The sequence below is a fragment of the Megascapheus bottae genome, chromosome 28, assembly GCF_031878675.1.
Source record: "Megascapheus bottae isolate mThoBot1 chromosome 28, mThoBot2.hap1, whole genome shotgun sequence".
Lineage (NCBI taxonomy): Eukaryota > Metazoa > Chordata > Mammalia > Rodentia > Geomyidae > Megascapheus > Megascapheus bottae.
In genome coordinates, this window is record NC_143536.1 from 9,949,773 (window position 1) to 10,010,720 (window position 60,948).

General features: G+C 55.8%; 1 protein-coding gene across 1 annotated transcript; it reads left to right on the forward strand.

Moving 5' to 3' along the window:
• The first annotated feature begins 20,990 nt into the window (after nt 1-20,990).
• Sgsm1 (small G protein signaling modulator 1) lies at nt 20,991-60,188 on the forward strand. The gene is made up of 25 exons (XM_090320351.1): nt 20,991-21,072; nt 21,169-21,212; nt 31,886-31,961; nt 33,075-33,237; nt 34,094-34,246; nt 35,121-35,188; nt 35,383-35,528; nt 35,634-35,765; nt 38,312-38,436; nt 39,964-40,031; nt 40,919-41,082; nt 41,272-41,404; nt 44,290-44,428; nt 46,793-46,857; nt 47,296-47,441; nt 49,065-49,193; nt 50,293-50,475; nt 50,565-50,633; nt 51,793-52,383; nt 53,382-53,506; nt 53,999-54,081; nt 54,405-54,514; nt 56,375-56,471; nt 57,692-57,859; nt 58,463-60,188. Exons 1-25 carry the CDS (start codon nt 21,054-21,056, stop codon nt 58,549-58,551), a joined length of 3,285 nt encoding a protein of 1,094 aa, XP_090176477.1. The 5' UTR covers nt 20,991-21,053; the 3' UTR covers nt 58,552-60,188.
• Nucleotides 60,189-60,948: the final 760 nt, after the last annotated feature.

The following is a 60,948-nucleotide window of genomic DNA, read 5'->3' on the forward strand; positions in this document are numbered from 1 at the left end:
TTAGCAGTGTGACTCTGGGTCACCTGCCTCCATGCCATGCTGGGTCACTGGGCAATGTCCTGGCACAAAAGCCAGGAACTACAGGGGGAGACCATGCAGCTACTCCTCTTACAGAACTGTGAAGCCTGGAAGAGTCACCTTTCCTCTTCCATGACTTCTAACCACCCAGGTTCCTCCTCCCCACCCACCGCCCAGCCTGGCTCACTTGTGCAGGCCTGGGTCCTGGTGTGCCCTTATCAAGGCCCAGTCCTTGTCCCCAGACTCTACCTGCCTTACTATATTAAGCTTCCCAACCTAAGACCCTAGGAACAGTTCTGTATCGCAGTGAGAGAGAATGAGGGCCCAGGATGCAGCCCCTTCCCCAGGGCCCTGTGCCATCTGAGTGCCACCCAGCCAAGCCACCAGGTGCCACCCTGGGCTCAGCCACTGCACTGCCACCTCCCCCAGGAGGGGCCGTGTGCCCCTCCAGGCAGCTTCTTGAAGGCTTTGAGTTTGTACCACAATGCCAAAGACACCCCCACTTCCTAAGCCCAGTGATCCCACAGCCCCCAAGGCAGCCGGGGAATTAGAGAGCAGAAATGGAGTCTGGACCTCAGCCACCCATGACTCAACAGTTGTCCTTGTTTCATAAGCAAGCCCCTCAAACATGACAAGCTAGGTCCACCAGCAGGAAACCTGGGGTGAAGGCAGCCCAGGGCCTGTGTCCAGCTCAAACTCTGAGACATCGAAATGGTGCGTCTGGGCCAGACACCCCAGAGACAGCTGAAAGAAGCTGCCTTCAATAACTTCACCACAGGCTCTGAGCAGAGGACCCCCCGGCCCCCCATCCATGCCCAGCCCCAGGATGACTGCAGCTGGCACAGCTGAGCCGCATCTGGGGGAGGAAGGACACGGGCTGGTAGGTACACACTTAGAGCCACGCAGCCTCGGTCTGTTCTCTGCCAGGCGCTTCTCAGCTGCTCAGTCAGTAAATCTGACCCAGGCCGGGAGCCCCAGCCCCGCCGACCCCTTTTCCCTGCTCCCTCATCTTCTATCTGCTCCTCCTCCCTGCAGCCCAAGCCAAACCCAGCTCATTAGCTATGCAACTGTCACTCGGGCAGTTGGTTTAGAATGTCTGGAGGCTCAGCAGGTTGGCAGTTAAGCTGCCCACTGGTCGTTGGTGGTGGTCACCTGACCACATGGTGAAAGGGGGTGGTCAGTGCTGTGGAGCTGAGATTAGTCGACGGGACTGGACGTGAGGCAAGGACCCCTCATCACCTTTTGTATTACAGATTGCAACAAAATCAAGTGTTAAGTCCGGATTGGGGCCAGACATCTCTTCCCATGCATCATTTTCCTATCACCATCATGGCACAGGAAGGTTCGGGAGAAGGAGTGAGGACTCTGGTTTGGGAGTTCAGGCTCAGGGGCTCCAGTTTTCCTTATCCCAGAGAACTAATTCTGTGCCCTGCCTTGCATTCGATCGCCTCTGTCTATAGACTCTAGACAGAGATTGCTGGAACTCCTCAGCTCCTGTGCCCTGAGCCAGAAAGTCTGCGAACCAGTCCCATGTGGAAAAATCAAGCTCTGCCAGGGGCTTTGGCTCATGCCTTTTGGCCTAATTACTCAGGATGATGAGACCCGAGGATCACAGTTGGAGACCAGCACGGGACAGGATAGTCCATGATACCCCAATTAACCAGCAGAAAGCTAGAATTGGAGCGTGTGGCACAAGGTGGTAGAGTGCCAGTCTTGAGCAGAAAAGGAGCGATGCTGAGGCTTCTCCTAAGTTCAAGCCCCCAATACAGAAAGAAAAGAAAAGAAAATCTGAAGCTCCAGCCACACCTGACTTGTCACCTTCCGAGTTTCCTCTCTGGAAACCACCACTGCCACCAAATAACTGTAGGTGAAGCTTATTGGAGTCGTTTTTTCCTCTAGGCTTGATGCTGTCTTTATCTCAAAATGTAACACTACCAGCTCTAGTGATATCTTTGCATCATGGAACATAGAAGCCTTTGTGTTCAGGAAGACTCTCCTACTTTCCCATCCCTGGACCTCAGTCCAGGGCAGGGCCTGGTCTTGGCCCTGTGGACTCTAGGGAGCTGAAGACTCCTGTGTGACGGTACAAGGAAAGGAGCATGCAGACATCACGTCCGCAGGCTGGGGTGAGGGTGTATTGGTCCATCTAGGGCTGCATCCTCAAAGCCACTTTCCATCCAGAACATGACCACAGCTCATCGCCGCCAGGCAGGGAAAGCTGGCCCATTCTACACAAGTACCCAGCAGCCTGAGACCAGTGTAGGGTTGACCCCAAGGCTTGAACCTGTGGCAGTGGCCACCAGCCACCAAATGTCTTCAAAGCCCTGGCGTGGGTGAAGGGGAGCATTTACACAGAGCGTCCCCAAGCCCCTTGAAGGCAACGGGCTCTCGGGGCATTCAGCACCTCGGACAGCACCATGTGCCCATCTCAGAGGCCAGCATTAGGCTGCTCAGACTCATGGGCAGGAAGGGTGAGATCAGGATGGAAATGTTGTACAAGGGCAACTACAGGCTCTTATTCTCTTTTTCCTTCCCCTCTGTTTCCGCACGCCTCCATCTTGTGGGAGGACCCCAGTAAACTCTTTTCTACCTGAAAACAAAAACAAAAAACAAAACAGCAGCAGCTGCAGCTCCCCGCAGGCTCTGGAAGGCAGACATGGGTGGTTCTAGTGATGCAGGCTGGGCACAGGAGTTCCCGCCTGCAGTTCCAGCTTTTCAGAGACCACCTGCCCCCTGGAGCAACAGAAAGGCAGTGGGCAGCCTGGCTAGCTACCTCCCTGTCCCCTGGGAACTGCTTTGATGTTTGGAGGTGCACTTCAGTACTGGGTGTGAGAGAGGAGTCCCGATTTGTCCTTTGCCTGTAGACTGCATTACCTCATTTAAATCAAGCAACTGTCCCGTTTACAATTGGTCTCAGTGGCAATGCTCACCTCCTTTGTACTAGGGCTTGAACCCAGGGCACTTGTTAGGGGACGCTCTCCCATCTGAACCATGCTCCAAAGCCCAGGCTTTTGGATATCTGAAACACTTGGAGTCCTTCTTGCACCCCAGAGGCTCCCCCAAGTGCACTAGTGATTAGGAGAGGCTTGACCTGAAAATAAAAGATGACTGCTTTGAGTTAGAAAGCTGTTGAGAGTTTGTCTCTCCGCCCCCACCCCCCTTCCTCCATCCATTCCTCAGACTTTACTACAAGAATATGCAAAAAAAAAGCGGGGGGAGCTGAGCCCTAGCAGCTCATGCCTGTTATTATCTGTTCAGTAGGCTGAGATCTAAGGATCACAGTTCAAAGCCAGCCTGAGTAGAAAAGACTTTGAGTCTCCTTATTCCAATTAACCACCAAAGAGCTAGAAGTGGAGCTATGTCTCAAGTAGTAGAGGACCAGCCTTGAGCAAAAAAACTAAGGGACAGTGCCTAGAGTCCTGTGTTCAAGCCCCAGTACCAGGGGAGGGAGGGAGGGAAAGAGGGAGGGTGGAAGGAAGGAAGGAAGGAAGGACCATAGATGTGTGAAGGTTGCACATGGATTGACCCTCAGTGAAGGAAACATGTTGCCTGCAGCAAGATGAGAGAGTAGAGACAGTGGTGCACGCCTGTAATCCCAGCTACTTGAGAGGCTGAGACCAGGCAGATGCTGGCTCAATTCCAGCCCGGGCAGAAAATATAACTCCCCCCACTCAACCTTCTCAACCCATAGCTGGGCACAGTGACACACACCTGTCATCCCAGAATACAAGGGAGGTTAATCAGGAGGATGGTAGCAATGCCAGGCCGGCCCTGGAAGAAAAGTCTGAAAGACCCCCATCTCCATGGAAGGGAGGCTGGCTGGGGGAGATGTGCATCCGTGAGCCTGGCAAGGATGGGAGGTGGGCTCAGGTAGGCCCCCAAGCAGGTGGGAAGCAAGCTCCTATCCTATAAATAACCAGTGAAAAACAGGGCTGGCGGCATGGCACAACAGTATCACACCAACCTCGCAAAATACAACCCCCCCCAGTACTACCACCACCCACCCCCAAAAAGAGCAAGGAAATAGCAGGATTAAGTCTCCAGAATCATCCCTCCGAGGGGATTCCAATATCAAGTTGATTTTAATATCACAAGTGCTGTTTGTCGGTACTTTGTATTTAGAGACCCATTCTATAGAAATGTTGGGCCACATTTGTTGGTTAGTTTTATAATTTACATTTCGAGAGGATTACACTTGTAATCATAGCTGCTTGGGAAGTCAAGAGCAGGAGGATCAAGATTTGAGGCCAGCCTGGGCGGAAAAGTCCACGAGACCCATCCCTCCTCCCCGACTCCCTTCTCAAACCCATGGCTGGATGTGCTGGTTCACGCCTATCATCTTGGCTACAGTAGAAAGCCATCAAAGAGACCAGCCACAATCCAGAGGTGTATTCAGGAATATAAGCAAGGAAGACTCTATCTCAAAAATAACCAGTGTAAAACAAAAACGAAAACAAGCTGTAGGTCTGGCTCAGCAGTAAGTGCACCTGATAAGCACAAGGTCCTGTGTTCAAACCCTAGAACCACCAAAAACAAACTCAAAATGGGGGGGGGTGTTATGTGCAATCTAATTGGCTTAAAAAATGACATGGGGTGATTATCCATAAAACTATACTCGTTGATGATTGCTGTCTGGTTGCAGGAAGTTTCATCACCCTGACCCCAGACTCCAGGCCCTACTGTACTATTTGTCTCTCCCCCTCCCACCTGGAGCCCTCCAGTTCCCTCTCACCTGGGTGGCTTTTTCTAGATATTTCATCAAGAAAGGCATACACACGCTGGCTTTCTGTGTCTGGCTTGTGGTCGACAAGCACTGTAAGGTGAAGGTTCACCCATGTGGTGGCTCCAGCCCTTTAGTCTTTCCCTGGCCACAAAAAGAAATGATGAGTGGTGGCACCCACCATGAACTCTAGAAAGAGCCAAACACACACCAACTGGCTTTACATCGGTGCCAGGCTGAAAGCTCGCTGCAAACTATGGCCGGGCCCCCCAAAACACCCTTGCAGTACCAAGACACCCAGGACCAGCATGGCAGGTGCCTCCCACCCTGGGGCACTGTCACTGTCCGTAATGGCCAGGAGACTGGCCAGGGCAAAAGGGGCTGATTGGATCCACAAGTAGAAACTAGATCATTGTCCCCCGAGAAATTGCTTGGCTGGCCCACAGGGCTCAGAGCTGATCAGAGAGGCCACGTGAGCAGAACTTGAGTCTGTCTTTAGTCTTGGATCCCTGAGAGTCAAATACTAGCCTCCATTTTGGTGGCGTATGCATATGTATATACATATATTAATTTTTTTTCAAAGGTAGAGATGGGTCCCAGCAGCAGCAAACCATTTTTCACACTGAAGCTAGCAGCGAAATGCAGCTAGACCTTCAGACCAAAAGCTCCGGAGCTTAGGAGGGTAGAGGAGGCACCATGACTCCCCACTGGATGCTGCCATTTCCTTTTACGTTAATAAAATGACATGCCGGTGGCTTGGGCCCTTTGGAAGGAAAGTAGGTTTATTTAGCTCACGGTTCTGGATGCTCAGAAGTGCACATTGCGGTCGGGGTTAGGGGGTTCATGGCGGGGAGGGAAGGCATGTGTCTTCCGATCTGTCGCCCTTTCCTTAGAAAGCCACCTCGATTCAGTAATGAGGCGACCCCCCCCCCAGCGCTCATCACATCCCAAGCGACCCCCATGCTCTCTCTGCACACCACAGTCTGATGAAACCTTCCACTCTTCTAGCTCCTGCCTCCCCTGGGGACGAAATGTCTACACAAGAGTATGTCCTCAGCAGGGCTGACCAGCCCCCTGGGTGAAATCCACAGAGCCGTGGTTGCCCGGCGCTCGGCTGCGGCGGCCGACTCACCTTGCCACAAGAGGCAGCTATTGAGTCAAGGTGTTCTAGCCACCTGATGGCGTTCCTCCTACTTTTTATTTTATTTTATTTTTTGCTCAAGTTTGGGCAAGGGCTGGCTGGGTGGGCCTGGGGGGACACAGGGGACCAAGCAGCAGTGACAAAGGAGGCCTGGACAATTGTGGGGATCCCACAGGCATGCAGGACTCACCCCACCCAAATACCCAAGAGGAAGTGGAGGTGGGGTTCCCCGGCGGGCTTGGATTCCACGGGGCCTCTGGTGATCTCTGTCTCTCACCACTGAGGCACCCTGAGCCCTCAGAGAGGCAGCGCCCATCCCACTCCCCGCCCCCACCCCCTCCCGACTGATTCTGCAGGTTTGACTCCTGCGCCCCCTGGAGGGCTGTGGGGAGCAGGGCATCCAACGCCAGGCTGCTTGCATAAACAAGTGCTTCTGCTAACAATGTCTTTGCAGAATTAGCAACCATTGATTCTGCACAAATAAAAAGTATCCAAGTCCACAGATTTTTTTTAAAAGAAAGTCTTCTTCCACTTACAGAGTTGCTTGCAAGGATCCTCATAGATTTTGCCGTGAGGGGAGGCATAGGGGTGTGGTTGAGTTTGCCTAGCAAGTAACAGACCTTTAGCTCAATACCCAACACTCTAAAACAAAAATACCCAAACCTCTTCTGAACTGGAACTCACAAGGGAGGAGGGTCTCAGGAATGAGGCCATGCAGAATGAAAAGGCAGAGATGACATTCCTAAATGTACTCCAAAGATGAAAAACAGGTGTGGCTCAGTGGCTGAGTCTTTGCGTGTGGCAGGCTTTCAGTTCCATCCCCAGTACTACAAATAATGTTTCTTTAAAGAAAGGAATGAGCCTGTGATTTCAGCTACCCAAGTAACTGAGATCTAAGGATGGTGATCTGAAGCCAGCCAGAAGTGGAGCTGTGGCTCAAGTGGTAGAATGTGCTAGCCTTGAGCAAAAGAAGCTCGGTGACAGTGTTCAGACCCTGGGTGCAGGCCCCAAAACCCAAAAGAGGGTGGGGGAGGTAGGGAGGGAAACAAAAGCAGTAGTTGTTCGGACAATTATTATTTGATGACTTAGATGAGATGATTGACTTCCTTTAAAAAAAAATGGGGATAATAGCACCAAACAATTATGCCTCTGAAGTCCTACAAATCTGTGCAGCCCTGGAGCAATCTCTGTTCTTATTGATTTGCTAACTTGTCTGCCAAGCCCCTCCCAGAACTCACCAAGGATGCCCCAGCTTGTGATAAGGAGATCAGAGGCTTCTAAGAAAGTTGATATGGCCATTGATGAAGGAACGCTCCCCTTCTCCAACGACATACTACCTAAACGAGTATCATTTCCTTTTTTTCCCCCTGTCCCAGGCTGGGGTAGCCAATGGGTTGCTGGGAGGATGCAGCAGATGGAACCGTGGGGTCTGGAGAGGAGTCCTGTGGTCCCTCAGATGACATTGCAGTGGAAGGATGCCCATCTGACATCCACCAACCGTGCTCTAGATGGAGGCAGCACATTCCTCATCACAGTACTTTTTTTCTCAGCAGTACTCCCGCCTAAGGGATGGCCTGGGCGGATGTGGAGGGAGCACCGGCGACAATGGGGACAAGGATGGTTCGAGCCCCACGGTCGCAAACCCAGCCAGACCCAGAAGCCGTGAGCTGGCAGCACTTGCCAGAAATGGCTCCCACAAGGTTGGCCTCCACTCTACAAATATCCAATGCAATCTTTTGAGACTTTGTGAATATGGTACAGGAAACTCTGCTGGAGAATGGGACTTCTTATCTTCACGTCATACCCTCCAGCTGAAACACTAGGCATCGGTGGCCATGTTGTGTGTCCTGAGGAGGCTGTTGGGTACCCTGTCTCTCAGATATCAGCTCCCAAAGGCTCTCTGCTATTGGCGGGAACCCACGAACCACATGATCCACGTGGATTTGTGGCAAAATGGAAGTTTTAATAAGTCAAGAGCCCCGGAGTATCAGTGGGACTTCTTAGCTTCACAGTAATGATTGAGAATGAGCTTAAGCTGGTGGCTCATGCCTGCAATCCTAACTCCTCAGGAAGCTGTGATCTGAGGTTCGCGGTTCAAAGTCAGGCCAGGCATGGAAGTCAATGAGACTCACATCTCCGATGAACCACCAGAAAGTCAGAAGTGGATCTGTGGCTGGAACTGGTAGAACGCTAGCCTTGAGTCCAGTGCCCAGCCTCTTGAGTTCAAGCCCCACGATGGACCAAAAATGTCAGTAGAAGATCCAACCGGCCACGTGGGTCACTCAACATAGAATCTGCCTCCCTATTTCAGCAAGGCTTCTTTGCCCAGGGCCACCTACACAAGGAAGATAAAGACAGGAAATGTTTTAGATAAGCCTCAGAGCACTGCAGGATGGCAAAGGGTCAGATGCAAAATAGCCTGTATGTGGTGAGGGGCATCGCACAGCCATTCATAAATGACTTGGCTCATCTGCTCCATAGTTGATAGGTGGTAAAATAATTGGCAGCTCTAAGCTTGGTGAGGAAGCAAGACTCGCAAAGCTGTGTAATACGGACCAGAGAGAATGAGATCACGACTCCATGGTGAAGATCCAGCCGACAGCTACAACTTGTGAGGGTTGATTCCGAAGCAGCTTTTGAAAGAGAGTTTCTATCACAGAATGGGCAAAGCCCCATGCATGCACACGTGTGTACATAACCCCCCCCACCACACACACACACACACACACAATCCTGGATCGATTCTTCTTCCACCTCGCCTACTTCCATGGCAATTGCATCATCAAGGCTGTTTGTGAATTGTGTTAAAAAAAATACTGAAGTGGGTTCTTACTGTAAATGAACTCATTTCCTTGATAACTGGCTGAGAATAGTAGAGGGGTTGCTGGGAGCTCATACTGGGTTCCCTGCGGTGTTTGGGGCACCCAGGGCTATTAGGTGTCTCTGCCTGGCGGGTGGCCGTGTGTAGTGACATTGTGAGAGATCATGTCACCGAAAGTAGCCAAAGGACTGGAACTTGAGTCTTGCCCCCAGACGACTGGTAGAGGCAACACTGGTCGTGGCTGAGTCTGGCTGAGCACACCAGAGGAGCCTAAGGGGCGGCTCAGGCCAGGGTCCCCTGTTCACAGGGGTCCAGATCAGAGGTTCAATGGCTTCCTGGTCTTGGAATCCAGAGGACCCTCGAGGCTGTTTGTACTGCACCTCTCAGTGGTGATGGTTGAAGACAGAGATCAAGCGGCGTCTCCTAATCTCTCCTCAGTGCATGAGCCTGGGTGAGGGGTGTGCAAGCCAGGCAGCAGCCATTTGGAATAGCTATGAGCACCCTAGGATGGAACTGAGCAATTACATACAGTCACAGCTTTCCCCTCACTATCTCAAGACACGCTTCACATTCAGGGCACCAGTGCTGCCCAGTTACGATGACTGCCCAGAATTGCTGGAGACACGACCAGCCATGGAATTACAGGGAAGGCCCCGTGCCAGCAGGAGTGACGACACCACCCATTTGCTGTTGGAGCTCACCTGGGGCTTGGTTCCAGGTACTGGCTGGACTGACGCAGGCTACCCTTCTTTCTAAGGCAAGCTGTCTCACCTCCGGCACCCCCAAATAGCCTCGAGGAAAGGAGTGCCTCCATTCCTTCCAGACAATCCAGCATCTGGTCCCCAGGGGCCATGAGCACAAAGATACCTGTTTGCCAAGCAGGGAATCACCAGAGCTGAGCTAAGCAGCCAAGCAGCTAGATGACAATTCTCATTCTGATAAGGTGTACATCCACTTACTAGAATCCTTAAATGTGCCATCATCTCCTGGACTCACAGCTCTTCCGTCACCTGGTCAACCAGCAACTCATTGGTGGCATGTTGCCTGACCCAACCAGGGCTAGGTGCCACCTGAACGGCTGAAGTCCCAATGAAAAGGGGGAAGGGTCTCCTAAGTCCCTCTAATAGATTTTCTCCAGACTAAGAAGGTCAAGCCCTCCATCTTCCTCCCATCCCATGCCCACACTTGGGGTGTAACTAAAGATAAAGTTATTTCTTGTGAGGTGTTGCTCCTCCCGGGGCTTCGGGTATCACATTGGTTCCCCCTATGGGGACCCCAAGGTGATAAATAACTATTTCTAGGCCAGCAGTCATCTAACTGTGGGTGGTTGGCAATAAGCCTGGTTAAAAAAAAAATTGCAGCAGTCTCCTGCTGCTGACCCAGTACAGGCCAAGGACACTTGAGGTCACGGGAGAGGGCGCCTCTGTGGGGTCCTCTCCCGGGAAGGATCTTATTACACTGCGGGCAGCATCACCCCGTTTTTAACAGAAGGACATAAAGCTGGATTAAACAAATGCCTCTTTAGTTTGTAAGAAGAGTCTGCCCCGGCCTTGACAAAGCATACGCTTGCAGCCCTGTGTGAGGCATTAGCCACAATCACCTGTGTCTGAACATCTAGGTCTGCCCCCCCCTTCGCAAATAAGGGGTAAACAGGGGCACATTGTACCTCAGATGGGACTACAAACCCCCACCTCCATCTCTGCTAGGAGGACTTGTGAGCAAGATGCTCCACTCACGGCACATCCAAATGTGTATGAAGCGTGTCTTTTGCTGTGTCTCTGTTACCTGGAGTCAGACCAATGAGGCAGGCCAGAGCATAGGGAGACGTGCCTGGAGCAAGCGGGAATTCAGAGAAAAATACATCCACTCAGAGTTCTGGGACCGCAGCACAGATGGCAGCCCTGTCTAAATGGTTCCATATACTCCCACCAGAAGGTCAGATTCTATTTTTCCAGTTCTAATATAGAATCAGTCCCGAGAATTCCCACACTGCTTCCCAACACTGCCTGGCCATGTCAAGCCTGGGACAGATGGGTCCCCCACAACCCCTGGCACTGGGGCCTCCCTCCCCGTTTGGAAAGGCTGCCTGCCAGTCACGTGAGAGCTGGATATTTCTAGAGTGAGATGGAAGTTTCCCCCAAAATAGTCTACCAATGCTGAATTCCTTCTATCTGAGGCCAAAAGAAAAATGAACACACTCCTCATCTAAGCATGACACTGAAGTTACACCCTTGAACACCTAATTGACGGGGAAGTCGTCCTGGTGGTGGAAAATTGTTCAGGAACTCTCTTGGAACAGGTGCATCGAGGAGGTCTGTGACCTAAAACACGAGGGTTGAAAAGCACTAGCCCAGTATGGTATGGTCAAAGTAGAGCCAAGGCCTGATACCTAGTGGAGACAGGAAGGTCTTGATGGGGTTTCATAGACTGGCATGTGCCCGCCCCCCTGGCTCCAGCATTCCCAGAGGGGCTCTCTGCTTCAAGTGCAGGACAGCTTCCCTTCTCCGTGTGCCCTGCTAAGTGAGGCGTGTTATCTAATCTATGGAGGACAGAAACACAACCACGTACCAAGCACACAGAACATGTGATGCAATTTGGTATTGAAGATACAGAAGGTCACAGGAACCATGTGGCAGCCAGTCACTGTGGCCTGGTGGCCTGGTATGGAACCCTTTGGGGTGGCTCTCTGCAGACCATTAGGTGCTCCCAGCATTTTTTTTTAAGTGAACACAATTTCACTAACTTGTTGAATGCAAAAGCCTGAATGATAATAGACTTGCAAGGAAAGAACTGCCTGTCAATTCTAGTAACGAAGGGGCAAAGACTGGAGCCGCAGCGCCACTTCCAGCTTTTTTTTCTGAGTTGTTTACTGGAGATGAAAGTCTCCTGGCATGGAGCAGCAATCCTCAGATCTCAGCCTCGCAGGTAGCTGGGATAACAGGTGTGAGTGCCAGAGCCCCGCTCTGTGCAGGTATCATCTCTGCCAGGAGGCCCAACTCAGCAGTCAGATGCCAACTGTCAATTGTCGAGTTACAGGCAGCACGGTGACACTAGAGGGGTACGTACCCAGGGGCTCTCTACCCGCCCGGGTTCTTTCCATCATGATGTCACCTGGCAACCAATTGCCACAGGAGTAGCGCAGGGAGGAGAGACGTGTTTTCTTCCCAAGCTCCCCTTCACCCACCCCTCAAGAACCTTGTAATTCTTGTACCCACTTGAGTCTGGGGTGTACCGATGCCTCCTGCTGCCAGGTAGGAGCTGGGCCTTTAACTGCTCCCAAGCCACAACTCAAAGGGACTGGCAGAGTCAAAGGCCAGGCTGAGGCACTGAGAGCCCAGGACTGCTTGGTCCTGGTTGAGCATGGTGAGATGTTTGGGGCCCTGGCAGGGCCTCCTTGGCCCCTCCACCCAGGATGGTGTAACTTGACACGGATCCAAGGGAACGAGTACATGTTGGGGGAGCGGGGGGAGAGGGGGCATGCAGCCATCCATCCAGAAAGTGTGAGCTACTTAAGTCATCTGCCGCTGTGCCCCCACCCTGAGTACTGAACCCTGCTTACCAGGCTTCATGGCCACAGCATGACGTGGGTACCAGGACTCAGCCTCAGTAGATAGAGATTTTTTCCATGAGAAAAGAAAAAAAAAAGGAGTACACCCGTCAAAACCTGGCAGGGGCTCGTGGTGATACAGACTTGGAGGATCTGAGTTTAAAGTGAGCCTGGGGTAAAGGTTTTGCACATCTCTCCCTTCCCTCTCCCCACCCCATCCCAGCACCCAAGCCAGGTGAGGAGCCATAGGGTCATCTGAACCTGTTGTGGATGCATCATCTCTCCTGGGGCTCACGTGACCGCAACAAGTCACGGTGGGCCCAGCAGCCATGGGCCACAGTGCTCTCTAAGCCCCACTCGCCATTTCCTGTAGAATTCTGAGCATTGAGCCAGCCTTGTTCAGGTGGCAGTCACAGACTGACAGATGCCTTTGGCCAACAAGAACGAGTGAGCCTCCCTCCTCCGGGGCCCTACGGCTGTCGGCTGACCCATAGGCTCTGGGTCAACGGCAGGGGTCTTCAGGAGGGGCGACCATAGTACTCAGAACCAGTGAGCTCAGGAACCACCCCCTCAGGCGCCCCTCTTACCGCCTAGGGGGCCCCCTGGGTTCCCCTGTCAGCTGAAGCAGGTGAGAGGTCTGACAGCTGTCAACCAAGCAGCCAAACTGCCTGCCCCCCACAAAGCATTCTAAGGCTGCCTGACAGCCGAGATCCAGCCTGAGGTTAATGTTGTATCTCCATGGACTGTCACCTCAAATTCCCAGCAGGGGCACATACATCCTGCTAGGTGCGGGGGGGGGTGCACCTCCTGCCTTTCTCCCCTAACCCCAACTGCATATTGCTTGCTTTTTGAGTATTGAGGGGTTTATTAGATGGAGAGGTTGGATTTGTTTTTGACTATTTGTTTTTTCAACTCCGACACTGAGGAGATGAAGCTCCAACCATTTAAGGGATAATTAGTACAAATGAGGACCTGTGGTGTGGGGAGAACTACCCCCCCACCATCAAATAGAGGCTTCCAGAATCACCCTCGGGGTTGACCGAGGTCCCGACACAGCTGGGGCAAAGTGGGCCCCACATCCCTGTAGCTGCAGCTGCTCGGGAAGGCACGGGCACCTCGTGGTGCTCCAGGTCTGCCAGGGTCACAAAAACCAACACAAAAGCCAGGGACAGGTGTGCAGCTTCCTGGTGAGGCTGGATGGATTGGAGGCCAAGGGCAGAGTGGCTGGGAGGGGGTGGAGGTGCCCGGAGCCTTGTGGTCCCCTCAGTTGGGATATTCGTGAGAAGAGAGAGTTTCAGCAATCACCAGAGGTGGACACCAGCCCCGGGCAGGCTCCCAAGCCCAGCCTAAGCCCGAGAGAGAGAGAGCTGGGAGGTGGACGGGAAGCTGGGGCTGGAGGCCAGCCTTGCTCTTCACTGCGTACTCGTACAGTGCTGTAACTGGGAATCTTCCTGAGCTTCTGAGTGGTTCCAAATTTTCTGCCTTTTCTGATCTCCAAGATGTCACTGGCTCAGAGACGGGGTGAACTTTGACACAAGTTCATGAAGAACTCATTCCCAATCTGGGAATGGGGTGGGGGTGGGAGGGAGGAAGGGGGGACTCCACCTCAAATAAAAATCCTGGCTGTAAAGGGCACTGTGGGGCTCTGCCTCCTCCCTGCAGGTCATCCACACACACACAACTGAGATGGTCCTGTGGCACGTGGCACTGGAACGCTTTGCCCCAGGGTCTGGGGAGTGCAGGGGATCTACAGCATGAGAGCGCTTGCTGCTGGCTCCAAGAGTTGCTGGGACTATAGGCGTGAGCAGGGAGGCCAGGCACTGAAATACAGTCTTCAGGGGACATGGTCCTGCCTCATACCTGAAGACAAGGTGAGGGTCCAGTCCCCAGGCCACCCACTGGACGCGCCTGCAGCCCACAGCACCTCTATCACCCCCAGCAGACCCTCCGCCTCACCCCTGCCACCCAGGGGCCTCCAGTGTCTCCGCCTCCAACACTGCTGGTGTCCTCCTCTTCCTCACTAGGTTTTGATGAAGTTTGTTTCCGATTTTTTCCTCCTCCTTTCTCTTACATCAGTTTTAATTATTTCATCCTGGTTTTGATTCCTTTTTAATAGGAGTTTGACTTTCATCCGTGTGTCTCTGAGAGAAGCAGCAATTGGGAGACAAACTTCTCCCCTCATCTTGCAAACCTTACCCCACCCCCCAGCCCCTGCTCAGGTGTGGGAGAGGGGTAGTCCTTCCTTCCCTCCCTCCTGCCCCTCCCTCCCCTCCCCACCCCTCCCCCTTCTCACCACCCTAAGAAAAAGCTGCCTGCTTCTTTCTTGATTTCTCTCTGGAAAGAACAGTCAGGGTTGCCCAGAAAGGTGAGAGCCTGCCCCCCCCCAGCTCCTCACCTGGACCCTCCCCAACCCTCCAGGGCTGAGAGGAGCCGCGGCCACAGGCTGCCCCAGTGGCACTCTGCACATCCGCACCCCCTAACATGAGAGGCTCTGTTACAAGGCAACCAAAGCAATGGCTTCACCCCTCTCTTTCCAACCCCTCCCTTTCAGGAAACAGAGTCCCCACTGCATCCATCAGGTGCAGGCATGCACTGGTTTTAGGGCCAGGTCCTCTCCTCCAGGGGGAGTCTCTCTCCATCTTCACCCGAGTCTTTCCTTTGCAAGTGGTTCCTCTAGGGGGTGGCAGTGCAGGCTTGGATTTGCTTATACCCCTCACTAGTTCTGGGGCCAACCCTCCCAAAACGAAGAAACCAAAACCTGTGCAGGAGGACAGGAGGACCCCCCATCCCCATAGTCTTGGAGGGAACCCATGGGTTCCCAGGCCCACAAGTGTATACTTGGGCTGTCTTCTACTTTGCTCTCTCTTAGAGAATAATACATAAGTGTGTGTTATGGCGCAGGGTCGGGGGGAGGGGAGGGGGAGGAAAGCTGCTGGCATGAACCCCTCCACCTGCCTTTGCTGCTCATCCTCATCAACCTGGGAATTCAGTGCTGATCAAGACCTGGAAGAAAACTAAGCTGGCGGCCAGCGGGGGAGGGGGGAGGCCAGGGCCAGGGACCAGGGAGGGGCGGAGGTCCAGGAGGGGCCAGGGGGCCAGGGAGGGCTTTCTGGGTCTTCTAAACCATAGTGACTCCAGAGAAGGATGGGGCCAGCATCCAAGAGCCAAGGACCCCAAGACAGGCTGTGTGCGTGCGTGTGCGCGTGCGTGCGTGCGTGCGTGCGTGCGTGTACTGGCACCCAGGAAGGACCACCACAGATATGCTCCTAAGCTCAGGTTCGCTTGGCCATTCATGTCACTAACCATGAGCACCTCAATACTAGCAAGGCTGAGGCAGGCCAGGCCAATCATACACTGCAAAATAGAGCGAATCACACACTCGTCAGAGGGCGGGAGCCTGCAATGGTGGTGGATGGTGGGTGACAGCGGGCTGAGGCCAGTGGTGGCAGTCGGATAGTGGAGATGACAGGGAGGATGGGGGGGGAACAAATAGATATAAAAGTCTAAAAAATGTTTTTAAAAACATGTCTCCCCTCGGACACCCCGGACTAAACAGTCAGATTCTTGCATTATAAGACTTACCATGAAGTCACACCCTAAAACGATCGACTGGCAAAGCCAGATGCTGGCGGCTCACACCTGCCATCCCAGCTACTCAGGAAGCTGAGAGCTGAGGATAAAGGTTTGAAGCCAGCCCAGGCAGGGAAGTCCAGGAGACTCTTATCTCCAATGAACCACCGGGGGGGGGGGGGAATGGTACTTTGGCTTGAAGTGGTAGAGCGCCAGCCCCTTGTGAGAAAAGCTCAGGGACAATGCCCGGGGTTCTTCAGTCCAAGCTCCAGCACCAGCAGCAAACCAAAAATCATCCACTTGCAAAATGATGATTTTTAGTGAGGTTGGAAGGCTATGTGGGGCTCAATCCCAAGGAGATGTAGATCTGATAAATACAGGATAGAAGGCAGATGGCAGCCTTCAAAATGGGGCCCAGGGGGACACAAGTGCCTGGAGGGAAGAGAGCAAATATTCTGCCATCACACTGAAGAGGGACTGTGAGGCCTGTGAGACAGAAGACCAGAGGCTCGATCTGCCCTACCAAGGCTCTCTTCCAGCACACTCAAACTTGGGGTGAGGCATGCTGAAAGGACACAGTGCCCTGCGGGCCAAGCCCCAAGGACCACCTTAAGACTGTTCCAAAGAGTGGGACAAATGCAGCCGTGATGCCCACTGAACACCTACACAGCTCGTAGGTGAGGGCAAAGAAGGGAAAGAGCAGGGGAAAGGACCACACTGAAAAACAAGACTCTTCCACGTGTCTGCCTCAATATCATCAGCAATGGCTTTCACCCTGGCCTTGGTGCTCCCATCCCATGCCATAGGGATATCACCATCACCCCCAAGAAAAAGCAGGGACACAAGCACTCCCCAAGGTTCTTTCAATGCTCATATTTACATCGATGCAATTGGGGTCTCCACAGAGGATGCCAAGAAATCAGATGAAAGCAGGATTTGAGTCAGTACCCTTTTGGTAATCCATGGTCAATCAAATTCCTGGAGTCTGGGATGCAAGAATTGCAGTTGGAAGCCAGCCAGCCCGGTCTGGAAAGTCAGTGAGACGCTCATCTCCAATTAACTACCCCCCAAAAATTATTTTTTAAATCTGGAAGCTGCAGCTCAAGTGGTAGAGTGCCATCCTTGAGCACAAAAATCTCAGGACAGCACTCAGGCCCTGAGTTCAAACCCCAGGATTAACACCAAAAGAACAGGAAAATGTCCATTGGATTAGTTATATTTATTATAATCAGCAAATGTTCTTGCTATCTATACCAGAGATGCAATCAAGGAAATAGGTGAAGGACTCAAAGTTGCCCGCTGCCTGGCCTGGGAGCACAGGTTACGTGAGACATGATGCTAGCAGAACAGGACGGGTGTGTGTGCAATGGCTGGGGTGCAGTGCTGGGCAGAGCCATCACCAAGGCATCATAAGGCCTGACCATCCTGGCCAATGAATTGTCCAAAATGTCAGGGGTGGATGACACCGCCCCGTGCCTTAGGGAGCAGTGGGGTTTTTTTTTGGGGGGGGGTGGTAGAATGGAGTTAGGGCACCTGCCCTGCCCTCACTTATGATTGGCTGTGGAGTACTACATGGTCTTGACTAAGCCATCACCCCCAGCCCATGCCAGTGGCATCTCCCTCCTGGAGACCTCTGAGTACTGAATCAGAGACTCCTTGCAAAATCTGAAGAAAATAACACACACACACACACATACACACACACACACAGAGCAAATACACACAGCAAAGACACACACACATACACACACATACACCCACACACAGCAAATACACACACATACACACACACACAGCAAATACACACACATACACATACACACACAGCAAATACACACAGCAAATAAACACACATACACACACACACATATACCCACACACAGCAAATACACACACACACACACACACACAGCAAATAGCCCGCCTGGGTGCCTGCCTAGCCCTAGGAGAGGGGCAGAGCCTCCTTCTGTGCAGAAGTAAAAGGTCATGTACCTATTGGTTTCCTGACACAGGAGGGCTGTGTGCTTCCAACGATGAATCTGTGCAGGACATTCTGTATCAACCCTCTCCCCTTCTCCTCCCTGTTTGTTTTGTTTTGTTTTGTTGTTTTTTTGACCCTGTCCTAGCGCTTGAACTCTGGGCCTGGGCACTGTTCCTGAACTTTTCTGCTCAAAGTTAGTGCTCTTCTACTTTGAGCCACTTCTGGTTTTCTGGGGGTTCACTGGAGATAAGTCTCAAGGATTTTCCTTCCCGGGCTGGTTTTGATCCTCAGATCTCAGACCCCTGAGTTAGCTAGGAGAACAGGAGTGAGCCGCAGTCCTTTCGTTTTAACGGTGGTATAGATGCTGTGGGGTTGGTGGCATTTGCTAGGCAGGTGCTCCACTACTAGAGCCACACGTGCCCAGCCCTTTTTGCTTTTTTTCTACTTTTTCCAGTTATGCCCAAGCAGACCCAAGCCACCATCCTCCTGAGCAGCTGGACTTACAGGCATGTTGCACCATGCCAAGCTAAATGCTTTTAATGGTTTTGAGGTTTTGTGTGTGTGTGTGTGTTTGTATGTGTGCAATGTTTTCCTTCTACATTGGTTGTAAATTTCTTTTCCATCCGCTGGTTGTGGAAAGAGGCACTGGGGACAGAGGCCACCCTGCTCTACCCAGGCGGATGCCTCGGCCCCAGTAGACCCGTGGGGAGTCTACCACAGGCATGGCCTCGGAGTCACTACCGTCCAGCCCCCAGAGGGGGCACAGAGCCCAGGAAAAGGCCTTTTACCACCAGCAAGCCGGCATGGAGGCACGGGTGGGAGAGCTCAGGACAAAAAAAAAAAATCACACTGGAATGGACAAGGCTGGGAAAAGAACTCAGAGCATAGGCAAACACACAGATGGGGTGTGTCTTACCAATTAAAAGACACAGGCACCTATCATCCTAGCGACTCAGGAGGCTGAGATCTGAGGATCGCAGTTCAAACCCAGTCCAAGCAGGAAGGTCTGTGAGACTCTCACCATTCCAAGGAAACACCAGAAAACCAGAAGTGGCACTGTGGCTCAAGTGGTAGAGCACTCCCTTTGAGCTGAAAAGCTCAGAGACAGTGCCAGGCCCAGAGTTCAAGCCGCATGACTGACAAAAGATAAACACAAAAATAGAAGACGCAGGCAAACAACTGGATTAAAAATCAAGGACTGAACAATGCTGCAGAGAAGCCCCTGTCCCTTCCCCAGCCAAGACGGGCTCAAGAAAGGGTGAGAAGCAGGCACGGGCACCAGATGGCAGGAGGAAAGCACTGCAGGATGAAGGCCACAGAGGGGACACCCCACCACAGCAGGGCGCATGTGGAGCTTTTTCAAAGGACATCACATCTTAGGCCAGAAGGCAAGTCTGTTCTTTCTGGTGATGGTGGGAGGTAGTATCGAGCTTTTGATGTCAGGACTCTGAGCTTGCTAGGCAGACAATTAACTACTCCCCTTGAGAGCCATTGCTGCAGCCCTTTTGGCTGTAGGCATTTCTGAGATGAGGTCTCTCTAGTTTCCCAAGCCTGTCTCTACTACAACCCTCCTACACATGCTTCTTTCCCATAGCTGGGATGACAGGGATGCTACAGGGCCCAGCCTTTTCTGTTGAGATGGGGTCCCACGAACTTTTTGTGGTGGTTGATAGGCCTGGGCTGTCCTGGCCGGAATTACAGCCACTCCCATGTATCCTGCTGCTGGCTGAGACCAGCTCTTGCAAACTTTGTGCCCTGGCTGGTGTGACCCCGGGGATGAAAACCTATGAAAAAATAAAACAGCGTTCTGATGGACAAACTTGAGGCCGTCTTCGAATAATTCTGGGTAGTATGACATTGAAAATAAGCTTGTCAATTCCTGGGGAAGGGAGAGGAGACCGGGCAGAGGCAGGCGGGCAGGCGGGCCGGCCGCCGGCCTGGGCTCTGGGCTGGCCCCAGGGACACTGGACTCCCCGTGGCGGACGCAGGCCTTCTCAAGGGACACCGGGCCCCGCGGGCTCGCGCCCCGCCGCCCCGCGCGGGCCTCCCGGGTCTTCCTCCCCGCGCTGTCGCGCGGATCCCGCCCCGCGCTCGCGTCCGCGGGGCCCGGGCGCCGCGCAGAGGCCCGGGACGGCGCGCGGGCCGCGAGGTCTCCATCCGAGCTCGGCCACCATCCCTGTCACCGCTCGGTGGAGAAGCAGGGCCTGGTCCCGCCCTCCGGCTAGAACGCCTCCCCCCGAGGGCGCGGCCTCCTCCCCGCCTCCTCCCTCTCCCTTCCCTCTCCTCCCTCTTTTCCCTCCCGCCCCTTCCCTCTCCCCTCCCTCCCCGCCCTCGTGCCTCCTCCTCCCCCCATTCCCTCCCTCCACCCATCCTTTTCCCTTTCTCCCTCCCCCTCCCCCTTTCCTCTTCTCCTTATCCTCCCCTCCTCCACCTTTCCCCCCTCATCCCCACGCCCTCCGGGTCCTTCCTCATTCCTCCCCCTTCTTCCCTCCGCCCCTCCTTCCTCCTCCCTACCCTCTGCCTCCCTCTCCTCTTCCCTCCCTCCCTCCCTGCGCCTTCCCTCCCCCCCCCCGCACTCCTCCTGTTTCCCGCTCCCTCTTCCTCCCTCCCGGAGCAGCCAGAGCCCTGCCCAGGCCTGGCCCTGGGGAGAGAGGGCTTCCCTCTTGGACTGCAGAATCCCAGGCAGCACCACCATCCTCCCCCCTCCCCTCCCCCTCGCCCACTTCCCACGGGCTTCGTGATTCCTCAGGCCGAGAACCCGAGCCTGGAAGGTCAAGATGGCTACCTTAATAACGTAAATCTTAAATTTTGCTACCTTGCACTCACCCCAGTGTTCATGAAAGATGAAATCTGGGCGCCGGTGGGTCCCGCCCGTCCTCCCTGCTGCTCCAGAGGCGGAGATCCGAGGATGGCCGTGACGTCGGCACCAGGCCCCGCCCCCCGCGAGCCTCCGCCCCGCCCCCCTCGCGCCTCCGCCCCGCCCCCCTCGCGCCTCCGCCCCGCCCCCCTCACGCCTGGCCCCGCCCCGAGCCCCGGCCCCGCCCCGCCCCTACTCTGGCCAGGCCCGCCCCCCGCGAGCCTCCGCCCCGCCCCCCTCACGCCTGGCCCCGCCCCGCGCCCCGGCCCCGCCCCGCCCCTACTCTGGCCAGGCCCCGCCCCGCGCCCCGGCCCCGCCCCGCCCCCGCACGGCCGCCTCACCGGGAACCGAGCCGGAGCCTCCGGAGCCGTGCGAAGGACAGACCGAAGCCGGGCGCCATGGCCACGGTCCCCGCGGGTAAGGCGGGGCGCGCGGGGCGTTGGGGGGACGGCGGGGCCCCCTCGGGCCCCTCGGCCCACGCCGCTGACCCGCGCCGCCCCGCTCGTCCCCCAGAGGCCGAGACCCGCCAGCGGCTGCTGCGCACCGTGAAGAAGGAGGTGGGTGCCGGGGCGGCGCGGCGGGGTCTGGCCGGGGCGGCGGGGTCGGGGCCGGGGCGGCGCGGCGGGGTCGGGCCGGGGCGGCGGGGTCGGGGCCGGGGCGGCGGGGTCGGGGTCGGGGCCGGGGCGGCGCGGCGGGGTCGGGGCCGTGGCGGCGGGGTCGGGGCCGGGGCGGCGCGGCGGGGTCGGGCCGGGGCGGCGGGGTCGGGGCCGGGGCGGCGCGGCGGGGTCGGGCCGGGGCGGCGGGGTCGGGCCGGGGCGGCGCGGCGGGGTCGGGGCCGGGGCGGCGCGGCGGGGTCGGGGCCGGGGCGGCGCGGCGGGGTCGGGCCGGGGCGGCGGGGTCGGGGCCGGGGCGGCGCGGCGGGGTCGGGCCGGGGCGGCGGGGTCGGGGCCGGGGCGGCGCGGCGGGGTCGGGGCCGGGGCGGCGCGGCGGGGTCGGGCCGGGGCGGCGGGGTCGGGCCGGGCGGCCTTGCGGGCCCCCGCGGGGGCGGGGCGAGCCCCGGATGCGTGCGCCGGCGCGTCTAGACCGCGGTGCGGTCCTGTCTGCGCGCCCGGCGGTCACGCGGGAGGCACGCGTGGGGACCCCCTGCGGGGCCCGGCCGCCACCCGGCCCGCTTTGCCCTCAGCTCCCAACCTGGAATGGCGTCGTCCCCGTGGCGGCCTGGCCCCAGCCGGTCTCCCCGCGCCGTCCCTGGCGAGGCCCCGCGGCTGCCGGGCGCGGCGGGCGCGGAGCAGGGGGCGAGGGGGTGTGCCTCGTGTGCGGCACGTCCCGTTTTGTGCAAAGCAGCAGCTCCACGTCCCGCTGCTTCTGATAAGAGAACAAACAAGACGCGGGGGGGGGGCGTCCCTCCGAAAGGTCTGGAAGTTTCAGCCCGGCCTTGGCCTTGTGGGGACTTCTCTGAGGAGTCCATAGAACCCCCGCCTTGTGTGACTTAGGTGAGGTTGGACCCCTGCCACGGTTTTGCTCGTTTGCAGCCGGAGGTAACAGGCGCCCCTGGGATCCGTGCTGGAGCTCCCGTGGCTCCCCTTTGAGGATGTGGTTGGTTGGTTCATTTGAAAGGGCAGGTGCGGGTGGAAGGAGTCTGCAGAGACCTGGGAGAGGGCCAACTGCTGCCCTGGTCCCAGGGCTGCTACCAGCTCCCCCAAACACGCACATCCCTCCCAGTGTCTGCCCTGCCAGGCTTAGTTACGGAGCAGGCAGAGAAGGGGCTGGCTGTGCTGACCCGCTGACCAGAAGTCCAGGCCTGCGGCCTCCCCGCTGGGGTGGGAGGGGTAAGCTGTGGGGTTTGCCTTGAGCAATTCCACCAGTCTGGTGGCCCAAGCCAGCTCAGAGGTGCCCCATCACTCTGCTTGGTGGGGAGGGGCGGCTGGGGGAACCTGTGGAAACTGGATCCGAGATTAGAAGACAAGATTCAGAAAGAGGCCAGTGGTGGCAAATTTATTGAGGAAAGGGTGTGAATGCCTGAGAGCCCCCCAGACAAGGAGAGGCAGAGGAGGGTCTGGGGAACCCCAGAGCAAGTCTCTGTCCTGATCCCATATGACACACAGGCTCATTCTACACAAGTGTGGATGATGTCGGGTCCAGTGTGCAGATAGCAATGTTGGGGCTCAGAGAGAAGTGGTACTAAGATGGCACGTCAACCATCTTTAAACTCCCTATTGGGCTTTCCCTCTCTCCTTGGAAAGGTGCACCTCTGCCATTGGGGTAAAGGATACCCTTTTAGGCCATCCTTCAGCCCCATCCTCCAGCCCCTTCCCCGGGCCCAGAGGAGCCCTGGGCCTCCCAAGACCCTCACAGCCTTCATTCAAAGGGCAGCGCTGATGGGTTGACCACTGAATCACCTGGTGTCCAGCTCCTTCCAGACGGTCCTCAGGACCCAGCATCCCACTGGAGAGCTAGGAGGGAGCTGTGGGCTCAACCAGAGCTGGGGTCTGGCCTGGAGGCACCCATTGGTGGCGAAGGACTGACACAGAGACAGACTGAGGGAGGAGGCAGAGCCCCACAGAGCCTGGGCCAGTGGGGAAGGTAGTTATGAGGGGAGGGGTGCATGGGAGGTCTGCAGGGAGCATCAGCACCCCAAGAATGCAGACAGGGCTGGATGTGTGTACAACTCAGTGGTGGCCTGCTTGCCTCTCATTCCCCTGGGCCCCATCTCCACTGCAAAGCAGTGTATAATTAGATATACATACCACATATTATATGCAATATTACATACAATGTATAAAACCAAACAGGGAGACGTGCAAGCATGCAGGACCCACGAAGGCTTCCCAAGGATTTGAAGATTTGGGGGCTGGGACAGCAACCCAGTCGGCTGTGTGTGTCAAAGGCTCTGCAATGGGGGAAGGGGCACATATCCATCTTTTTAAAAGTGTTATTACTATCTTATTTTTTTTACTTCATCTCCATTGGTAGTGTGTAGGGTTTTGTGATGATGGTTCCGTTCATGCCCACGCACGCTTGGAACAAATTCACCCCCTCCGCCATTGCTGGCCCTCTTCCCCGTCCTCCTCCTGGCTTTTCAGATAGCTTTCTTCCCTTGCACGTGAAGCATCTGTAAAGGGACATCGTTTCCCCTCCCTACTAGATGGACCCTCTGCTCAGGCTCAGGCTCTGAGCCTGCTGCCAACATCAGTGTCTTCGCCGTGGTCATTTTAAGTGTGCCCTCCCCCTAGTGAGTGAAAACATGCACACAGGGTGTTTGTACCCTGCTCATCTCACTCAACCTGGGGACCTGCTGTTCCATCCCCTGACCTGCTAATGACATGATTTTGTGTTTTTCTCCTAGCTGAGTGGTATTCCACAAGAAATTCATAGTCCACACGCTATTCATTCCCCTGCGGGTGGTGCCCCAGCCCGGCCGGCGGTTGGGCAATCCTGAACAGAGCCACGGTGAAGTTGGAGGCGCTTAGGCTTTCGTGGGAACTACCCCACACTCCTCTGGGTCTGTCCAGAGTGGTTGGCACGGGTCCCACGGCGATAATGTTTTTGGGGATCATGTTTGGTCCTGGGGAGAGGGGGCTCCACACTGACTTCCACAGTGGCCCCCTCCAGGGCACTGGAGAGGGGAGAGCCTGCTGGAACCACAGGGCCCCAGGGGAGGCGCTGGCAGCAGCAGTGGAGAAGAGAGCAGGGTGGCTGGCGCTGTGCAGTGGGCTAGGGTCAGAGGCCATGGCCTTGGAGGTGGACCAACCCCTCCTCTGCCTCCACAACGCCTGGGTCAGCCATTGCCTGGGCAGTGCTGGTGTGTCCATTATCTGGACAGGAAATGCCAGCTTTGCCCAAGCCTCTCCAGGGCCGGGGTGTTGTGGTTAGTGATGGTGGTTGTTTTCTGGTCCCTGTGGACCAGCAAAGGAAAGTAGGGGACAGGGTGGCCGGCCCCCTAAGTGGCCTCTGCCCAGCCCCACTGGCCACCTCTTCCTTGTGATTTGGTTCTCTGGGTGGCGGGAGGGCACCAGACCAGCTTGCCGTTGCTATGGCAATGGCCATGAAAGGAGCCAGCCACACGCTGTGCCTGCCTCGATAAATGGGAGCCAAGAGACTAACTGCCTTGCTTCCCTGCCTCCCACATATGGGGCCTGGAGGCCCCTGTAATTGACGGGGAGGAAGGGGGGAGGGTGGGCAGATGGGACCTGGAAGAGGCCTGGAGAAGGCTAGTCTGCAGTGATGTCATCATGGAAACCACAGTTAGTGAGCCGGAGCTGGCTGGCAGAGAGGGCGGCATTGTGATCCCCTTGTGGCAGCTGCTGACCTCCAGGCGAGGGATGGAAACCCGTAAGTGTTTCCATGGCAACTCGGGTCCTACTGTAGCCAGGCCTCTTTTTTTCCTTGTGTGTTTTATTTGGGGGGGGGGGTTATTTTGTTCTTGGCACACATCATAGCCTGGACTTCCCACATGCTGGGATTACAGGTACAGGACCGTTATACCTGGCCCACCTCAGTATCATCATAAAGGACGAGGGACGTGTTAACCGGGGTGTAGGTAACATACAGGCCACCCTACTAAACCTGAGTTTCAGATAAATACAGAGAAGTGTTTGGCTGGACTGGAAGCCCAGCCTAGGGGATGTTTTCCCTCTGCCCACATTTGGGGTATTGCAGCTGGGTTTGCTCCCTTGCGCCCCAGGAAGAGGCCTGGGGTGCTGTCCAGGGTCCTGAAGCGCATATGCATATCTGCATAATACGACATCTTGGGGCCAGGACGGAAGCTGAAATGGGACTCCCCAGACATGTGTCTTCAGTGGGCCTGCCTTTGGGGGCCAGGCTAGGGGCATGCCACTGCAGCATCATGTTGGCACTCAGAACTTCCACTTTCAGATTTTCTCCTAAAGCGGAAACCAACGGGAGTTGGCTATTGCGATGCTTTTGCCAGGGCCCTGGAAAGGTAGCTTGCAGATCTCGAGAGCTAGTGCTGGGCTGAGACTGGGATAGGCCCTGGGTCCATGTATGAGCAGCAAGGCGGGCAGGCAGGCCTGGCTCTCTGGCTTCCGCCTGCTGCTCCCCACAGCAGCCCCAGATGGTCTTGTCAGCTAGGGACAGAGACTTCTGTGCCTGGAGGTTGATGGTCCCCCCTCCAGCTGATGGGATGAGATGAGATGTGAGGAGGCCGGATCTGACTGGATGTGGTGGCTCACACCTGTCATCCTAGCTACACAGGAGGCTGAGGTCTGAGGATCATGACTGGAACCAACCAGAGCAGGAAAGTCCAATTAAACACCCCCCCCAAAGAAAATGGAAGCCAGACATGGAGCTGTGGGTCAAGTGCTAGAGCACTAGCCTTAAGCCTGAAGTTCAGGGACAGTGCCCAGGCCTAGAGTTTAAACCCCAGGACTATCATAAAAAAATAATTGGGGGCTGAGGGGCCAGAAGTGTGGCCTAGTGGTCGAGTGCTTGCCCAGCATGCACAAAGACCCAGGTTCAATCCCTCAGTACCACATATATAGAAAAAGCCAGAAGTGGTGCTGTGGCTCAAGTGGTAGAGCTCTAGCCTTGAGAAAGCTCAAGGACAGTGCTCAGACCTTGAGTTCAAACCCCAGGACTGGAAAAAAATGGGGGCTGAATCTTAGTTCCAGCTCTGCCCCTGGCACTTTGTGGGCCTTCTGGCAGGCCCCTGCTCTGAACCTTCCCTTCTTGTTTCCTAAACAGACGAGGCTGGACAGCTCCATTTCACGAGGACCACTGCCCAAACTCAGCTGGCGCCACTTTCTCCAATTAAACTTGGAGCTGGGCCAGGCAGAGCCCGATCATCATCCTAGCTGCCAGAGAGGCAGCAGTTAGGAGATTTGTAGATGGAGGCTGTCAGAGTTAGCTCAAGACGCTGTCTGAAAATCAAAGAGCGAAAGGGCTGGAGACGTGACACAAATGACAGAGGTTCTACTTTAACAATCAGAAAGTCCAGAGCTCAAACCCTGGTACTGCTGAAAAATAAATAATTACAGGGGGTAGGAAAGACTCAAAGACTCAGTAATTTTGTGTTTGGTGGGGAGCCAGTACTGGGGCTTGAACTCAGGACCTGGGCACTGTCTTTGGGCTTTCCTCGGGGATAGCACTCTACCACTTGATCCACAGCACCACTTCCAGCATTTTTTCCCTGTGGATGTGGTACCAAGGAATTGAACCCAGGGCTGCATGCATGCTAGGCAGGCATGAAGGGGGAGGGTGGGGCCAGCGTGGGAAGATGGGCTGTAGGGAGGAAAGCCAGGATGGCCTCCTGACTCTGTCCCCACTCGGGCTCCAGGGGAGGGCAGAGCAGGGTGAGAACCTCATTTCAGGCACTGTGCTCTCAGGCCATGCTCAGAGCCAAGCACCCCTGTTGTCTGGACAGGGAGCCAAGGACTACTGTAGCCCCTGACCACCCTTCCTCATCAGGGCAGGCTGGCAAGAGCACACACACAGCCAGCCGTAAACCATTAACTTGGGAGGGCGGGAAAGGCGTGGGAAGGATTTCCTAACACCCTGCATTATTGCCGTCCGTCTCCCGACCTTGCTTTCCCTGTCGTGCACCTGCCTGTCATCCATGCCAGCGTTTGCTGACCTCCTGCTCCACCAGGCCCCAGGAGACGCAGACAGGCACAAGTGCTAGGGAGGAGGCACCAACAAGAAAGGGTGAAGAGGCACAACCAGCTCCAAACTAGAGGAGAAGGTACAGGAGGAAGGAGAAGGCGGCATTCATGGTGGACTTCTTAGAGAAAGTGTCCTTCCTTGACCCTGCCATAGCTTCTTGATGTTGCCTGCAGGGCTGGGAATGGTTGAGCAGAGGTATTGAGACAGGAAGCGGCCGGCAGCATCTGGGAAAGCAAGCAGGCAGGGATGAGGAGGATTCAGCTGAGGGAGAGGTTGTCCTCTGTGACCTGTGGTCACAGATGTCCCCCTGTGGAGGTAATAGGGAGGGCTTTGATCTGAGAAGCCCCCCTCCACCTCAGGCTCCCTGCTGGTCACTCTGGGGGTGGGGGAAGAGCAATTTAGAAGGCTGCTCTTAAATCAGGGCAGGGCAGGGCTCACACCTGTCCTCCTTCCTCCAGGATCCTGGGTCACTGCCAGCCAGGACGAAGAAGTCACAGGGGCTCCCTCTCCAGGGAACCAGCAAAATCCAGCCTGGCAGGGTGCCAGTGGCTCATGCCTATATTCCCAGCTACTCAGGAGGCTGAGCTCTGAGGATCATAGTTTGGCGCCAGCCTGGGCAGAAAAGTCCCTGTGAGATTCCGATGAACTATCCAAAATCCAGAGGTGGCACTATGGCTGATGTGGTAGAGCACTAGCCTTGAACACAGGAGGCTCAGGGACAGTGCCTGGGACCTGAGTTCAAGCCCTACGATCCCCAAAAAAGAAAAAACAGTTCAGGTTGGAGGCATGGCTCCAGTGGTCGGATACCAGCCAGGAGCAAGAAAGCTTTCTGAGTCTGCTGTTAGCATCTGTTATCAGCCACCTAGGATTGGCTGGTGACACAGAGGAGGGCTGGGTGGGGGAATGTCTTTCACTATCACCCCCTGCCAGGCCCTAGCAACAGTGGTCCCTAGCAACAGTGGGTCCCTAGCAACGGCCAGTCCCTAACAACCATGAGTCTCTCCTGTCTGTAGCTTCGCCTTGGCAGAGCCAGGTGGAGTTGATTCTGCAGGGTGGAGGCATTGTAAGGAAGTAGGATGGTTCTGTTTCTGGGCACCATTCTCCTGGAGACCTTCCTCGGGGCATGGTCAGGGCATGGTCAGGTGTACTGGGGGGACCCAGGGTAGAGGTGGGCTTTAGGGGTTGCTGGACCCGGGCCCCAGGAGCAGACACTCAGAGGGCCGAGGGAGCAGGGGCATCTGCCACCTGGTGCTGGGAACCAACCAGGCTCTGCCTCTGGCTCCTGTTCAGGATGGTTCTTTTTCTTTTTCTTTTTGTTGGTCATGGGGCTTGAACTAAAGGCCTGGGCGCTGTCCCTGAGTTCTTCAGCTCAAGGCTAGCATTCGACCACTTGACGTCACCGCGCCACTTCTGTTTTTCTGGTGGTTAACTGGAGATAAGGGACTCACAGACTTTTCAACAGCGATCCTCAGCTCTCAGCCTCCTGAGTAGCTGGGATTACAGGTGTGAGCCTCGGGAACCCAGCCTCATGATGGTGATTTTCATGAAAAGGGCCTATTCCTGCGTGCTCACGTTCATGACGGGCATGAACACCCAGCTGTTGGTTAGGATGGAGGGTCCCAAACCATGACCTTTTCCATCTCTGCCTTCCAAAGTGGCTGGACTTACAGGCTTGAGCCACTGCCTCCATAATGATTTTTTAAAAAAAGGCCCAGACATCAGAATGAAGTTGATGGTGGTCTCTCTGTGTTGAAGGGGAGCTGTTTCCAGTCCCCCCCCCCACGCCCCAAGATGCCAAGCCCACATGTGCTCAGATGCCTGTTTAAAAGGCGTGGTGCTTACGCACTACTCCTCCCGAAAGCGTCCACGGTGTCACGTGCCCAGTCCCAGGAGACTGTTCCCATAGTTGTGAAGGGTTACCTAGGAAACCAGGGTGAGAAAGAAGAAAGAAAAAACGAAAAAAGAAAACCTCCACATTTCTGCCTTTTTAAAAAAGGTTTTAGGTCTGTGGCTGCTTGCCTCCAGAGGCAACTGTGAGGCAGAAATTAATGTCACCCTCTTAGCGTGGGTAAGCAGAGGACCTGGGGAGGAGTCGGCTGTGCCAGCTCCTGCCTGCTAGGCCGGAAATGGGTGTTGGTGCCCATGTGGTGGGTGTTGGCTCTGGCTCTAGGGTTTGCAAACAGCTGGCAAGGCAGGGCCATTCCTCCCCCCTCCTCCCCCCCACCGTCTGTTCCCTTCAGTGCTCTGGGGCTACCTTGTGCTCCACCCCTGCCACACGCCCAGAGCAAGTTAAACATTGAAAGGCCACCAGCTCTGCTTGTCCCTGCTCCCTGGAGCTCACACCTCTCCCCTCCTTGAGCTCCCAAGGACTCTGTAGGAACAGCTGGGGGTGGGGAGCCTTGACTTCCCTTTTATGGAGTTGGGGGAAATGGAGGCAAGAAAATCCAGCTTGAACTGACCCCTCCTCCAGCACACCCTCCCCCACCCCCCCATCCTCCCCCAAGCACTCGGGTTATTTGCTCCTGGCTGTTGAGAGCACCTCCTGTTTACCCACCTGCGAGTTCCGTCTGGCTGGATATGTGAGAGACGTGTGAGAGACGCTGGGGACAGGCTGGGTGATTGGCTGATGGTTTTGTTCCCGTGTGTGGTGAGCCCACCTCTGTGAGCCCATGTGGACCCCCTGGGTGTCAGGCTGCAAAGGGCTCCACAGGGCCAGAGGACTGTACCCCACTGTCCCCACCTCACACTCCAGTGGCTGTGGGTTGGGGGATGGGGAGGAGCTTCCGGTCCTCCTCCCCACAAAGGCCTCTGGCATCCACCAGGCTCCTGGCTTCTCTGCCAATCTCCTAGAAAAGGGGACAGGGCGCCCCAGGGCTCCACTGCCAGCTGAGTGCTGGCTCATCATTAGTCACCCCCTTGTTGTCCTGCTCTCCGCCCATCAAGTGCCAACCACACAGGAGGGACGTGGAAGGGTGACTCAGGATTCGGCAGCCACCGTGGGCCCCTGCATGGGGTGGGGGGTCTTCAAGGGCCCCTGTGGCCTAGTCTATTACGTTGACCCTTAAAAAATTATATTTCTGGGGCCGGGAGTTTGGCCTAGTGGTTAAAGTGCTTGCCTAGCATGCATGAAGACCCGGGTTCGATTCCTCGGTACCACATACATAGATAAAAGCCGGAAGTGGTGCTGAGGCTCAAGCGGTAGAGCTCTAACCTTGAGAAAGTCCAAGGACAGTGCTCAGGCCCTGAGCTCAAGCCCAGGACTGGCAAAAAAAAAAAAATTATATTTCTCTTTTTTTTTGTCGTGGGGCTTGAACTCTGGGCCTGGGTGCTGTCCCTGAGCTCTTCAGCTCAAGGCTACTGCCCTACCCCTTGAGCCACAGCGCCACTTCTGGTTTTCTAGTGATTAATTGGAGATAAGAGTCTCACCTGCTTTAGTGCCTAGGCTGGCTTTGAACCTTGATCATCAGATCTCAGCCTCCTGAGTAGCTAGGATTACAGGTGCGAGCCACTGCGCCTGGGTCCCTTTTCTTTTACATTCTTCAGACTTAAACATGAGAACTTAGGGTGGGGTGGTTCACACCTGAAATCACAGCTACTCAGGATACTGACGTCTGAGGACCAAGGTTTGAAGCCTGCCTAGGCAAGAAAACCCCATGGGACTCTTTATCTCCAAATAACTAACAAAAAAGCTGGAAGTAGAGCTGTAGCTCAAGTCCTAGAGCACCAGCTTTGATCTTAAGAGAAAAAAAAAAGCCAAGCAAGAGTTAAAATCCCCGAGTTCAAGCCCCAGTACTGGTACATAAAAACAAAAGCAAAGGAGACTGTGAGCTGAGGCTTGGCAATTCAGTCTATAGCACCGATTTTGCCAGTTTCGGCAGATAAAAACTACAAAGGCATCTTCTGCATGTGAGGCAGTCAGCTGATGGTTCCCTCCCGTTCTGGAAATGTACTTTAAAAAACCATTTCCTTCACTCTATGCATTGGATGTGCCCAGCCACCTTCTGGCAGACCCTGTGGGCCTGCCCCAAACTCTGAAACCCGTCATGCCACCTTCCTGGGCCTGGCCTTGGGCAAGCTAGAGCCAGGGAGAAGCTAGGGACAACCACGGTGGGCTAATTGGGGGTAAAAAAAATCTCTGAGACATTCCTGCCTGGTTTTGAACTGTGATCTTCAGATCTCAGCCTCCTAAGTAGATGACAGGAATGACTATGTTTTAGGTACTAGCACTGTCACCTTAGAGAAGTAAAGCCCTGCCTCTTGTCAGCAGTCGCCCCGTTGGGTTTGGACTCTGCCTTGTCCTGGTGGCCCTGCCTCCCAGCATGCAGTTAGGCTGGTACTGGCCGACTCTGTGTTCCCTCCGGGTGGGGAGGGCAAGGAGGCGGAGATGTGGCCCCAGGATGCACATTCTGAGAAGGGGTGCCTACAGAAGGTACCAGCGCAGAGGGTAGGATCCTCCCGTGGGTGGGGGGCTGCCTGGCCACTGTGGTCTGGAAGATGCTAGATAGCCCCAGAAGAAAGACCCAGAGAAACAAGGAAACCTGCCAGCAGCCCGTGACTCCATGCACCCGGGGTCCCCTGGGGTCACACCCCGTCACACCTGTGCCCACAGGTGAAGCAGATCATGGAGGAGGCGGTCACCCGCAAGTTCGTGCATCAGGACAGCAGCCACATCTCCTCCTTCTGCGGTGAGTCCTGCCCCAGCAGGGCCCCCTCCCTGCGCACCCCTGCCCGGCCCATGGTGCCAGGGGCCAGGTGGGGCAGCACACCTGGGTGGTGGGGACCTGGAAGCCACAAGAGCCCGCAAGGCCCTGGCGGACGTAACTCCCCAGCCAGGAGTGACCAGCTGCCGCCTGTGCCTGCCGGGGGCCAGCCAGGCCCGACTCACGCTGTCCATGGTGGAGCACTGTCTTGTTTAGCCATGGGGGTGGCTGGTGAGGATAACCACACACACACACACACACACACACACTCCCCAGTGCCCTGGGCTTCCAGCAGAGGCTGAGCAAGGCCAGAGCTGGGCTACCTGTGGCCTCCTCCCTTAGGAGAGCAGGGAGTCACGTGTGGGGCCCACACAGGCTGAGTGTACTCCATGACACGGGATCTAGCACCTCAGCTCACCCCTTTGCATCTAGGAAGGCCTGGTTAAATCCCACCTCTGCCACTTCCTCGTTGGGTGACATAGACAAGATCTTTTATTTGTTTTTCTTCCTGGTGCTGGAGCTTAAGCTCAGACCCCACCCTCTTCCGTGACTTTCATTCCCTGCTGGTGCTCCACCTCCAAAGCCACGCCTCCCAGCCAGCTCTTTTGCTACCTAATTGGAGATGGAAGTTGAGGGACTTACCTGTCCAGGCTGGCTTTGGACCTCCATCCTCCAGATCTCAGCCACTTTGCATAGCAAGGATTCCAGGCATGAGCACTAAGGCCCAGCTGGCCCCAGCATTTGCTTGCTGGGTGGCCTGAGATGAATCCCTTCTCCCTGAGCAGCAGAGACAGTCGCAGTGGCCCTGTAACCCCAGCAGCGGTGGGTGGCACCGGTGACGAGGGTGTGGCTTTTACCCAGCGACCAGCAGCACCCTCCCCCCATCCTCCTCCTCTCTTCCTAGCAATCATAAAGCACCCACTAAGTGCCAGCTCCACTAAAGACTCGCCAGGTACATTTCCATTATCTCAGCAGCTGAGGTCCAGATGTGGAAACTGAGGCCCAGAAGCTGTGGCCCGAGTATAGGGGAGGTGGTGATCCACACAGAGGCACTGGAGCGTGGACGGGCAGGGCCTGCTGACCGCCATGTCCCCACAGCCGCGGTGGAGGCGTGCGTCCTGCACGGGCTGCGGCGGCGGGCAGCTGGCTTTCTGCGCAGCAACAAGATCGCAGCCCTCTTCATGAAGGTGGGGAAGAGCTTCCCCCCGGCCGAGGAGCTGAGCCGCAAGGTCCAGGACCTGGAGCAGCTGATCGAGAGCACGTGAGTGCAGAGCTTGAGGGGGGGGGGAGAGCCCAGGACGGATCACACCCCCTCAGGCCCTGCCTGAGTCCACCTCTCTACCCTCAGAAGCGTTAGCTGCTCATCTACCTCAGGACCTTTGCATGTGCTGAACACCGTGTGGTACTCACTGCCCTGACCATTCTATTCAGATCTTCCCTAGCTCTGTAAATCCCAGCCCTCCGTCCACCTCCTCTCCCATGGCTGGCTTATTTCCTCCTTGCTCTTGCCATTTGTAAGTATCTGCTCGATGGGCTCCCCATAAGCGCACGAGAACAGGCAGCCACATCTGGTCTTCCTCTCCGTGGCCCCAGCATCTGGGTGGGCGTCTCCTACCTGGTTCATGCCAGGAAACAATGGGCTAGCAATGAGAGCCAGCTGGGAGCCACAATACCACGTTCCATGTGCCAGATGGCCACAGCCTCTGTCCACAGTAAAGCCACGGGGAAGAGTGTGTGGACTGAATCTCAATGGTAAACCAAAGCGTCTGTTTCACTGTGTTTCTCCATTTTCACATTCACCAGACATCATTTTCCAGTCCTTTCTCTCTCTCTCTCCTCTCCCCCGCCACCTCTTATTTTCAAGATTGGCTCTCATTTTGTAGCCCGGGCTCACACTTAGACTCTTCCTGCCTCTACCTCCCGAGGGTTGGGTTGGCAGACATGTACTACCACACCCGGCTAATTGATCTTTGACTCTTGGCTGACTTATAGGAGCTGTGAGGGGTCTTGGTGATGAGCTGCGGTCCCTTTCCTTCTCAGAGGGCGTGTCTGTCCGTCTGCCTGCTGGCCCTGTGAGAGGCCTGCTCCTGAGTCTCTGTCTCTCCCCCATCTTGAAGGCGCACCCAGATGCAGGGCCTGCAGGAGAACGCGCGGAAGCTGCCAAAGCTGCCCAGCCTGTCCCCACTGGCCGTCAAGCACCTGTGGATCCGCACTGCCTTGTTCGAGAAGGTTCTGGACAAAATTGTTCATTACCTTGTGGAAAACAGCAGGTGAGGGACAGACAGACACCTGGACGTATTCCGCCACCACCCACTGGGCGTGCTGGGAATTGCAGCCTTGTGAGCAAAACTACTGGCGTTTAAAAAGCCATTGAACAAAAGCCACTTGGATGTTTGACGCTAAACTGGGCTGGACCAGAACCTGGGAACATGACCGTGTCTAGTGGCAATCCAGGCGCTTCCTGTCAGGGCTGGGAGTGGGTGTCCTGCGAGCCCCATGGCTTAACGTCTCAGCCCCCTCGGTTTTCTCTCTTGGTAGATGGCAGCAAGGGGAGAGGGAGGCGCTAGGATTTGAACTCAGAGCCTCACGCTTACTACACACCTGCTTTACATCTTGAGCCACGCCCACTGCTCTTTCTGCAGTGGGCAGAAACCCTATGAGTCTTTGGACTTCATTGAGTTTTCTAGGAATTGGAAACCATCACACCATAATTTAGACAAACAACCCCAAAAACATGTGGCGTGCACATTCCATAGGTAGTGTCACGTGATCTTTTGCAGTGTTAGACTTCCTCTCAGGCAGGCATTATCACTGGCAGCTCATTGAAGCAGCATCTCTTTGCCTCGGTGATGGAAGCCCCCTCCTCGCCCCCCACTCCCCACCTCACCAGCACCCGAGAAGTTGAGATGGAGTTAGCCTGCCTCCCCACGCAGCCACCTGCTCCTTGTCCCTGCCACTCTCGTGATGACCATTAGCGAATGCAGACTGAGTGCCATACTCTGCCTGGTCCTGGCACCGCCTCCCGCCCCCCTCCACCCTCCACTCCCTGCCCAGGCTCCAAGCAGCAGCCAGGAGACTAGTAGGGAAGTGTGCCCCCTGCTGGCCGCCATGCACACCTGCTCCTCTTTCCTTCCCTGCTGCTAGCAAGTACTATGAGAAGGAGGCCCTTCTGACGGACCCCGTGGACGGCCCCATCCTGGCGTCCCTGCTGGGTAAGTGACTGGGGCCCGGCCTGGGACCTCGGCAGCGTCTCCTAGGGACCCCCTCTTGTTCCCACCCAGCCCACTGGAGCCTGCCCACCAGCCTGGGGGTGTCTTTCTTATGTCTTCTCTGTGTGACTCTGGGGAGGAGAGTGAGCTGGGGGGACATCCAGTGCCTGCAAGTCCCCTGCCGGTCTGCTCCGCAGTGGGGCCCTGTGCCCTGGAGTACACCAGGATGAAGACCGCTGACCACTTCTGGACGGACCCTTCAGCCGACGAGCTGGTCCAGAGGCATCGCATCCACAGCTCGCACCTGCGCCAGGACTCACCCACCAAGCGGCCGGCTCTCTGTGTGAGCGCCGGGCAGCAGGGGCCTGGGCGGGCAGCAGAGCCAGTCACCCCAGCTCCCACCCAAGGTCACTCGAGAGCTGTCCTTCCATGTCTCTCCATGTACCAGATACAGAAGAGGCACTCAAGTGGCAGTATGGACGACCGGCCATCCCTCTCTGCCCGGGACTACGTGGAGTCCTTGCACCAGAACTCTCGCGCCACCCTGCTCTATGGCAAGAACAACGTCCTGGTCCAGCCGGTGAGCCCCCAAAGGCCTCGCTTTGAGGGTCTGGATCTGGGCTGGAGATAGGGATTTTCCTCTGGCTACAGGTTGTTCCTCTACTCACCCATCCATTCATACATCTGTTCATCCTGTCACTCACCCGCCCATCCATCCATCTATCCATCTAACTGTCTACCCACTCATCCATTTATCCATTCATCTATCTATCCACTAACACATGCAGCTATCCTCATCTGTCTATCCACTCATACACCCATCTATCCATCCACACATCCATCCATCCACCCCATCCATCCATCTATCCATCCATCCATCTATCCATCCATTCATCCATCCATCCATCCATCCACCTATTCATTCATCCATCCACACATCCACACACCTACCCATCCATCACCCATCCATTCATCTTGCCCATCCATCTGTTCATCTATCCACCCGTGCATTCATCTATCTATCCATCCATGTATCCATCTGCCAACACATCCATTCATCTACTCACCCACTCTTCTAGCCATCCATCTGCCAATAAATTCAGACATCCGCCTGTCTAGCCACTTGCCAGTGTGCTCATCCGTTCATCCATTGACCACCTGCCCATTCATCTCTCCATTCGCCCACTCCCCAATAACTCCACCCATCACCTACCATCAGTGTATTCATCCATTCATCTAACCACCCACCTACCCATCCATCCATCTGCCAGTCTGTTATTCATCCATCCATCCATCCACTCGTCATCTTCATTCATCCATCTTTCAGTAACTCCGTCCATCTAGCCATCCACCTTTCAGACATCCGTCTGCCAAAATGTCCACTCATTATTCATCTACCCACCCATCTAGCCATTCACTCACCTGTCCACCTGCTGATAACTTCTCCAGTTGGCTAAGCAGCCAGTCCACTCTCTTCTGCTTTCTAGCCCACTCATTTTTTCACCTGTGTACCCACTCCCCCTTGTCCAGGCATCTGCCTGGCGTTGCATCTGCCCTCTGCCCATCATCTCCACGTTCTGCTCCAGTCTATTGTCCATTGATTTCCTATCCCTCCACTTCCTGTCTACCCCCCCAGGGGATGACACCCCCAAACCTTTACTCAGGCCTGCTGTGTGATAGATGTAAGTGGCACGTATGTGGCAGGCTGGTGTCTGCCGGGAGTTGCACTGTGTGAATGCTCTGGGCTGTGTTAAGTCACATAAGCCCCACAGCCCTCACAGGCAGGACCTGTTCTACCTGGCCACGTTGAAGCCTGTGGAGGTGAGCAGGGTTAATGATTTCATTCACCACCTGCTGTGGCCGTGGCGTAGTCACCGTCTTTACTCTGGCACCTGGCCAGGCTCCCGGGCCTGGTGGGGCGCAGTGCACTCAGCTCCTGCTCTCAGGAAGTGTCTGTCTCCATGGCCCGCATGATGATTGGATTCTGGTAGGAGGGAGCATGAGAGCGCTCAGCTCAGCGGTCATAGTTTCAGTCACTGATGACCCCAGGCATTGACAAACCGTGTTGGGGGTCCTCCACTTGGTTTTGTAAATAAAGTTTTATTGAAACACAGGCACGATCATTAGATCCTGCATTGCCCATGACTGCTTCCAGGCTGTGGTGGCAGAGTTGACCGCGTGGCCCCCACAAGCAAAGACAGGTCCCTGGCAGTCCCTTGGCATGGGAAGTTTGGTGATCTCTGAACCCGAGAGCGGAGGGAGCTGAGCCACTCTGGCCAGGCCTCAGGCTCAGGTTTGCGCTCTGTGCAGCTCCGGGCTGCTGCTCTGTGGTCATCCACAGAGCGGGGATGTGTTCCTTCTTCACTCCAGAGGCTGCTCTGCGCCCAGTCTCTCAGTGGGTGCGGCTGTCACCTGTCGCTTTGAAGTGGAATCACATGGCTTTAAAGACATGAAACATCACAGCCTCACGCAGAAGCGTGAGGGAGTGACCTGGGGCAGAGCTCTGGCTGAGCGGTGGGTGCCAGGGCCTACCACCACGTTAGTGACAGGGCAAGGGTGGCACCCGGCCCCAGCTTCCCAGGATGGATGGGGCTCCCTTCTTGGGAGCACACGGGCTCCTCTGAGAGCGTGACGTGGCCAGGATGCACTGGCATCCCCTTGGTTCACATTCAGTGGATGGTTGGTGGCTGCCTGAGGTGGAGGATTTGGCATCGGGCTGCCATCTTTCTGTATGGGTGATAGTGGCAGTTCCCCCACCACACACACAGCTGAGAAAGCAGAGCAGCCTGAGGGCAGGGGCTCCTGAAGGCCAGTGCTGGGGCTGCACCTGCCTTCGATGCCACCTCTCTCCCTGGGGACTGGCCGAGAGCCATGCCTCATTCTGTGGCTTGGAGACTGAGCCCCTGGCTGGTGCAGAGTGCCTGCACCCCAGGTGATTCAGACAAGGGGTGTGGGTGCCATGGGGCTGGGCCATCGTGCAGACCCACCACAGGTGGCTGTGCTCATCATGGAGAAGGCCCAGCAAGCCAGCCACGAGGCTTCGATGCCTCGTGGTTGAGCCAGTGGGACCAGTGCCTCTGCTACCACCGGCAGGTAGCCAAGCCTGAGTGGCTCCTGTCTCTGCAGAGAGATGACATGGAGGCTGTGCCGGGCTACCTGTCCCTGCACCAGACGGCGGACATCATGACCCTGAAGTGGACGCCTAACCAACTGATGAACGGGTCCATGGGGGACCTAGACTATGAGAGAAGGTAGGAGTGGGGCTCTTACAGGTGTGTGCTCTGCTTTGGGTAGGCAGTGCTGACAGCACTGGTGGGTAGAAGCTGGGATAGCTCAGCTCTGTGGTTCCTCACAAAGACCCTGCCATGGGGGAGGTGCCCTGGCCCGGGATTTCTTCATCTCCAGTTTCAGCTTCGGCTCTTTCCCCACTACCCAGCTACCTTTGGATCCCACGAACCCTGAATCTCTTTGGTGGCCATTGTGTGTCCGTAGTCATGTGACCAGCCTGGCAACTCAACCATCTCCTCCTCACCCCCAGACTTCAGAGTCCTGGGATGCCAGACCCTCATCCCCTCCTCCTTGTCTACTTGGTCCCCGCCCACCAGGCTGCAGCTCCCAAGGGCCAGGGCAGCAATGTCCGGGACGATCTGGACTCTCATCAGATGCCCACAGCCCCTCCTCCCCAAGGAGTTGGGTGTGTGTGTGTGTGTTCGCGTGCGCGCGCGTGGGTGTGTGTGCCCGCGCACGTTGCATGCCAGTCTTGGGGCTTGAACTCGGGGCCTGGCCTCTGCCCCTTAACTATTTCACCCAAGACTGGAGCTCTGTCACTTCAGACACAGCTCTACTCCTCGCTTTTTTGGTGATTAATTGGAGATAAAAGTCTTACAAAGTTTCCTGCCCGGGCTGCCTTCAAACTGTGATCCTCAGTTCTCAGGCTCCTGAATAGCTGGGATTACAGGCGTGAGCCACTAGCACCTGGCTGAACTATCTCCCCTCGCACCATACTGGGACAAGGACCAATGAGGACACAGGAAGATGGGGGCTGTGGGTTCAGGTCCTTGCTCCACACTGTCCCCGGTGTGTCCTTTTGCTGTGTGTCCAGCCACATACAGGCTCACAGAAGCTGTGTCCCAAGGACCTTTTTCTGACTTGGGCCTTCCAAAGTGCTAGTGCTAGCTCCCCACAGCCACACTGTGAGATCCCATTTGGCGGAAGAGGAAACTGAGGCTCAAAGGAACCTTCAAGTCAAGCCACCGGGACCTGGGAGGTCCAAGCCTCTGAGTGGCTATGGTGACACGAGACAGCGTGGAGGAAAAGGAGATGCCGGTGACAGAAAACGAGGCTCAAGCTGCTGTAAACATCAGTTCACACGACCTGAAGGAACCTGGGGGGATGGGGGTGTGGGTAGGCTTCAGGCATGGATGGATCCAGGCACTGGAGGTCTTTTAGTCTCAAGGAATTCCGTCCTTGTCACCATCCTGGATGTCTCCAGGCCTCTAGGAGCTGCTTCTCCCGTCAGTCACTGGTGCATCAGCCTCATGAGCCTCCATGGCTCTGCTTGGTCCCAGGATCTTCCCTGCAGGCATTGCTGTGCTCAGGACCAGACAGTGTCTGCTGATGGGCCATTCTGGGTGTTAGGGCGTCCACATGGTCTGAGGTGGAGGTGCTGGGAGAGCAAAGGGAGACAGACATCAGGAGTGCTGGGGGGTGGGGAGGGGCGGGTCATCCACAGAGGTCAGCAGGCCGCCCTCAAGCCTCCCCCACCCCTTCTCTTCCAGTGTCTACTGGGACTACGCCATGACTATTCGCCTGGAGGAGATTGTCTATCTGCACTGTCACCAGCAAGGTGGGTACCGCGGTGGGGGTGGGGAGTGAGGGCACAGCTGGACACGCATCTCGGGCCCCTGCCTGCCCCACCCGTCCACTCGTTAGTGTCAGGAGATGACCAGACCTAGCAGATGTCCCAGGGCGCCTGTACAGCCTCAAGCCGGCAGCTTTCCCTCCCCGAGCCTGGGTCTCCCCCGTGGAGAATGACTGCGGTTCAGGGTTCATCACAGCCCAGCGATGGGGAGACTCTGCTCCTGGGTCAGAGGCCAAACGCCTGTCAGCTCCAGAGCTCAGACTTGAACCCAGGTCTCTGCAAGGCCAAGCTCTGCAGACTAAGGAGCCACTCATCCTTCCAAGCCAGAAGCACAGAGGCCCAGCCAGCTCTAGAAAGCCAGAGGCCTGGGCCAGCCCACCCATTCACACTCAGTTGCTTATGCCATTTTAAGGAGACAGACTTGGGTTCGAATCTAGGCTCTGCTACTTAGGAGCTGTGTGATTATGGGCAAGATGACCTCTCCGAGGTTTGGTTTCATCATGTAGGCATTTCCATGACAAACAGCTTTACAAAAAAACAATATTTTCAACCACCATGCCAATATACAATAAGCACTCGCTCATGCCAGCCTGAGCCAACCAGGGCCAAGAGGATCAAGTCTGTGGGCTGCCTTGGGAACCTGATTCAGGCAGGGCTGTGGAGGACCGGGAAGAGGCCCTAGGAAGCCATTTCTGGGTCTCATCCTGTCGCTCCCCCAGATGGATGTGCAGGGGCTCAGGAGAGGGGCCTGGCCTTGCCCAGAAAGGAGGGGGGGGGTCCCTGGGCCCTGGGCTGGCCGGAGGGGAGCGGCCATCACCCTTCCCTGCCGTGACTTCCCGCTGGTCTTCCCCGCTGGTCGTTGGCCGTGGCAGTGGACAGCGGTGGCACGGTGGTGCTGGTCAGCCAGGACGGCATCCAGAGGTCGCCCTTCCGCTTCCCCAAGGGCGGGCACCTGCTGCAGTTCCTCTCCTGCCTGGAGAATGGGCTGCTCCCCCACGGCCAGCTGGACCCACCGCTCTGGTCCCAGCGTGGGAAAGTGAGTGGGCCCTGGGACTCGGGGAGGCCAGGGTGGGTATGGCAGAGGGATGACCATCACTGTGGACTCTGGGCCCCCCCCACGACCTCGTGGGTGCACGCACACCCCACGGAGGCCCTCAGAGGCACGAGCCCAGGACCTGGGGACAGGCAGGGCCCCAGGGACGGTCGCTGGAACTTGTTCTTTTAGGGCAAAGTGCTTCCCAAGCTCCGTAAGCGGAGCCCCCCAGGTTCCTCAGAGTCCACGTCTTCAGACAAGGAGGAGGACGAGGCCACGGACTATGTGTTCCGCATCCTCTACCCCGGCATGCAGTGCGAATTTGGTAAGTTGCCCCATGAGCGGATCACTACGCCCTACTTGGTTGATGAGTTAGCTACTATGGAGGCAGGCAGGGCAGCATGCGCCTATCGTCCCAACCGCGAAGGAAGGCGAAATTCAGATTCACAGTTGAAGGTCAGAGAGTCGATGGGGATCCCATTTCAACATGCAAGCCTGGCCGAGCATGGAGGCTGGCTGCTGTAAACCCAGGCATATGGGAAATATGCCTAGAAGGATGACAGTCCAAGGCCAGCCCAGGCCAAACAAGGCAAGACCTGGAAAATAACAGAATCAACAATGGGCTGGGAGCATGGCTCCTTGCAGACACGAGGTCTTGAGGCTAATCCCCCCCAAATTGTTTGTTTAAAAAAAAAAATAGGGAGGTGAGATGGTCCAGGGCAATGGCTAAACTGAGGCTGGTGATGCCTCAGGCCTCAGTTTCCCCATCTATATAATGGAGGTGTCCGTGGCCCTGCCCCACAAGAGTCTGAGCACTGAAGGTCAGATGGAGCCGTGCTCCTCCAATTAGGAAGTGACCGGTGCTGTGTGTCCCACACCAAACCCAGGGACCCCAGGAGAATCAGCAGGACTCCTCTGAGTGGGAGCCTGTGTGTTCAGACTGGGGCTTGCCTCAGGTGGGGTAGGCCACTGACGGGGAAGAGCATCGTGGGAAGAGCCAGGTAGTATCCCCACCTTCTCACTGCAAACCTTCACCCTCCCACCTTGTGACAAGAAGGAAAGTCAGGACAGCGTCCCCTGGAGGACAGGGGGATGAAGCTGGACCCAGTGAGACCACTGGCATACAGGACAGAAACCGTCAGCGCCATCACCCCTCCACCCCTCCAAAGCATAGCCACCAGAATTGTCCAATTTAGGCCTAGATCTCTTGTCTGGAAAAGGGGAGAAGAGTCCAGGAGGTTAATAATGCCCACATCTGCTGAGGCTGCCTGGCAGCTGCTCCATAATTCTATGTCTGAGCACCATGCCTAGCAAAGCTGGAAGAAGAAAACAGACACAGAGAGGTCAAGCAACAGCTCCAAGGTCACACGGCGAATTCCAGGCTTCCACCAGGCTTTGATCCAGCCCTCTGGCTTTACCAGCTTCATTCTTGATGTCAGGTTCAGCCCACGGGGGAATGGGGACCCCCTGCTTGGCCGATTTCTGCCAGAGCCCTAACTGCACTGGGTGACAAGAACCCTCGTCCTGCAGTGTCTCCAGTGACAGAGACGAGATCCACCTGCAGTGTCACACCCATGGCCCATCTCCACCCCCCCCACCTCCTGACTTTACAAATAAAGTTTTATTGGACTGTGGCCCCACACATTCAGGACAGGGCAGGCACTGGTTTCCCTGGCCTCTTCCTGTCGGGCCATGCTCATTCCTGGTGCCTCACCAGTTCTCCTTTGTTTTATGTCTCAAGTCCCCCCGGGCTGTGTGGGCAGTGCCTGCCCCATCTCTGTGGGTCCCACCTGGACGATGGTTCCTGCTGGCCAGTCCATGCTGGTGGTGGCCAAGGGGATTCAGTGGGCACAAGTGAGACTGGACGCCACCTGCCCCACTCCGCATCTGCAGGAGCAGCCCCCCAGTAATGTCTGCTTCCCCCTCCCAGGGGCTGGTGTCAGACAGGTCTGCCATGTTGTCATTGGAGTCTTGGTCCCAGGGGATGTGGGACAAGGAGACAGATGGATGTCCCCGGGCTCCTGACCTCCTCCCTGCAGAAGGCAGTAGGGGTGCCAGGGGCTCACTCCATGGCTCTGGGATCTGCTGGTGATGTCTGCATGGTACAAGGGCCAGGATGGAGGCTGCCTTGGTCAGAGCTTCCCTGGGTGTTTTTCTAGAACAGTTGAAGGGGTTCTCTGACCCCTCCTGGTGGGGGCTTCATTGGGGCAGGAGAGTGGAGAGTGTCATAGCCACTTTGGGGGACTGTGACAAGTCCATCCTGTGTGTCCAGTGGGGAAGGGTGGCCTGTTGGCCTCTGAGTGCTGGTGACAAGGTACCCAGGTCCCTTGGAGCCCAGGATAGACCCAAAATGACCTCTGTCCTAGAGCAGCCACAGCAGCCGGGGCGGGGTTAGAAAACTCAGGCTTTGAAAATGAAGAGTCGATGTCTGGCTCTGTGGCTCACTTATAATTCTAGCTATCTCAGCAGGCTAAGATCCAGAGGATCGCAGTTTATTATGACACCCGGGGCAGAAAAGTCCATGAGGCTCCCTCTCCAAAATAGCCAAACAAAAGAACCCTGGAGTTGTGGCTCAGGTAGTAGAGCACCAGCTGTGAACAAGAAAGCCAAGCAAATTCAAGGCCCAGTGCCACCAAGATACACACACACACACCCTCAACACAGATTTGAGTGTTCTGCCTCTAAGAGGCTCTGTTTGAGGAAGAGATTTATGCAGCTGGGTTATAGCTTTTTAACAAGTGCCTCAGCATCTGGGACCACCCATAGAGCATGTTTGTAACTCTGGCCCTCTCCTCAGACTTCCTGGGGTCCCTAGCTCCAGGGACCTGTCTCTGGGAACTCAAGCCCCATCAGCCCCCTGCAGAAGCATCCAGCAGACCCCCTTCTGATCCCACCCCTGTTACCATCCATCCCCTGTGCCCAACTAAATGACAACATGGCCGGTGGGGCCACCTGCCTGGGCTTGGGTCTGGTCTCTGGTTTCTGGTCTGTCCCTCTCTCTGCAGCCAGTGCCTGCACTGTCCATCTGCTGGAGCCTGCCGATCTTGGTGGTGGCCGGTGATGGATGCGGTGGGCTTGAGGGTCTCAGCAGACTGCAATTAGGGCCAGGCTGGGAGCTGGGAGCTGCTTGCTCTGAGGGGGGAAGGTTCTTTGTGGCCCATATAGACATAAACAGAGCTCTCTTTCCACCCCTTCTCTCCCTCACCTCAGACCCCCAGGACCTCACAGGTGTCTCTGAGAACAGCCTCCCATCTCTATGGCAGCCCGGCCCCCGGAAGTCCTCCTGCTCATCCTGCTCGCACAATGGCTCAGCTGACAGTGGCTCCAACAATGGCTGCAACCACGAGAGGTAGGCGGGGCGTTGGAAAGGGCCCAGGGTCCACTGAAGATTTGTGGGTGCCACTTTGCTACCTGACGTTGAATCGGGAGGCCATGGGATCCACCAGAGCTCCATCCGTTCCTGGCTTTTCACGGTTACTTCATGTGTATCAGTCAGGATGAGCAAAGTGACGCTGCAGTAACAACGCCCTCAGAAGCCAGCCTTGGTGTCTCACACCTATAATCCTAGCTACTCAGGAGGCTGAGATCTGAGGTTGTGGCTCATATCCAGCCAGGGCACTAAAGCAGGTGAGACTCTTATCTCCAATTAACCACTAGAAAATCGGAAGTGGTGCTATGGCTCTAGGTGTAGAGTACTAGCCTTGAGCTGAAGAGCTCAGGGACAGTACCCAGGCCCAGAGCTCAAGTGCCTACAACCACCACCACCACCAACAACAAATAGTCCTCAAAGCCAGTGGCCTCTGGTAGCAGATGTGGATGGATGCTATGTGTGCCTGTCATGAGTCTGCAGACAGGTGCATTCTCCACCAGTAAAGGCCCCAGCCGGAGGCTTCACCTGTCATCTCTGCTCCCATGGAGGCATAGCCCTACTACATCCCTGTGGCATTACTGAACAGAATTGACAAGCATCCTCAAGTTCACTTAAGGTGTGAGCACTAAGGCATGAATCTAGTCATGAGCTAAAGTACTCAGCACACAGTACCCAGAAAATGGTACCGAGCATATGGTACTTGGCCCACAGTACCCAGAATACAATACCCAGCACATGGTACTCAGCACGCAGTAGTGTCACACTGGTGAGACTTGCTGTTTGATTGTGCAAATCTCTGAAGCCCAGAGCTACTGTCTGTTTGCAGCTATTCAGCCTGTGCAAAAGTCTGGCATGGCTTCCCATTAGCCCTGGTCTTGGAGTATAGGGGTGAGGCAGGCAGGGGAGGGCAGCAGGCATCTGATGTCCCTATGCCTGGGGCTTTGTGGTGTGTGGCCCGACCCTCCTGGTTCTGGCCCTGTATTTTAACATCAGCCCATGATAAAGGGTATACTGTACTCCTGAGGGTGAGACTTGTAAACTTTAACGTGGATAATAGTTGTGGGGTGGGGACACATCTTCCAACACCAGGACTATTTTCCTGAAGCCTTGGCTGAGCTGGGTCCACATGGGACCCAGGAAACCTGGTGGCAGGCCAGTTATCTCCATGGGCCACTGGAAAACACTTCACTTCCCAACATTGTCTTACACACCTCTTGTGACAGGGAGTTCACCACCTTGTAGCCAGCCAAGCCCACCCTGTGTGATGCTGTTCTTATATAACCTATAACCCAAGGGAGTCTGAGCCTCTCATCCTTAGGAGCAACAAGGCTGGCACTTCTCTGTGCTGTGCTCCCGGTACACCGCCCTCGTCTCTGCCCCCGTCCTGCTCCCTAGCTTGTCTGGCACCCCCTGGGAAGTCCAAATTACCTAGCCCCATTCTTCCTTTCCATCCTCAGTGGAGCTCCAGTGTGCCTTCTCCTTCAGTGCCAGGGCCGTACACCCCTCCCCTTCCCTCCTTCAGCCAAAACAGAACCCAAAACACTAAGCCAAGAGACTTGTGGCGTTATGCACATGGCAGTCAGTCTGTCAGGCTCAGTCTCCCAGTTTCCTTCAATTTGGTTCCCTTGGGACTTTCCTAGAGTTTTCTTGCAAGTCCCATAAACCTACTTCAATCAGGTTTTTTAAAAAAGAAAAGAGGGCTGGGAGCATACCCTAGTGGTAGAGTGTTTGCCTAGCATGCACAAAGTTCTGGGTTTGATTCCTCAGTACCACATACTCAGAAAAAGCCAGAAGTGATGCTGTGGCTCAAGTGACAGAGTGCTAGCCTTGAGCAAAAAGTGTTCAAGGACAGTGCCCAGGCCCTAAGTTCAAGCACAGGACTGGCAAAAAAAAAAAAAAGAAAGAAACAAAGAAAACATGCTGGTATAATGAAGAAGTTCAGACTCACAGTATCTTCAGGACTGGCTGGATCCAGGCGCTTTGGGGGGCACAACTCCTTCCCTGGGTCTCCAGATGTGGGCTCTGACCTGGGCAGCCCTCCTCTGTGCCTGGAAAAGATGGCTTCAGGGGTCCTGGCCTAGCCTCCATGGGCCAGGACCTCAGCAGGAAAAACAGGGTCTGCTTCCTAGCAGGTTCCAGCCCGAGCCTCTGGGCTGGCTCCCATTGGCCCAGACTGTGTTACATGACCACCTGTGAGCCACTCATGGCAGCTCCCGCCTGGATCTCTCTCAGTGGGTGGCAGGGGTCCCCGGGGAAGCAAGCCCTGGGAGGGGATGCAACAGTCAGGGCAGAGGGGAAACTGGGGGGGCTCTGGCCTCAGCTTCTCCTGTTTCTCCCCTGCAGGGCGCCCCTCAAGCTGCTCTGTGACAATATGAAGTACCAGATTCTCTCCAGAGCCTTCTATGGATGTGCGTATGGCGACAGGCACTCCTCCGTGTGGATTCTTGGCACACTTTATTTCCCCAGCCTCACAGCCTGGCGGAGGGAGGGATTTCTCTCTGGGCTGTCCTGGGGTTTGTGCTCGCTAAGCAGGTGCTCTACCACTTGAACCACTCCTCCAGCCCTTTTCTGTGCTATTTGTTCTAGAGATGGGATCTCACCACAGTCCCAAGGCCCATGTCTGGACTGAAGTCCACTTGTTTTTGGCTTCTCATTGTCACTGAGATGGCAGGCAAGCACCACTGTGCATGGCCTCCAGCCGAGAGGATCCTGTGGACTTTGCTGCCCAGGACTGTCCTAGAACCACCATCCTCTCAAGTAGCTAGAATGACAGATGCCAGGTCGCTGAGGAGTGGGAGGGGCTGGAGGAGTTGGGGTGTCTCACCCCCTCCCACTTGCTCCCCCAGGGCTGGCCTACTGCAGGCACCTGTCCACCGTGAGGACCCACCTGTCGGCCCTGGTCAATCACGAGATCGTGTCCCCAGACCTGCCCTGTGACGCCGGGCAGGGGCTGACAGCCGGGATCTGGGAGCGGTACCTCCAGGACAGCACTGTGAGTAGGCCTGAGCTGGGCAGTGCCCGAGAGGGCCTGCGGGAGTCCCATGCTGGCACCCGAGAGCTCCCGCTTCTTCCCGAGACATGGCAGGTGGGGCGTGCCTCGGGATCCCAAATACTCCAAAGTCCAGACTGTGGTGGGCACTCACACAGAAGCCTGGCAGAGCGCTAGCACCCACACCCAACCTGTGACCACCACAGAAAAACCCCACGCGCCAACACTATCCCACAGATTTCCCTTGTGGGCCACGGGTGTTGGTGTGTACGAAACCCCTGAATTTTGTTTTTAGACCTGGGTCTCACCCTTATGAGGTCTGAGAATCAAGGTTCTAAGCTAGCCTGGAGCAAGAAAAGGCTCTTTAGTTAACCAGCCAAAAGCCAGGATGGGGATGTGGCTTGAGGGGTAGAGCAGCAGTTGTGAAGCAAGAAAGCTGAATGAGCTGAGGCTCCCAAGTTCAAGCATGGGGCCAGCCCGCCCTCCTTCCTTCCTCCCCTCTCCTCTTTTGAGACAGGGCCTCCCTGTGTAACCAGGCTGGCCTCAAACTCACCACCCCCCTGCCTGAGCATCCTAGTGCTGGATTTACAGGCATGCTACCACCACGTCCTGCTCCTTCTGAAAGCTTACTTCAAGCAGTATTGCAACCAACCTCTTTTTGTTCTAGCATTTGTACTTCCAGAAGCCAAGCTGACTGATGCGTTTTAAGGTTTGCAATGGACGAGCCAACTTACTTTCTCAAAAGTCTCTGAGTGCTTGTTTCCCAAGGAAACAGCTCACACCGTTAAAAGTTGTGACTCACCCAGAGCATATATAGGTGCTGATTCACTGGAGTGATTATTTTGTTTTATTTGGAGCTGGATCCTGAGAAGTAATACTTCTACCTAAGCACAGGATGAAACATTGGTTGAGAATTAAGTAAAAGCGTTAGTGGGAGCTGTTGGCCTCTTTTACTTCTTTTCTATAATAAACAATACATGCTGTGCTTCTGGCCCTTTTCCCTTCCATGCAGTGGGGTATAATGAGCACCACAGGGAGCTCTCCCCCAGGTGGAGGGCATGGGGCTGGACTGCAGCTCCCCTTGGGGGTTCCTGGGGTTTGAGGCCATCAGGATGAACGTCCTGGCACATTTGCTGCACTAGTCAGCTTTCCATTACTATAACAAACACCCAAGCTTTAGATCAGCTTATGAAGAGCAGAGGTTTGCTCGGCGGGGGCATCGGAGCTGTCATTTTGTGGCCCTGTTGTACTGAGCCTGTGGCAGACAGTTCTTCACGGGAAAATGGGTGATGGGGGAGCCTCAAGATGCACCCTGAAAATCAGTGTCACATGGGGAGAAAGAAGGCAGAGCTGGGGACCTGCTGCTTGCTGTGAGGACATGCCCCTGCTCATCTAGGACCTCCCTGTGGGCCCTACTTCCAGAAGGTTCCACTTACAGAAGCATCAAACTGGGGACTCAGCCTTATATACTTGGGCCTTTGGAGGCCAAGTGCACTCCACCCCTCCACACTCCACCCCTCACTGCACAGTGGCCAAGGGCCGGTCCCAGAAGCAGGATGGTGGGGTGGGTGACAGCTGCCCCAGTCCTTGCCTAACCAGATGCTTTGTCTTGTGTCCCATCTGCAGAGCTACGAGGAGCAGGAGCTGCTGCGGCTCGTCTACTACGGGGGCGTCCAGCATGACATTCGCAAGGCTGTGTGGCCTTTCCTGCTGGGCCACTACCACTTCGGAATGACGGAGGCGGAGAGGAAAGAGGTTGGTGCCATGTGGACGCTGGGGGCTGGCCACCCGGAGTCAGCTGCAGCACCTTGGGGACCAAGAAGGGGAGGGGAGAGCAGGGGAGGGGAGGGGAGGGGAGGGGAGCTACCGAAGGAGACCGCTGATATGGGTCAAGACTGACACCTGTGCATCAATTCATTCATCAGCCCTCCCCACCCATTCCCCCTGGGGAACCTGCAGAAGAACAGGGGTGTGCCCCCACATCACAGCAGGCAGGCCTCGGGCCTGTGGGCCTGTCTGACTCAGACTTCCCTGTTTACTTGTGTGTGTGTATGTGTGTGTATGTGCACAGGGAAAATTCAACCACTCTGTACAATGTGTCACTATTCTGACACGTAATCTGCATGAACATGTCCAGGGCTGGGTTTCACATTCTCTCACCCACACTGAGGTTTTGAGATTGTTGCTGTTCTTCCTCCTTCTGGCCATCATTATCCTGGCATTAATGTCACATCTATCTTCAAGAAATTCACTCTTGCTGGTGCCAGTGGCTCACGCCATCCTAGCTGTCATTGTAGCTACGCAGGGGGCTGAGATCTAAGGGTCGCAGGAAGCCAGAGGTGATGCTGTGGCTCAGGTGGTAGAGGGCTAGCTGTGAGCACAAAGACAGCATCCAGGCCCCAAGTTCAAGCCCCATGACTGACAAAAAAAGAAGGGAAAAATGATAAATGTTTTGGGAGAAGGAAATGCTGAGAGGCCGCATGCCTGTGTCACATTGTCACACTGTACCCATCAGTATGCACAGGGACTGTGGTCAGTTAAAAATGACCTGTTGAGGAGGGAAGTGGTCAGGTGTGGGAGTGTCAGGGTCACCTCGTTGAGGTCATCAGGGCTGGAGGGGCAGCGCAGGAAGTGGGTGCCACCGGAGTGTGAACTGACCAAAGCCACCTCAGCCCTCTGAGAACCACAACCTTTCGCCCTAAACTTGCCCAGTCTCAGTGACAGAGCTCTGGGATACCAGGCCCCCTTCCTGTTCCAGAGCTGCATGGGGTGGGCTCTGTGCCCCGGGCAGGCGGCTGGGCCAGGGTGCGCTACCCAGGCCCCAGCACGCGGGTGACCTTGCCCCTGCCCACAGGTGGACGAGCAGATCCACGCCTGCTACGCGCAGACCATGTCCGAGTGGCTGGGCTGCGAGGCCATCGTGCGGCAGAGGGAGCGCGAGTCCCACGCCGCCGCCCTGGCCAAGTGCTCGTCGGGGGCCAGCCTGGACAGCCACCTGCACCGCATGGTGCACAGGGACTCCACCATCAGCAACGAGGTGCCGGCCGCGGGCCCCCGCCGCCTGGGGCATGCCGGGTGCAGGGAGAGCCGAGGCCTCACCCCCGTTCTTCCTCCTTTTCCTTCCAGTCCTCACAGAGCTGCAGCTCGGGCCGCCAGAACCTCCGTCTGCAGAGCGACTCCAGCAGCAGCACACAGGTGATCTTCAGAGGCCACGCCCACTGCCCATACCACGCCCACTCCCACTACTGGCCCCGCCCCATCTGGCCACGCCCACTCCGCGCCTTGGCTGGCCTGGCCACGCCCATGCCACGCCCACGCCAGGGCAGGGCCCATGGGCCTTGCTCCACGTCCCGCCCATACAGGCCCCGCCCCTTTCGTCTGTGCCTCGCCTGCTCCTGCCTGTGCCCACCTGGCCGTCCTGGGGATTCCCTGTCCGTCGTCCTCCGTCACTTTCCGGTTTATATGTTGCAGGTGTTTATGGGAGTCCTCAGAGGGGTGTCTTCAGGCCACCCGTCCCGCCCCCACAGACACCCAGACCAGGGCCGCTCTCTTATATAAAATGGGTCAAACGCAGACATGTGCGGATCACAGGTCATTCATACTCAGTGGAGCGGGAGGAAGCTGCCTGAGCCTCAGTTGTTCTCCTTTAGACCATGAGAGTTTCAAAACATCTAATTTTGACTCTAAACTTGGTATTTTACATACATTCAGTCAGTGGGATGAGAAATAAATACACACAATAGAAAAAGGGGCTGGGGTGGAGGACTGAGTGGGAGCACTTCACTAGCACGCGGAGGCGTTCAGGGTCCATCCCCAGCACCAGAAAACAAAAGAACCACCCATCAAGTTAGCAGCATACTGGGCTGAAGTAGTCAAGTGGCATGGGGAGATGGTCTTTTATGGTCTGCCCTTGAAGGGAGATAGCTTTCCAAGCTTGGAAGAACCGCAGAGAACTTCAGTATGTATGAAGTATTTTCACAATATTTTCTAAATACCTAACTAGCTTTGGAAGTTGATCTGTGGTGGTCAATCTCAGGGAGATAATCTGATGTGCTTTTTAGCTTGTTCCTTACAATAACTAATAGTTACTTGAAAACATGATGCATGTCTGAAGAAATGATTATATCCCCTGTCTCAACTTCCTGGTTCAGCATCCGTTCTCAGTCAGCTATGGATTGCTGTGTGCGTGCACACAGGCCATCTATTTATGTGAAACAAATGGAAGCTTACACTGCCACCCTCTCGCGCCTTTCTTTTCACTGGCTGTATAGTATCCCACATGTGAATGCCCAATGAATGCCATCTCCCCCTGCTGGGCAGCCAGCTGGTCCCTCTCTGTGCCCCGTGACTGCAGGTGTTTGAGTCCGTGGATGAGGTGGAGCAGGTGGAGGCAGACAGCAGGCTGGAGGAGAAACAGCCAAAAATCCCCAACGGGAACCTGGCAAATGGTCCTTGCTCTCCGGACTCGGGTCATCCTTCTTCTCACAACTTCTCCTCTGGCCTCTCGGAGCACTCGGAGCCCAGTCTGAGCACGGAAGACAGCGTGCTGGACGCCCAGCGGAATGCGGCCCCGACCTTTCGACCTGGGGACAGCAGCATGGATGAGGGGCAGAGCAGTGAGGCCACCACATCCCGGGATGAGGGCCCCCAGGAGGAGCTGGTTGTGCAGGACAGCCTGGAGAGTGATCTTCTGGCCAACGAGAGCATGGACGAGTTCATGTCCATTTCCGGCAGCCTGGACGTGGCCCTGCCCGAGAAGGATGGCCCCGCTGTAGAGGGATGGCGGGCCGGTGAGGCAGAGAAGCAGAGCCAGGTGGACAGTGAGGACAATCTCTCAGAGGAGCCTGAGATGGAGAGTCTCTTCCCTGCCCTGGCTTCCCTGGCCGTGACCACTTCTGCCAACAGTGAGGCATCCCCGGTGTCTTCCAGCGGTGTTACCTACTCGGTGAGTCACCAAGGAGCCCCTCTGTCTAATGTTCTTTCCACCAGCTGTGAGGAGACAGGGCTCTACCACCAGTCCATTCATCCTTCCCAACCCAGGAGGGAGCCCCTGGGTCTGTTGTATTATCTCCGTCATGGGAGAGTCACCGATTGAACATCATCAGACACCCAAAGCACTCCAGGGTGCTTAGAGTAGCACACACCTGTAGTCCCAGCTATTTGGAATTTAAGTTTCACTTATTTATTTTTGCCATACCTGGGGCTTGAACTCAGGGCCTGGTCCTTGTCCCTGAGCTTTTATTTTACCACTTTGAGCCACAGCACCATTTCTTGTCTTCTAGTGGTTCCTTGGAGGTAAAAGTCACACAGGGACTTTTCTGCCCTGGCCGGCTTTGGACTGTGATCCTCAGGCCTCAGCCTCCTGAGTTGCTGGGATGACAGGCGTGAGCCACCAGTACCTGGGCAGAATTCTATTTTATACAATAAGATAGGGAGAGGAATTGTATGTCCCTTCATGACACTGTCTGTAGAGGAAGGAAAGGAATTTTCCCAGGCCGGTGTGGTGCCTTCGCCCGGCCAAGCCTGAAGGATGTCCAGCTGGGTTCATCCGGCCTGGGTTCATCCATGTGAGCCCAGTCTCCAGCTGCCAAGCTCCCATTTCCGGGGACGTGAAGGAGGCCTTGCACCCATGGGCTCCGGGGTCTCTGAACACACAGAGCATGGGTCACAGAGGACACTTGGTCCCAAGGTGGGGTTTGAAAGTCCACAGCTGCGCGGGCTCTGCCTGCCCTGTGTGCAGAGCCCAGCCCTCCCCGTGGGGCACCGAGGATGCAGCTCCACGCCCTGCTTGAGCAGTAAAATAAAAACGAAGAAAAGCCTGCATGGAGAAGAGGTAGAGGGAGGAGGAGGAGGAGGAGGAGGAGGAGGAAGAGGAGGAGGAAGAGAGGGGACTCGTCCCCCCTCCCCGGGTCTCGGGGTCACATTTCTCCCCTGCTCCCACAGCCAGAGCTGCTGGACTTGTACACCGTCAACCTGCACCGCATCGAGAAGGACGTGCAGCGCTGTGACCGCAACTACTGGTACTTCACGCCTGCCAACCTGGAGAAGCTTCGCAACATCATGTGCAGGTGGCTGGGGGCGGGGCCTGGGGGAGGGGAGCAGCAGAGGCCGGGATGGGATAGGGAGGTGGGGGAGCTCCGGGAAACTGAGGAGGAGGAAGGCAGCCTGCAGGGTGAGGCTGGAGGAGCCCAGCAAGAACACACTGGAGCCAGGCGGTGGTGGCTCACGCCTGTGGTCCCAGCTACTCAGGAGGCTGAGATCTGAGGATCTCAGTTCAAAGCCAACCACAGAAAGTCGGTGGGATTCGTGTCTCCAAGTAGCCATCAAAATGCCAGGCCTGGAGCTGTGGTGCAGGCTCAGGCCCAGCATGGGCCCAGCAGGGAGTGGGTAGGAGCAGTAGAGGGGAGGAGGTGGAGCCGTGGGGAGGAGGGGGACCAGTAAGGAGGAGCCCTGGGAAGAAGGGAGCAGTGGGGAGGAGGGAGGAGACGGTGGGGAGGGGAGTGAGGGGAGGGGTCAGCGGGGAGGAGGGGAGGGACCGTGGCTCCCCGTGTCTCTCACAGCTACATCTGGCAGCACATTGAGATCGGCTACGTGCAGGGCATGTGTGACCTCCTGGCCCCGCTGCTGGTCGTCCTGGATGACGGTGAGTGCCCTCCCTCGTCCGGGGCTGGGGCGCCTCCTGCGGGAGGACAGAACCTAGGAGGGGCCCCGGGCGCGGGGCTCGGGCCTGCCACGCCTTCGCCAGCGCTCGCGGTGGGCTCACCAGGCCAGCAGCGTGACGGCCCAGGTACCGGGCGGCTTGGCCCAGGGTCCTGAGCCCATGCGGGGGTTCAGAACGGGGGGCCGGGGCGGGACAACGCATCCACTGGGTGTGACCGAGCGCGGCGCCTAGCAGACCCCTCCCCGCACCCCAGCCCCGCGCCAGGGCGGGGCCCCGCTGACCCCGGTGGCCCTCGCCCCTCGCAGAGGCCCTGGCCTTCAGCTGCTTCACCGAGCTCATGAAGAGGATGACGCAGAACTTCCCACACGGCGGCGCCATGGACACACACTTCGCCAACATGAGGTCGCTGATCCAGGTAGGGCCCCGCCCCGCCAGTGACGAGGCTCCCCGGGGGCTCCCCTGGGCTCCCGTCTCACGCCTGCTCCTTGCGAGCTCGGAGGGGGGGGGGGGGACATCCATTTCTTTCTCCCTGCGTCGCAGTGTCTGCATCTGAGTCCAAGTAAGTCATTACAGCGAGGGACATGGGAGAAACCAGTGGCACAGTCCCCACCATGACGTCACGGCCGCTGTGATGCCACACCTCCCTAGTGCCACCATGTCCATTTGATGTCACGAGTGACGTGATGTCACACGTACCGCGACGGGCGGGTGGCGAGGCGATGAGCGCTGTGTGGCTTGCATGCACTTGACGCATGCGCACAGGAGACTAGCTGGGCCACAAGACTGGGTGGAGGCGCTGGCCCAGAGTGCACATGCGTGCTGCACTGGGCCTGGGGGCCCTCTTTCCCTCCAGGACTGCTCTCTTGGAGCAGCACGGCCCATCTAGTTGTCCACCCTTGATGCTGCCACTCCGGATAGCATTTGTGAGGCCTTGAGCATAACTGGAGCACGAAGCGATTTTGTTTGCGTGAAATTTCATATCTTTCTTTCCTTTATCTCTTTGAGTTGCTTTCTGTGAGTAGTTTATTCCTTTATTTATTCTATTACCAAGTAATACATTTAATACATTATTACCACAGCATCACTTCCAGTTTTCTGGTACTTAATAGTAGTCTCAGGGACTTTTATGCCCGAGCTGGGTTTGAACCACCATCCTCAGATCTGAGCCTCCTGAGTAGCTGGCATCACAGGTGTGAGCGACCAGCATTTGGCTAGATGCTCTACTTCTTGAGCTACATCTCTAGCCCTTTTTGCTCAGATTTTGAGAGTCTGTCCTTCTTCTCACATGGGCCTCACATGTATGCTTCCCACTGCAGGTAGGGTAACACCTTGCTTTTTCTATTGAGGTGGTGACATAAAGTTTCCTGCCGGCTGTGGTGGCCCACACCGGTAATCAATGAGGAGGATGAGGCGGGAGGATCAGGAGTTCAAGACCAGCCTGGGAACTGGTGCTGTGGCTTAAGGGGTAGGGCAGTAGCCTTGAGCTGAAGAACTCAGGGACGGTGCCCAGGCCTTGCAACCAACAAATATTTAAAAATAAACTCCCCCCGCCCCCGGATTGTTATAAGACTAGAACCCTGGCTGGGATTTGGCCTAGTGGAAGAGTACTTGCCTAGCGTGTACGAAGCCCTGATTCGATTCCTTGGAACCACATACATAGAAAAAGCTGAAAGTGGTGCTGTGGCTCAAGTGGTAGAACTTTAGCCTTGAGAAAGCCAAAGGACAGTACTCAGGCCCTGAGTTCAAACCCCAGGACTGGCAAAAAGAAAAAAAAAAAAGGAAGAAGACTACACTCCTTTCTGATCTCAGCCTCTTCATAGCTGGAGTTACAGTGTGAGCAACTAGGACCCCCCCCCCAGTATACATTTTATGGACATGCTTTTATTTCTTTGGGGGGGGGGACTAAATGTAGGTGTGGAATCATGAATCGTGATTGTGTTTAAGCTTTCCAGAAATTTCCTATCTGTTTCACATGCAGCCACACCAATTTGCATTTCCCAAGAGCAGTGTACAGGGATTCCTATTGCTCCTCATCCTAGCCAACACTTAATTCCTGTCCTCCATTTTGATTCTGGTTCTCACAGGTGTGTCTCATTGTGGACTTTAGTAGCATTTACCCCATGATTCGTGATGTGGAGCCTTCTGGACAGACATCTGTTGCTACCCTTGATGGGCGTTTCACAGCTCCCGGTTGCCGAAGGCTGGCTGGCTGCAGCATGGTAGTGCACCACCGCTGACCGGGGGAGGCTGACACTGCCTCTCCTTCCTCTAACAGATCCTGGACTCGGAGCTGTTCGAGCTGATGCACCAGAATGGGGACTACACACACTTCTACTTCTGTTACCGCTGGTTCCTGCTGGATTTCAAGCGAGGTATGGACTTGACTGCAGGGCCCGGTCCTTAGTCTCCTCATACCAGGACCTCAGGGGAGGCAGGCAGCAGAAGAGCACATGCATACTGGTCTATTTATCCAAATTTGGGGTTGATGGCCATCATCATCATCATCATCATCATCATCATCATCATCATCATCATCATCATCGTAATGACCCAACAAGGGCCAGGTGTGATTTGTGCCTGTCAATCCTGCCTGCTCAGGAGGCAGAGATAGGAAGGTCATGGGCTGAGTCCAGCAAGGGAAAAGCATGAGATCCTACATGAAGAACACACTGAAAGCAAAAAGGGGCTGGAGACATGGCACAGGTGATAGAGGGCCCGAGTTCAACTGCCAGTACTGTCAAAATAAATACCTAATACATTAGGAGGTACTTACTAAGTGCATGTAGTGTACCCAGCCATTTGTGTCGTGCCGGGTCTTTTACCGCACCCAGCTTCATCACCCCATGTACAGATGGGCCACGGCGGGCCCAGGTGGGAAAGAAGGAGGTAGAAGTGATGAAGCCACTTCTCCAGCCGGTGAACTGGGTGTGCAGAGAGCCCTGCTCAGGACATCTGCTGTCTTCATACATGGGTGCATGCCAGTACTGAGTCTTGAACTCTGGGCCTCCTGCTTTTGCTTGGCTTTTCTTGCTCAAGGCTGGCACTCTTCCCATTTGAGCCACCCCTCCATTGAAAGCTTTTGGTTGTTTAATTGGAGATGAGTCTCTCACATTTGTCTGCTCAGGCTGATTGAACATCTATCCTTAGATCTCAGCCTCCTGGATAGCTAGGATTATGAGCATGAGCGCCTGCCTCTCTTCTGGCTCTTTACTGGACTCACAGTGGGCTGCCAACTCTGCCTGTGTAGTAGAGAGTGACAGAGAGCCCCCATGTGGGTGTTACTGCGTATGAATGGTGTCCACCAGACAGGGTGCCAGGCTGAGGAAGGCCAGAGCCCCGTAGCCCAAACCTGCTCATGCTCAGCTCCACTTCCAGTGTAGGAGCTGGAAAGGCCTACATATCCATTCTGCAGATGGGGAAAAGGGAGGCTTGGAGAAGAAAATGAATCGAGCTCTCCTGCCTCACCACCTTAACTCTGCTGCCCTGTGGCCTAGGCACAGGCCTCTGCGGCTCTGGGGTTGTCCCAAAGGGTCTCCCGGAAGGGTGTGCAGGAGTGGGGGAGAACTGACCTCTTGCGCATGCGTGTCGGTAGAACTCGTGTACGATGACGTCTTCTCGGTGTGGGAGACCATCTGGGCAGCCAAGCATGTGTCGTCGGCCCACTACGTGCTGTTCATCGCGCTGGCCCTGGTGGAGGTCTACCGGGACATCATCTTGGAGAACAACATGGACTTTACCGACATCATCAAGTTCTTCAACGGTACCAGGGGGCCGGGCCGGGGCCGGGCGCTGGGAGGAGGAAACTTCCCACGGCAGTTTCCACAAGGTTGGGCTGGCACCTCCTCCGCTGAGCACGTGCTGCCCCTCCAGGACCTGGAGCAGGGCTCTGGGCAAGGCCTGAGATTTGCAGTCGGAGTCCTGGAGACTTCACTTCCCAGGCTGGCTCTGAACCTTGACTCCCCGACTCTCAGCCTCCTGAGTAGCAGGGATTACAGGTGTGAGCCACCAATGTCTGTGCACCTGCTAGCAAGGCTCCAGTGGCCCACATCTGTAATCCTCACTACTCAGAGGCTGGGATCGTAGCTACGATCACAGTTCAAAGCCAGCAGAGGCAGGAAGATTCTTATCTCCAGTTACCCATCAAAAAGCCAGAAGTGGAGCTGTGGCTCAAGTGGTAGAGCACCAACCTTGAGTGGAAGAAGCTAAGGGACAGTGCCCATGTCCTGAGTTCACGTCCTAGTGGTGGAGTGTGTGACACACACACACACATAGTTGTGTGTTGGGGCCATCACAGAGTCCACGCTGGGACTGGAAGCTAGCCATGTATCCCGAGTCTCATGAGATTTTCCTTCTGCTCTTCCAGAAATGGCTGAGCGACACAACACAAAGCACGTCCTGAAGCTGGCCCGGGATCTGGTATACAAGGTGCAGACCCTGATTGAAAACAAGTGAGGCCTTCCCTTCCCCGTCCTCTGCCCTCCTCCCCCACTGGAGAGAAACGAGGGTGGCGTGGGGGCCCTGCGTCCACTCCTAGCATGGACTGTGCAGAGGCACAGATGCCTGGACTTTGGCTGCTGGGCCCGGGGGCCGCGGGGTGGCCCTTCCAGCTCAGCCTTACGTTTTCCTGATTGACCAAAGATTGCTGGAGCGCCTGCTTCTCCCTGGCGCAGCTGGGGTGAGGATGGATGGAGGTGGCCTCTCTTCCCTGCTGTCCCTGTGTCCCTTTCCCTCACCTTTGCAGCTTTTGGGAAATGGGTGAGGCAGAGCTCTCTAGGGCTCCCACTGAGCCCCCAAGGGGCATTTCTCTAGATTCCAGAACAGAGGAGGGGCTCTCCCCTCACCGGTACCCACATTTGACGCCAGGGGCGCCATGTGCACCATAAGGTGGAGGTGGAGGACCAGCACCCTTGCTTTCTACACCTCTCCCCAGATGTCCTCAGAGGTTGCCAAAAGCCCTGCCTGGCAAAATTGACCCCATTTAAGAAACCCTGGCTCGGAGGAGGGGCTCTGAGCGGCACTCTGTTCCTTGCTTTATCCTAAGCCCTGCTCTGCCTGTGGCCTCCCTCTCTGTTTCCAGAAGGAAAAGCACACAGAAGCCCTTCTAGATCTCTGCTCTGGGCCTGGCTTCCATCACTAAGTTTTCCCATTTTTTTTTTCCTCCTCTGATGCCAAGAGGAAAATCTCATGCAGGGGTGATGGGACCCAGAAGTATCTGCAGGGGAGGGGTTTCCTCTGTCCCTGGGCAGGTCAGAGCATACCACTGCCCTCTTGCAAGGGAGGACCTGACTGTCCATCAGCCTTCTGGGCACAGTAAGGGACCCAGCAGGCCAGCCAGGGACCAGGCAGTGCTGGGGCATCCTGGTCATAGAGGCTGTATCTCTCCAAGTGTTCTGCTTACTCACAACCAAGATGGAGAAGGCAGCTGCTGGTGAGGGCAGGTGTGGTCTGGGTTTTCTTCAGGGAGGATCTGCTGGTTGGATGGTCACACCATGGCCTACTTGCCCTGTGGACAGTCCCGGCATCATCAGGAGAGGCTGGTGGACACTGGGCAGGATGGACAGACTTGTCAGTGGCCCTAGGGTCCCACGGGGACAGCTCCAGGGGAGAGCAGATTCTGCAGAGCAGAAGGGGAGGTGACATTGCCAGCCACTGCTCAGGCCTCACCTCCCCCGCTTTCCCCTGGTCTGCCTTTGCCCCTTCCACACCGTTGGATAAAAGTTTATGTTGCTACTCAGCTGTGCCCTGCAGAGGGTGTTTGCATTTCAGCACAGCCTGGTCCCAGACCTCCTGATCCGTATTTATTTTTGTAAGAGACACATGTTGAAATACAGCACAAGGTCCCCCAGCCTCCCCTGACCCTGTGGTGTCGCCGACAGTGTGTGTGGGTGTCGCTGGGGGGGTCTCATATTCATTTACTCTGCTCCTGCACACAGACATGTGTCCACCGTGTGTGTCCTTGTGTTCCGGAGCTGCCTGTGAGGCTCGTCCTGTCCGTTAAGTGCCCTCTTTTTTCTCAGTGTTGTGAATTTACCTTACAAATGTTTACTGAAGATGTATCTATCTCTATAAGAAAAAAAATATATATCTATATAAGCAGAGAAATGGGTGGTTCTGTGTTGGTTTTTGTTTCTTTGGGAATATGTTTTTAATCTGGGGAAAAATTGTTCACAGCCAAGTGCTGGTGGCTCATGCCTATAATCCCAGTTACTTGGGAAGCTGAGATCACAAGATCCAGGTTCAAAGCCATCCTCAGCAGAAAAGTCCATAAGACTCATCTCTAGTTAACTAGCAAAAAGCTGGACTCAAGTGATAGAGTGCCAACCTTGAGAGAAAAGCTAAGAGACAATACACAGGCCCTAAGTTCAAACCCCAGAATCTGTCCCCCACCCCCAAAAAAGACCAGTATAGATCTAACCTCAGTTATTAGCTTATCTCCTGATGATGTCAGTCAGCTGGACTTTGCTGGGCAGCTCTTCCAGTACTGATCAAACTCCTCCATAGGTCTGGGGTCAGGTGAGGTAGCCCTGACATTGGATAGTTCAGGGCAGTGGGGATACCCCTGCAGCAGGCTAACTCAGGCTGATGTGCCAGGCCAGGACAGCACACAGTATGTGGGTACAGGGCCTGAGCCTTTGAGGTGTCAGATCTCCTGGAGTCAGCACAGAGGCAAAGGCCATTGCTAACATTTATGCAAGGTGCAGGACACAGGCAGGGACAAGAAGGCAGCCCCCTGCAGATGCCACCAGCGCCACATATGAAAGTTACTGTTGCACTGTTCTGAACCCTCACAGGCTGTTCTTGTCTTGTTTCCCTAAAGGACACAGTGTGAGAGACCTGGTGTAGTTACAA

Coding starts and splice junctions, on each gene's coding strand:
- Sgsm1 (XM_090320351.1), top strand. Junction 41,405..44,289: donor CGGCATGCAGTGCGAATTTG/GTAAGTTGCCCC, acceptor CCCTCACCTCAG/ACCCCCAGGACCTCACAGGT. Junction 57,860..58,462: donor CATCATCAAGTTCTTCAACG/GTACCAGGGGGC, acceptor CTGCTCTTCCAG/AAATGGCTGAGCGACACAAC.